Source organism: Echiichthys vipera (genome assembly GCF_963691815.1).
Source record: "Echiichthys vipera genome assembly, chromosome: 16".
Taxonomy (NCBI): Eukaryota; Metazoa; Chordata; class Actinopteri; order Perciformes; family Trachinidae; genus Echiichthys; species Echiichthys vipera.
The window spans coordinates 13,135,901-13,201,205 of NC_139841.1; the positions used below are offsets into that span (position 1 = coordinate 13,135,901).

General features: G+C 39.9%; 5 protein-coding genes across 5 annotated transcripts; 2 read left to right on the top strand and 3 right to left on the bottom strand.

Annotated features, from left to right (window-relative positions):
• Positions 1-8,092: 8,092 nt before the first annotated feature.
• Positions 8,093-24,036, top strand: LOC310958419 (ras-GEF domain-containing family member 1B-B-like). Its single transcript, XM_083929349.1, has 14 exons — positions 8,093-8,220; positions 14,198-14,734; positions 14,857-14,979; positions 15,697-15,834; positions 16,595-16,810; positions 17,470-17,544; positions 20,157-20,249; positions 20,507-20,609; positions 20,851-20,930; positions 21,247-21,342; positions 21,439-21,534; positions 22,213-22,336; positions 22,441-22,513; positions 22,638-24,036. Exons 2-14 carry the CDS (start codon positions 14,204-14,206, stop codon positions 22,669-22,671), a joined length of 1,782 nt encoding a protein of 593 aa, XP_083785475.1. The 5' UTR covers positions 8,093-8,220; positions 14,198-14,203; the 3' UTR covers positions 22,672-24,036.
• Positions 24,037-26,443: 2,407 nt separating this feature from the next.
• LOC310958959 (complement C1q-like protein 2) lies at positions 26,444-27,186 on the bottom strand (the record flags this gene model as incomplete). The annotated part of the gene is made up of 3 exons (XM_083930122.1): positions 27,054-27,186; positions 26,824-26,955; positions 26,444-26,724 (listed from the first exon to the last, which is right to left on the bottom strand). Exons 1-3 carry the CDS (start codon positions 27,133-27,135, stop codon positions 26,444-26,446), a joined length of 495 nt encoding a protein of 164 aa, XP_083786248.1. The 5' UTR covers positions 27,136-27,186.
• Positions 27,187-28,789: 1,603 nt separating this feature from the next.
• LOC310959063 (anthrax toxin receptor 1-like) lies at positions 28,790-43,562 on the bottom strand. The gene is made up of 17 exons (XM_083930273.1): positions 43,280-43,562; positions 42,648-42,719; positions 40,960-41,031; positions 40,666-40,747; positions 40,068-40,172; positions 39,487-39,555; positions 38,075-38,155; positions 37,921-37,981; positions 36,885-36,980; positions 36,081-36,150; positions 32,989-33,067; positions 32,288-32,383; positions 32,021-32,071; positions 30,802-30,897; positions 30,442-30,615; positions 30,059-30,139; positions 28,790-28,891 (listed from the first exon to the last, which is right to left on the bottom strand). The coding sequence occupies exons 1-17, from the start codon at positions 43,402-43,404 to the stop codon at positions 28,853-28,855; spliced, it is 1,449 nt and encodes a 482-aa protein (XP_083786399.1). The 5' UTR covers positions 43,405-43,562; the 3' UTR covers positions 28,790-28,852.
• Positions 43,563-47,508: 3,946 nt separating this feature from the next.
• LOC310959182 (progestin and adipoQ receptor family member 3-like) lies at positions 47,509-55,261 on the top strand. The gene is made up of 7 exons (XM_083930439.1): positions 47,509-47,676; positions 48,344-48,590; positions 48,750-48,912; positions 49,779-49,934; positions 50,021-50,218; positions 50,572-50,662; positions 52,561-55,261. The coding sequence occupies exons 2-7, from the start codon at positions 48,394-48,396 to the stop codon at positions 52,698-52,700; spliced, it is 945 nt and encodes a 314-aa protein (XP_083786565.1). The 5' UTR covers positions 47,509-47,676; positions 48,344-48,393; the 3' UTR covers positions 52,701-55,261.
• A 4,285-nt stretch (positions 55,262-59,546) lies between these two features.
• On the bottom strand, positions 59,547-63,518 carry slc26a1 (solute carrier family 26 member 1; the record flags this gene model as incomplete). Its single annotated transcript, XM_083930123.1, has 7 exons — positions 59,547-60,113; positions 60,242-60,529; positions 60,741-60,924; positions 61,194-61,425; positions 61,874-62,120; positions 62,637-62,843; positions 63,129-63,518. The coding sequence occupies 7 exons, from the start codon at positions 63,516-63,518 to the stop codon at positions 59,547-59,549; spliced, it is 2,115 nt and encodes a 704-aa protein (XP_083786249.1).
• Between the last annotated feature and the right edge of the window lie 1,787 nt (positions 63,519-65,305).

The following is a 65,305-nucleotide window of genomic DNA, read 5'->3' on the forward strand; positions in this document are numbered from 1 at the left end:
GATTTCTCTAAAACACAAGGATTTAACCCTTGTATGTCTGCAGGATATCTTCATATTACATGGTTAAAAGCACTAATGAGTGCAGAGTTTTACTCTGGGAAAATAGCTTTTGCTGCATTTTGTAGTGTCCTGAGTCATTGATCAAATATTGTAAAAAGTAAAAGCCAGTTTGCTTTGAAAACACCAAAAGAATTCCTTAGACAGAATCCACTTTGGTTTGGACATGTAGCAGAACACACACATACACACAGAGTACACACACATTCCCTCCAACTAAATCCAGTGCCACATCTGCAGACAGTGTAGGAGTGGTTTACAGTAAAACCACCGGAGTTGCAGTGAAATTACAGAAGTAAATCAAAACACTCACAGACTGCACTCACTCCCAGATGTAGCTTAACTTTTGTTTTTAGTATGAGAGTGGGCGGCTCACATCCTACCTCAGACATCTATCGGGTTTAACGCTTTATTGGGAGGATTTGGAAGCAACAGAGTGGGCACTTCATTCTGATACAGAGCTGAAAGAAAGGCAAGGGTGCCTACGCTGTGTCTTACATGAATATGTGTTTCACTGACTCCTTTAAAAATGTACTTTTCATGGGTTGTTAGCTTCAATTAGACAGTAGGGTCACAAGAGGAGGGATAATTAAGACTTAGAGAGGCAAGGAGGAGAAATGTGAACTGGTCGTCAGTCAGATCTTGACATTACAACTGAACAAGTAAGTCACATCTACGTACAAAGATACAGATATCTTTAAAAGCAAACAAACAAAAAATCTGTTGTTACGAAATTATGTCCATACAGGGACTGTTACGCAAATTTCACCTGCAGGAGGTTGTGCAAGTTTCCAAATAAGTGCAAGTTGTGGCTCTGATGGCATTGTTAGTGTTGAATAGACATAGTTATACAGTAAAAAGGTTGTGTTCCTATCAAGATCTAGCCTGACTAATCTGCAAATGCGTATTAGGCTGTAATCTCTCAGATGATTTTCCACATAGCGCTGAGCAACACACACATATTGGGGCGGTGCTTTTGAAGCGGGAAATAAATAGTGTCTTGGTTACTTGGTTGGTGACTTTCTAAAATGACAGCTAAATGGTAAAATGTATTTCCGATAAACGTTTGGAATCTTGATTCATACAATTCATCCAACCAAAATCAAATACCGTACGTCACCAAATTTGTCTTCTAGAGGGACAAAACATACAAACATCGGTACAGCAGTAGTTCTCAAACCTTTTTCAATACTGTACCCCCTTTGAAATATTTTTTTTTCAACCAAGTACCCCCTGACCACCAGTATGACTGAGGTTCAGTCTCCCTGCTGTAATTCACAACTTTTTCATGGATTTGATAGAGGCAAGTTTGTAGTTTTTGGCAGAACATTTAGACTGAGAATGGTTGGGTGAGAGGGTTCACCTGCTTGAAGTCTTTTCACGGGTATTCGTCAGATTTGATATGCTCACTGTACTGTAATATAACTTCAAATATTTCAAATGCACTTAAAAAGTCTAGAAAAAAGTCTGGTATTTTATGTAAGGCAGATGTAGGTGATAGGATAAGGTTAGAAAATGTAAGGAGGTGTTTTGTGCGTGAGTGACTGTGGGTCACGTATGTGTTTACATTCCATCCTCAGAGGATATCTGTGTGTGTGACATGGAAGTTAAGGGCACATCCAGGAAACAGGCCCTCTGTCCAACGATCATCGATCACCAGTAACCATCGCAGGAGTCCCACACGAACAGAAGGAGGGGTCAAAATTGGAGGAGGAAGAACCGGAGTGTGTGTCTTTTTGGCTTCACTCACAGAGCAGGCAAACCCAATTTGTTCCTTTCATTCCAAATCCAGTCAAGTTTAGGGAACATATCTAGGTGACAACAATGGTCCTTTTCCTGGTAAACTTTGGTGCAGCTCTTTAGGAGTGAGAACATAACCCAATCCAAGTAGAGAAACAGAAAAACACAAAGGATTATGGGTAGAGGCTGATACATCGGTCAACCGATATGGGCCTATCACAGACATATTGGTATCTATCTGTGTGTATATGTTTTCCAATAATGCAGAAATTGGTGCTCGGGTTGATTAAGAAATGGTGTCATATAGCTATTTTATTTTATTTTTTCTATAGTAAATGGTCAGCAATCGACTCACACTGAACTGAATGATGCATGTTGGGCTATTCATTTAAAAAAAAATGTATTTCCTCAGTGTTCATTCTAGATTTGGTTGACAATGTCACACACTATGTAAAATGTGTAATAAATATGCTTTCATAAAGTCATATCAGTGAAAAAAATCTGTTTCTGCTTTCGTATCGGTAATCAGTGAGTTTCCCCCCTCGAAAATTGGTATTGGCCTCAAAAATCCTATATTGTTCGGGCTCTAATTGTGGGGTAGAAGATTGTTAAGGCAACAGTGCTTCTTCACGTGTTCATATCTGTTCTTAACAGCAGGAGAAAGCACACACAGATGTCTGATTGACGTTCAAACCTTAGTCATCAATTACATAATCAAACACCTGCATTTCCCCCTGTTGTTGTGCAAAATAAAAGCCAACGCGAAGAATAAACAGCCAAAATTTTTAAATCCTATGAAAGTCGGCAAACGTCCACAGCTGTCTGCCAACCTGATTCATAACGGGGCACCTGATGAGCACTTCCTGTCATTACATGACTGCTATTGCCGTGGGTGAAACTGATCCCCTTTCTCTTGTCTTTAATGTCGCTATAGCAACACAATTCACAAGGTTTAACGTAAGATCGATCCAAAAAAACAGCAGAGCAGCATGAGTGAGTGACTGACACAATGAGCACACAAATGAACGGGTGTGTGATTTTGTTTCTTTTCTTCTCATAGGGACGCTGATGGGGGGTGGGATATCGATGCATAACGGCCTAATGCATGTGACACGTTATCATGCTTTTAGAGAAGTAAAATCATCCTTAAAAACTGATCTGAGGCCTGTTGACTAGGCTGACAGTAGTGAAAGTATGGGGGCCTTTTTTTGTCTCTCCAGTGGCAAAAATGAAACACACAAAAATAATCTAGGAGTTTTCTTCATAATCTTTACAAGAAAAAGTGAATGTGACAGCTGTTGTTTTCCATATTGTATGCCCTTTAGGGTCTCTATTTTCTCCAGCAAAGTGAAAAACACTGATTATTGGCCCCATATTGTCTCCAGACGGGTCAGGGGGCTTCCAGTCGCTGAGTCAGACCCCTTACTGGAAGCCTGTGAGTCACCCGTCTTCCTCTCCCACCCCCTAATCATCCCCCTCCTGATATATCCCATTTATCAGCTACTCTATCCTGAACCGTCCTCATGCATGTCTCTTGCCTCAGGTCCTCCACACATGTAGACATGAATGCCAAAGGACAGCTACTGCATGTTTGGATTTGAAGTCCGGTCAGTATTCTTATGCAGCCGGATATTTTTTTTTTTCTCTTAACACATTTAACAGTGCAACTGCATTCCAGGGAGAAAAGTATAATGCCACCACAAAAGCCTCCCAACCCTCTTCCCCCGACACCATTATACCCCAACCCCTCCCTTCCCCCGATTCTCAGGTTCTCCCCCTTTTTTATCCTCCCCACTTTCCCGAACCGTAATGATCTCAGCCAGCTGTCACTGTTGTAATCCCACCCACACTCACTACAGGACATACGTCTGTTGCTGTTGCTGGTGGCGGCTGACATCGTTCTGTTTTGTGTCACCGTTTCCTGGAAATCCAAAACATGCTGCCAGTCACAAGCTTTTTGCACAATGATTTTTGGCATTTTGGTTTAACTTTAAGCGATGAAATCATTGTAAATGCTCTGAAATGTAGGTTAAATGTACAGCGTTAGGACCTTTTTCATGTGATACTGGAAATAAATAGAAATCCTATTGATCTAACAGACACACTGAATTAGATCAATGGGAGAAAATATTAAAAACACCTTTATATATAATGCAGTATAAGACGACCGCAAGTGTAGCTTAAAAAACTCCAAAGTGAGTTGAATCCTCACGACTGCAAGTGACATTTAAACCTCCAATCATTTTTTTGGGGGGGGGGCAGCAGAAACACTGACATATGGTACATTTTAAATTGATGTCGAAATGAGCACTCGTTTTCTTATTTACACATCAACAGGGCCAATATGCACTCTCCTTTTGGTCTCTACCAACTCCTGATGGATAAATGGCTCTTAGCTTCTAAACGTTCCACTAGCTAGTTGCTAACTCTGTCTGTTTGAGCAGGTAGTGTTAGAGCTTAACATTTATATATTTTTTCCCCATATTAACAGCTGCTTGTCGCTCCCCAAAATGAGACTTTCAGTGGTGAGTGAACCAAAGCTGTTCAAGTTGGTCAGAGAACTAAAACAATTAGCCGAAAGGAGCTCTGTGGAGCTAAACAGAAATGCAGTCAGTTGATCATCACTCACTCCCCATACAGGCAGTCATGTTAAATATGAATTTTAGCAACTTTGATATGATAACCTTGATATAACGCTAGTGTATTGTGGGTTGCATTAGATTGTGCACGTGTAGCTAATGAACTGGTAACTCATTATAATTGCAAATGGTGCTTTGTAAGCACCTGTACAACACAATATATACATTTTACTAACATTCGATTAGAAAAGATAAACAGACATTAGCTTTGCCTTTAATTAGATTTCTTCCATAACTTTTTGCTCTTATGTATCAAAAGCGAGTCATTGTTCTCAAAGGAAGTTCTCTGTAACACAGTCTTTCATCACTTAATGCCTTCTATGACAGCTGTTGAGTGTCATACTGATTAACTAATGTCAGTCTACTGAATTTGTCAGATCATGCTGGGAAAATGCTTCATTTAAGGCCTGTGTCCCAGTACTTGAAGGTGGAAGGTACTGTACATCTCAAAAACTCCCATTTCCCATTTCAGCTTTACTTACTTATTATATAAGGCTTATTTGAGGGTAATTACAGTGAATTTACAATTGAATTGCCTCCAGGGAACCTTTGCAGTGTACAGTATGTTGTTGGCATGGTGACTAAGAATCAAGGACAAGACTACTTTCATTGTTGCTCCTAATGATGCTTTCAGTATCTGAGCAATTCTTATGAATAATGGGAAAATCAGAAACATCTGTTGCATTATCTTGTAAGTGTTTGTAACTACAGACAGCTCAACCAAAGTGACCTTTAGACCAAATGGCCTATACATTAGCATTGTGCATTTACACAGGGACGCAGATTAGTTTTTCATGACTGTCTTTTCTTCGCTAACGGCCTTCTAGTTGGACGATGTGGGAAGAAAAGAGGCACGAACAACATAAACTCAATTAAACCACCTTTTCATTTAACCAATAAAGCCTCTGGAACCATGCAGCTTATGTTTGAACCCTGCAGGGTGTTCCCCTCCCATTGCTCTATTCACTTTTGTTATAACACAATTAAGTCATTAAAGTCATACTAAAAAGACAGTAAATCCTCTCTTTTGTTATGTTTGGTTTCACTCTACCATACAAGGATAAATTTGTTCTAAAGCTCTTGTTTATTTTGTGTTTTTAAAACCTTAAAATTATTTTTTTTTATTACTTCTTGAACATGTTAGCTCCATTTGAAGTTCTCTACAGAAAGAGACGGATGGGGGATAACGTGACAAACATTCAAATCAACATCACATGACGAAAATGCAAAAGTATCTGTGCGCCTAACACATCAATAAAACAAATATTTGAGTAATGGTGGCGGGGTTAACGTCATGGTGTCTGCCTGTTAAGGTTAATCTTATTTACGTTGACATCCTTGATCTCATATACCACTCTGACAGGAAGTCTTCCTCAACAGCACTCGTGGGCGTCAAGCAGCCAATCGAAAAAGCCAAATCTCATGAGAACTCTTATCAAGCATCGCCACGGTCAAGTATCACCGGAAGGAGGTGTGTGTGTGCATGGGTCTACTACGCAGCCGGAAGCTGTGCGCTCTGGTGCCTGGTGTAGGAGTTGGGTTATTGAAATGAGAACACCTTGCAGCCTGTAAGATTCAGAGATCAGCTATTCTTGCCTGAACGATGATGTGTCAGAATGTAAGAGGCGTCAGTGATCAAAAAATGAGCGCCGCCCACAAGGTCAGGGCCCCGGCCATGCTGTAAATGTAACGCTCTGTTTATATAATTTGATGTTTATGCAATGAAAAGGACTGGCCTGTGCTGAGGTGGATGGCAGCGGTGCAGTGGCAGTTGAGGGGGTTGGTATGGTGTGCATCCACCTTACTTTAATTACCATATTTCAGAGGAAATTAAGACTGTTGGAGGGAGCAGTGTATATATATATTTAGAGCCTTTTCTAAACATTTAGAGAAAGAGATGACATGTGTTTTTATACTCTGACAAAGTAAAATGAATTTTGCTCTGAGTAAACCTGTTTTAACCCTGTCTGTGCCTGAAAAAGACCCAGGACAGACTGTACGCATAGGACAGGACTCATTTTACACGTACCTGTTGTTACATGAAAACCTTATTTAGATAATCTTGTTTTCACTTCAATTTAAGGATAACGTTGTGTTATGGGTGGAGTAATTTCTCTTACATTGTGCGGTTGTTTAATCCTTTCAAAACCCCATCGGATATCAAGAAAATCACTGTCATCAAGACTGTTTTTCTTGATTCTTAAAAACAAATATAAGTGCAATGCAACAACATGGAATTAACGCAGCTCCTGTAAATAAATGAAAACCCTGTAAATTACCACCTTGCCCTTACTGCCTGCTGTGTTGAACAGTGTACACACTACGGCTAAGAGTCAATAACTGTGATGCACTCAAAGGTACAATTTAATGGTTTACCAAATGATCTAGGTCTTGAGAGAACAACTATGGCCGGGTATAATTACCTGTGAGCAACAGTCTAGTATGTTTGAGAGTTACCTTTACACACAAACATCTGTGTGTCAAAGTGATATGTGGCATGGTGATAGCTGTATGTGAACTCACAATCTTGGACTTTTCTACCACACACACGCACACAACCAACAACACTTGATTAATCCTGTTTTCTGCATTACCACACAACAATAACACAGCTGCACTTACCAATATACAGTATTTCATATTAACAATCATTGTAATGACTACGTTATAATAAAGGAAAGATAATGTTACTCTAAATGGGACCGTCATTTATAAAACGATCATCATGCTGTAGTGAAGTCTTACCGATACATTTTCTCATTGACTTCTATACAATCTGATGCTGACATGTTCAACTTTATTGGACAATAATATGTCAGATGTGTTATCAGTTTATTCTGCTGCCCCCAGGGCCATATAAATAAATGAATGAATGCAGCTAAATTGAGCTGAAGATGCCACCTGTCCACTACAATCTAATTTCAATGCTGAAACGAATGGCAACCTAAGGCAGGAGGGGAAAAAAACCCTCAAATGTTCAGCAGTAATGATTTGTAGCAAATACTAAGCAAAAACAATGCTATGCTTCAAGAGTTAGCTATTCTTTAACACAACTATCATTAACTTTCTTCTTCTTTAATGGAGGGGTGTTTGTCTGAGTTACAACTGTGTAATTCAATAATCTTGAATCATCCTAGCAACTCTCACTGACAGTGCCTACTGCTCATTGACGTTATTTACAACATAAAACGTTATAAACACAAAATAAAACCGCTACGTAGCTTATTATACTCTTTGAAAGTCATACACTTACAACTAAGCACACACACATTCCGGGGGGAAACCTTACACCTTCCATATTTCAGCTCTCAACAAAAACATTCGTGGCCTCTGGCTGCGGTTGAAAAGAAAGAACTCGTCGGTCGGCGAGCCAGCCAATCAGAATCTCCGGAGATTTCGATTTTGAGAGTACTCCGATGTGATTGGTCCGCGCCGCCCTCTAGAGGCCCCCTCCCCCGTGCAGCGATTGGTCGGTTTTCCCGGCTCTATGGAAGTCATTTGAATACGCCTCGCTTTGAGGCTCATTATTCCAGCGCTGCTAGTTCACTTCAAATGGACTCAAATATCAGGAGCGGAGACACAATGGAGAAGAGCACGGAGCGGGCACGCTGCTGAAAGACTTATCTGTGTGCTACACCCCCACCGTGCAGGCTTACGCTTATACCGGTGTGACCGAGGAGGACAAACAGCGGGGACTACTAACACTTTGGATGGTCTTGTTCTTGGCTTTTTGCGTGCCAGTGAGAAAGATTGCATTCTGACATTGAGCTGCATCACATCAGAGGTAAGTTGCACAGGGTGTGGATGATGGGCATGTGTAGAAAGCATAGACTCTATTTTTGCAGGAATCAACAGTTTACTTTACAAAATGAACGTTTATAGCCACAAAATGATTTCGATTATGGTTTTAGTTTATTGCATTCATGCGTTTAGCATCACCGAGTTGCCCATATTCTTTATAATTAAGGCTGATCCCTTTTTCATTTTCTAAAATTAAACTTGATTGTCATGTTAACTCAAAGGCGTATTTTTAGTCTTGTGGTGTTTTGAAAAAAACAAAACAAACCCAATGCTAACACCATCCTCCCTCATTTCTATTTTCTTCCTCCTACATCTGTTGTTGTTGTTGTTGTTATTGTTTACCACCCATGTGAGTTTATATTTGGGCTGCTGGCTGACTGTCAGACACACAAACGTTACTCACCAGCACCTGTGATGGGACTGTGGTTACACAGCATGGCTTTTTCACAGTCAGCTTTTACTTTTACTGTGTTATGACTCAGTCAGAAACCGATAATGTAGACCAGGCATGGTGGCCTGGTGTGTGTGTTTGTGTGTGAAAGAGAGAAAAAGAGCAGATTGTCTATGTGTCTGTAGGGAAAAGAAAAAAGGAGAGCAAGTGTGTGTACTTGTGGCCAAACAGACTTTAAACAGCCTTATTGCCTCCACACACTTCTATGTAAACCAATGGATGCTGTAATGAATGGCTCAATGTTCCCTTACTTTGCAAGCTTCTGCGACAGGCTGCTTAAATAAACCTCTAATGGAATGGTTTACCTTATTTGATAAGTAACAAAAAGGCAGTCTGAGGAACACAAGCAAAAAATGGGCTTGAAAACTTATATTTTCCAACTTAAATCGTCATATAAAATGTGTCTATTGTGCTGTGAATGTGAGATCTGTAGGTTTACAGACAAAAGAAAATGTGTGTGAGAGAGAGAAACCCTCTTACACAAGCTTTGGTTCATTATATCCCATCAGCAGAGGAGATAATGGGTCTTTATCCTTTCTGACACTAGGTTAATACTGTACTAGCCTAACAGATCATACGGGGTGTGTGTGTGTTCGTGTGTGTGTGTGTGTGTGTGTGTGTGTCCTGTACACAAGGAAATACATGCTTGTGTGCAGTGTGTGTGGGAATAAAAGATAAAAACAGAACCACCAGTGGGTGAAATGTATTCCCTCTATCTCTCCAGCCAATCTGAGCAATGGTGTCTATATCCGGCTCTGTTTATCTGTCTATCAAGATTTAGTTGCAGGTTTAGTTTTTTTTTAGTGGTCAGGGGGTCCCAGAGTCTGGTGTTTTCACAGCGGATGAAGGCCTTGTCTGACCCCTATTCTTACTCAAGCGTGAGTGGAGCAGTTTGTTTGAGCTTGGCTCGTGTTGGTCAGGTGATGATGGCGGTTATAGTCTGGTGTTCGCCACCTCAAACATGGGAACTTGTGGAACTTGTAGAATAAATGGCATTCGTAAGACGAGGTATCACATTTTTATCCTATTTGGCCCTAAATTACAGTCGTACTGTAAGTCTAGTCACTTGTCCTCCTACATGAAGTACCAAATTAAAGTTTGAGAGTGAACTCAAACTCAAGAGCGACCTCCTCCTTCAGAAAAAGATGGATTTTCTTTGGTGTAAGCGCTCTTTTTCAGGCTACTGGCCTCATCTTACATTGTTTCTGTTTATGGTGATGAAAGGGTTATTTCTTGTAAGCAGGGTTCTTACAGGTGCTAGAAGTCCTTGAAAACACTTAAATTTTAGTGTTGTGTTTTCAAGGTATAAAAAGCGCTTGGATTTTGAATAAAGTGCTTGAAATGTGATGTTATATTGGATGGCATATACTGTACTCTATGATATAACAGAGAAAAGAGGATATATAAGTGACTGGAAACAGCTTTTTGTGGCATTTTCGCATGGAAAATTACTTTTTATGATTGACAGATTATCAAAATAGTTGCTGATTATATTTCTGTCGATCCATTAATCCAGTGAGTTTTCCTTTGTTTGTCATCCTACTGTAAAAAGCTGTCTCAAAACAACATGTTAGTTGTTTATAGGATAATTACATCTAATTTAATATGATGAACAAGTGCAATAATAAGTATACTGAGTATTGTACTGTAAACAAATAGTTTAAAACAGCTGTAAGATGCTGGAAAAGCATGGAAATGCACCTTGAAATGCTTCAAAAGTGCTTGAATTTAACTTTGGAAAAGATGTAGGAATGCTGTGTATGCGTAAAACATGTCTTGTGTGCAGCTTTGACAAAACCACACCTAAGTGGTATGAGGACAGTCTGGACTTTAACCTCATTTATTGTTAAAATAAGGCTGACTGAAGGGTTTCCCGCGGACTTGTGTGCTTGTCTTGCTTCCACACCTTACATGCTGTCCCTTATTAGTGTCAAAGTACATAAGGTACAAAGTAGCACTGCATTGGCCCTTTACCACTCTGATAAATTGTTTTACAGCTCTTCTTATCAGGTGCTTTCTCTCACGCCATGTGTCCATATTGTGTTAACCTGCGTACGTGCTGAACTCTGTTGAATGTGTTTCCTAGCTTCCAGCCCTGCTTTAAGGCCCTTGAATTTGATTAGACATCAGAAAAAGCAGGAGTCCTCGCAAACAAATCTTCTCTTGTTCCTTTCCGTGTAATGGTGAAGCATCAGGGGGTTTCAACACTGATTACTATTAGGTCAGTGAATACGTAGATGCTCTCTGGGGTGAGTTGGCTTTGAATAAGGACAATTTAGACTGACAAAGAGTGTTGCATGCATGACTGTACTGTTATACTGTGCATGGACTAAATGAGAGCTGCTGCTTTTCCTTGAGGTCCGTGAGCCACACATGCAGTAATATCTGCACTATGTCAATACGTGAGTTTCGATACACTCCTTTACCAAAGCCACGTTCCTTTACCTTTATTGCACTTGGCAGATGCGTGTGGATTTATGGCACATGACCTCACAGTATGTCTGTGAAGAGTTCACACCTTGCACACGAATGAGAACATCAGTTTTATGCTGGTTTGACTGAATTGAAAATGATCCCAGTCTCAGTTAGAGACAGGGCGTCATATGGCCTGATGGTGGAAAACAGTGTGTGTGAAAGCTGCTGTGTGTGTGTCTGATCTGCTGTGATCTGCTCTGATCTCTTCCTGGGGGTCTTTGTGCGGTCGTTAATGCCATGACAGGATAGATAATACCTCTATTGTTGAAGATCTCCCCCTCGTTCTCCCCCCCTCCTGTTATAACTGGCCTCAGCATAGCTGGGTTTACCTTTTCTTTTTTCTTTTTTTTTTTTTAAAACAACATTGTCTGATTTAGAAAATAACCGGGTTAAATTAGTTTGGAGGTTGAAGTTAGTTTAAAGCCATCACTTCTTCTGTTAATCTGAACGGACCAGAAAATAACAACAAAAATCTTAAAATAAAAAGTGAGATTTTTATTGTTTTTTTTAATTTCAAAGATAAGGTGCTTTTAAATACTGTGAAAGTATCAAAAGGCTCAATCCACAGATAAATGCATGCAGTCTGTATTCAGAAACTGTGCCTTTAAACAAACCGTCAGGACTTCTGTACAGTTGTGATGTCACAGCTATACTGGATATAGGAAGAAAACTGCCGGTACAGCGTCATTACAGTCATTCCCCGGTTGCAATGACAGTACAGGGACACCAAGAAAGCAGATGTAGAAGAACCGGAAATACTGACCAAACAAACCAGACTCAGCTTTGTTCTTAAAGAGCCAGGTGCTAAAACAAAAGCATTTCAGACAGAGGGTGAATACAAGTATATTAAGGTAGACAGTATGAGAGAAAAAAAGTGTTTTTTTGACCATTAAAGCATGTAAACACGTTTTAGTGGAAGCCCAAAATACAAGTCTGAAAATGAACAAAATATGACACCTTTAAAAGAAAAGGGTAGCATTCAGATACAGTAGGATATTTGAGAACTGTCGAACCCATTAAAACCACCAAATGATGTCGTCTCTCTGAAGCAGTTTGGACAAGATTCCCTGGTTTAAATCCATTAGGAGATGATATTTGCCTGCAGCTTCGTCACGTGTTCATAGTTCTAACCCTCTGAAGAACCAAGATATGACATTTTAGGCACCAGACACAACAGTCCTTGCCATTTCTAGACCAGGAGATATGTAGGTTTGTTGTCACATTACGAAACGGATACCATTTGCAGGCAAAATGCACAATAAAGCGTGCAACGCTTATAAAGTATATTTAAAAGTTCAGTACAGAAGCATAAAACTGTATCCTTGTGGTTTTGTCAGTACAATGTACGAACATTTCTTGCCTTTTCCTGTATTTGTATTACCACATCAAACCCCATCGTAAAGGCTGCAATTTTTTAAAGTTTACAAACAAGAGGATTTAAACAATGCTTTCAATATGAAATTCTGCTCCAACACCATCATTAAGGCGCCATGGAGAGTCCAACCTATGATTTAGAGAGAGTAAAATGTCAGTGCTGCAGCACGGAACCCGCAAACTATCCAAAGGGTCAACTTTTCAGGAAGTCTGTCTGGAAAAACAGAGATTGGTTTAAAATTTTTAGACATGTTTTCCATGCGGTATGGTCACCTTTCCATTGAAATAAGTTTGGAGAGAAACGGCTTGCAAACTGGAGTAAAAAGTAGATTGCTTATCTCAACTTGAACACCAGAGCTTTTCCAGATTATATTTTATTGTAACTTTAGGAAGGTAAAGCTACTGTAATCTTTTAACTGAGTTAGAAAGAAAACAGCAGGCAGAGATCACAGAGTTCAGAAGACAGGCTGGCACTGGACTGGCTTACACTGGCATTACGCCAGGCGCAATGATACACATGAATGTGTGTGTGTCGCTCAAGCCATCATTTGTTTGTGTGACATGTGTGTGTTTGGATTATGCTGACATAGGGCTAGGCGCCATAGTGGACCTGGGTGTGTGTGTGTAAGATGTTGGCTCAGGCAGACACTCCTCTGTCAGCGCTGCGATGGACAAACAAAAGTCTGCTGGATTCCTGCAGGGTTTTTGTTTTTCTGGCAGAGTGTACGTGCGTGTGTATACGCTGGCATGTGGCTCCTAGACAGACAGCAGTAGCAGGATAAAGATGGCTCCAGAGTTAAAGCACGCCTTGGTGGTGATCTGGGATCAGCTTACCTAGCTCAAATCCAATTATCTACACCATTAAAGAAAAAAATCATTGCTGCCTTGAGATCATCCATCTGTTGATCTCCCCCCCGGCGGCCCTGATGCTGAAAAATTTGCTTCAAGAATGTGATCAAATAATGAAGCTTAAAACAAATAAAAACTTTACCAACAGATAACTTTTGGGGATAGTAAATTTCATAAGGCGGTGTCTTTCAGCCAAAGCCAAAGGGGTAAACAGAGGAGGGGTAAAATTATATGATTAAGTGTAATTACTCCCACAGATGCCTCTAAATCTCTGCTTGGCGTGATTGAGTCGCTCAAACACATATTTTCACAACCTATGAACGCAGCTCAAACATCGACCGCATTCCCAGGAGAGAGTTGCTTCATACATTCAGGAGACGTATGTGTTCACGATTACTGATTCAGATAAAGCAGAGTGACTTCTAATGTTGACCAAATGATGGTCAGGCCAACCAGCAGTGAATATTGAACTGTTTGAATACCTAATATAGAGTTAGGGTATCATTTACCATAAACCATAAAGCATGCTGTTATACTTTTTTCACATTTCTAATATCATAATTACTGCCACTGCTGACAATATAAAGACATGAAAACATCTCATTTAGGGAACAGTCATTCTACTTTCACTCCTTTTGTGGCGGGCGATGTGATGAAATATAGTATGAGACAATGTGAATTTCGCTACACTTTGATTGCTACCCTGATCACGGAAATTATATTTTTTATCACCGATGTCCTCACATGACATACACCAAGGTTTTTATCCATATTACCCCCTCATGACCTCCTCCTTGTGTCTTTTCTACAGGTCATCATGCCTCCCACAACCCCGTATGCCGGAAAGTTCAGCTCTTGCGCCCCTTACGGCAACAACAACAACAACCACCCTCAGCCTCACAGCCCGTACCGCAGCAACACTGCCCCGAAGCCGGCGAAGGAAAATGTATACAACGGCACCTACTCTTCGGCAGAAAACCCCTACGACATCCCGCAGCCTCACAGCTCGTATCGCAGCTCGTCCGTCTCCTCTGTGACCGCGAGGGAGCATCGTTACAACAGCAACTGTGCGGTTTCAGAGAACCCTTACTCCCCCGCCTCGCCGCAGCCTCACAGCCCCCGGCAGCAGAGCACTTCCTGTCCCGGACGTGCGTACCGTCACACCAGCAGCAGCAGCGGCAGCGAGCAGTCTTCTCGTAACAACTCCGTCGCAGCGAAAGGCAGACGCTACGGACACGGCGTCACGGCCAGCTACGGGGAGATGTGCTACCATGACAACAGTTTGGTTTCAGCATCCCTTGAGGCGCTGATCCAGCACCTTGTTCCCACAGTTGACTACTACCCTGACGTAAGTACCCGGAAAGTGCTTTAAACGTTGTGAGAAACACGTCACATTTATAAATGTCAGCTGTCTCCTGCCCGTGCCGCCAATTCTAGTCCTGAGAGCTGTTTTTGTTTCCTCATCATCAGAGGTCGTATGTGTTCACCTTCCTGCTGAGTTCACGGCTTTTTCTGCACCCGTACGAGCTCATGACGAGGGTTTGCCACCTGTGTGTGGAGCAGCAGCGGTCCGGAGACGCCCTGCTGGATAAGGTGGGCGGATGAGACACACACACACACACACACACACACACACACACACACACACACACGTACACACAGACAGCTATTATTTCACTCTCTCTCCCACACAGAATCACACCCACCATATCATCGTCACACTCTCACCCACAGATACACACGCAAAGCTCCGTTATCCTTTTTTTTGGGAGAAAATGTTTTGTGAGCAAAGAAATTGCACACAGACAGAAAAGCCTCAAATTGACACAAGGGAAATAAACACATTTGATGGGAACAATGAGTAAACAAACAAATAATAGCAGAATATTGTGACAGAAAGACAAACAGCAGTGGCTACATTTTGTGCCGTTTGAAACATAAAGGCCGCAAGGTTTAGATTTTTGCCTCAAGACATATTATATCCATAAATGCTTTACAAATATTTATATGTCTACTTCAATGACACTTGTAAGTCCTATACTGTTAAATCAGTCCTGTACTTTATACACTATATAAATACTGTGAAATGATCAAAAAACTCTCTTAAAGGTACTAAAACTGAGCGTTTCAGACAGAGGGTGAATAGAGTACAGGTATATTCAGACAGACAGTATGAGGAAAATAGAGTATTTTTGAACATGAAAGCATGTAAATATGTTCTAGTAAAAACCCAAAATACAAGCAATGAACCTGAAAATAATGATAATATGTGACCTTTAACATGCCATGTGATGTGTTGTTTTTTTTTAGATCCGCTTCCGTGAGGTGGCGCCTAAGCTGGTGCAGCTGCTGACCGAGTGGACGGAGACGTTTCCGTACGACTTCAGGGACGAGAGGATGATGCGCTGCCTCAAGGACATGACGCACCACGTGGCCCGAGGGGATGAGGTTAGTGTCGAAATTGACTGTAGTTGCATTTTAGAACCATTTTAAACTAAGGGCACACTCACACAGGATGATCCAGGCGGCCCAGCCCCGCTTGCACTCACATTACGCGAAATGATCGGAGCCCCGGCTGGATTGCTTCTTGCTTATAGACGTCATCACCCCTCTGAGTTTTTCTGTCGTCCAACTGCTTTTGAATATGTTCCTCTGACCAAATCTGCAGTAAACACTCCACCTCCGCATCAGACCACTGCATACCGTTCGGCTGCATCTTTTTAAATGTCAATCGTGAGAAATAGTCTGGTATAAAAAGACATCAGGACCACCGTCAGTGCTCGTGCTCGTACAAGAGCGCATGCTCCTGCTCGCACATGTGCGTCCATGCTTTACTAAAGCCCAACCCTCTCAACAGGGCCGTGGCCGTAAAATGCCGTGCCTGGGCGCGGAACAGATGTACTTGCACTGGTCAAACAACCTAGACTTTAGCCGTGAAGTGTGCTTGGGCACGGTAAGAATGGACAGTGTGAGTAGGCCCTAAGAGAACATGGGCAAATGTGTAGAGAGGGATTCGAGTCCATGACTTCTGTCAACCTCTCGGGCCAACGATGGCCTAAATCCAGCATGCCTGGTTGCCAGACACATGAGGTCGTCCACAAAAATCTTTACACTTGTTATGTTGTAGTGATTCCTGTGGTAGTCAAGTGTAAGTTTCCTGTCCTTAATATCACATCTAAAGATCTGTGCTGCGTTGGTGTCTTTCCAGTACTCTTGGCGAGCCATGCAGCAGATGACCCAGCGGCTGATCAAACGCCTGTCCGCCCTCGGCCAGTACGAGGAGGCTGTCGCCGCTCTCAACGCCGTGGCGACGGAGCGGCCCGCTTCCCTGAAAAGCAAACAGGCCTCGGGTCAGCGAAGCGACGTGATGAGTGTGTGTGATGACCCCTTCATTCTCGCCCAGCAGCTCACACACATTGAACTGGTAAGAAGAGATTCAGGACTCTTATTTAGAATGACATGTCCTGTGTAACCATCTGTTGTAAGATTTGGAGGCAAATCTGCAGATTGTGATGAAAGAGTGCTTTTTTTTTTAATGTGGTTACTACTTTACAGGCCTTTTCACTCATCTTGATCTTAGTGAATGTATTTTATTTAGCGGTGAGAGTGTTTAAGAATACACATTTATAGACGTAATGACAATGTTTAACTGCTAAGTTGCCTCCTTTTTTCTTTTTGTGTCCTGCTCATGTGTTACTTATTGTTATTTCTCAGTTTTATTGTTTTCCCATAACCCCCTTTGTGTGGTCTGCGTTGCCGCGGCGGCACATATAGAAAGTTTATTAAGAGTAATTTTATTTGAAGCTAAATTGCTTTCAGTGCCGTTTTTTTTCTGACAGTCCTAACTTTTTAACCACTCTTTAAAGCAGTAGTGTTCTTTGATTTTTGTAATGACCCTTTATTAAAGTTATAGCTCTCCTTCTGCACAGATGACATTTGTGGTCCTCATCTCCAGTTTTGTTGCCATGTATATTTTATTTCTCAAGTTTTTTTCTTAGTCTCGTATATCACCTTTGTTTTATTTATATATATATGATGTTATTATTGTCCTGATTGTTTCCTCTCCCTGTTCTCTGCATTCAGGACAGACTGAGTTTTATTGGTCCTGAGGAGTTCATTCAGACATTCGCCATGAAAGATCCTCTGGAGAACCATAAGGTACAATTGAGTTTCAGTTTTGCATTATCCCAAACAAAACCCTGTGAGACAATTAGACATTAAACAAAATCCTGACCTCTCAACCATAAAATGTAATTTTGGATTTAACTTCTTCCTCATTTTGTTTGCCATTTCCCTCTAGTATTTAAAGGTCCCATATTGTAATAAGTTTGTTATAAAGCAGGTTGAGTTGCTATATAAAAACTGTTAGCATCAAAAGTCTCAATCCACAGAGAAATGCACACAGCCCATATTTAGAAACTGTGTCTTTAAACGAGCCGTCAGGACTTCTGTGCGGTCACAACTATTCTAGATAAAGGTAGAAGCTTCCTCTACAGTGTTATTACAGTTATTCCCCAGCTGCAATGACTACAATGAGTAGAGGGACACCAAGAGCGCAGATGTAGAACACCAGGAAACACTGACCAAACAGAACAGACTGGGCCTTTTCGAGAGGGGTTCTTAAAGAGACAGGCGCTCAAACGGAGCATTTCAGACAGAGGGTGAATTATAGTATATATTCAGACAGACTGTATGAGAGAAATAATGTGTATTTTGAGCATTAAAGCATGTAAACCCGAAATACAAGTCTGAACCTGAAATGAACACCTTTCAGTCAGACAAAGGTAGCATTCAGATACAGTAGGATATTTGAGAACTGTGGAACTAATGGAAACCACCGAATGATGTCGTCTCTCTGAAGCAGTTTGGAAAAGATTCCCTGGTTTAAATCCATTAGGAGATGACATTTGCCTGCAGCTCCGCCAAATGTTTAATTAGTTACAACCTTCTGAAGAACCAAATTACATTTTAGGCACTAAACACAACAGTCTATAAATAATATAGGTAGACAGTTCTGCTACTGTGCCCTTAAGGTCATTCCCGGCTGCAATGATGGTGCAAAGACACAGAGAGCGCAGATGCACTAGATCTGGAGGGTGACTACTGGTATATTCAGAGCGACAAGAAGGAAAAAGATTTTAGAACATTAAAGCACGCTAAACTAGAAAACTATAATCTGAGCATAACATGTCACCTTTAGTGTTGCTGATTCAAATGGTTTGTAAGTTACTAAAGCTGTATTTCTATGACAAGATTTAATTGGTGATTTCACAAAACCATTAAAGTGAAACTCTTGTCAGTCACAATTAGCAGCCTACTGCATAAAGCTTTTTCCATGTAAAGAAAGTAACATGACCTTTTTGTAATCATTACCATCTAAGAAATGACATAGAAAAGCCCCATATTGTAGTCATTTTTCAGTCATCCTGTATTATTTTTGATTTCAAATGTCTTCATTTTGGTCCTCATTTGTATGTAATTTGTGGTCTGCTTCAGTTCAAGTTAATTTGCTTTAGAAGCCGCATGAAACATCTTGCTGGCAGAATTCTTTTTTTTTTTCTAATGTTGCTTTTGAAAATGCATCAAACACAGTATGAAAGAGCCATTCTACATGCGTCTAAGTGTTTCTGAAGGGCTCTTCCCTTCTAAGTGGTCCTGTGAGTCAGCTAAAGGGTCGCTTTCAATCAGCGCTGCTGAGTACAAGCTTTCAGCCGCTGTTTGTGACCGAGCTGCATCTCGGTCCTCGCCGGTGCTGTGGCAGTTATATAAGACCCACTTTGTATAAAAGAGCGGTTGAGTCAGCGCAAGGGGTCCTGACGTGTAATGGGGAAGTTTGGAGTGGAGTGGGCTGCCAGTGTTGTGTAAGCATTTAATAAAGGCATGAATCTACGGGATTACATCATCACAGCCCAGTCAAGTTTATTTATAACGCACTTTTATAATGTTTATTTATATGAAAGTGCCCCAGGCAAACAAGTTCACCCAGTGTGTCTCACAGAAATACAAAAAAAGCCCAAAACGAGATGGAAATGAGATGAAAATGATAAACGGATGCATCAGAGTGTTTAGCTGAGAGCTGTGGGAGCTGTCAAGATCCATTTGCAAAAGAAAATAGTAGAAGCGGTCTGACTGTGTTTCTTTTTCTATACTATTATGTATTGGATACTCTTAAGAATAATTAGGATTCTGAATATTCTAATCAAAATTTGTCTTGTCAGGTTTTGTCCAAAAAGAGAAATCCTAACAAAAAGAACATGGAAAACAAAATCTTAGCTCAAGGTCCACTTACTAGCTTTTTTTCCCGAAAGCTTTCATCTGCATCTTCCTGGTCTTCCTCAGCAGTTGGAGTCACCTCAGTATTTGCATTTGTTGCGTATTAATACTCGTACTACTATTGTACTGTACTTTTCTCTGCATTCTTATCGAACTCCATCTGCTGAGAAAAAACTTGAGATGCAGTTTAAAGCTCCAGAAAAGGCTATTAAGGGTACCTTAGAGTCATGATTAACCATGTATTACCCAGATTAATGTATTCAAAGATAAAAGAAAGACTTCAGCTGGATCAAATACATCGGCCTCCTTATATCCAGTTTCCTAGGTAGTTATGTTCTCTCTCCTCACAAACATGGATCATGGTTCTTCTGCCCGAAAAAGAATGAAATACTGACAGAAACATGATATAAAACTACTAAAAACACATGAAAAATATATTCTTTTCATGCTTGTTTTTTGACCATGTCATCTCCCTCCTTTTGTTTTTGTTTCTTTAGGGTTTCTTCCGGAAGCGCAAAACGAGTAACCTAGAGGCCTACATCAACTGGTTCAACAGGCTGAGTTACCTGGTGGCTACTGAGATCTGTATGGTACGTGATCTCTGAAGTATCCCCCTGTTTCAGACACACACACACACACACACACACACACACACACACACACACACACACACACACACACACACACACACACACACACACACAAGCACGCACACAAAGGTTCTTGTTGTTCATTGGCAGGTTTCAGTTTTTATCCACGCTTTAACCTGCAGCTCCAGTTGGACATTTAGGTTAGTGATGGATGAGTCTTTCATTCACTTCCTGCTGTTGTTGTTCTGTCATTACAGCCAGTGAAGAAGAAACACAGAGCACGGATCATCGAGTTCTTCATTGATGTGGCCCAGGAGTGTTTCAACATCGGCAACTTCAACTCCCTAATGGCCATCATCAGTGAGTATTCACGATAGAGCTTACAGAAACTCACTTTTCACCAAATGGGCATTTTGTACCTTTTCTTTATCGAATAGCCGGCACTCAAATGCAAGGCAACAAATGCAGTATCAGCTGGAGTGTAGACTAACAAGGCAGTACAAATTAAGTTAGCGGAGGCTTGAAGTGGTCTAGCCTGCTCACTTTCTCAGCTTTGTTCCTATAAATACTCTGTATACACGAACTTTCTCTTGTCTTCCAGCCGGCATGAACATGAGCCCTGTTGCCAGACTGAGGAAAACCTGGAGTAAAGTCAACACTGACAAGTTTGAAATCCTGGAGGTAAGAAAACCTAGGTACATCGTACATCAGGGATTCATTGGTACATGTATTATATTGTATTTTTTAATAGATATTTTTACTTTAAGTTGTCTGTTAAAGGTCCCATTTTGTAAAAAGCATGCCTTTTTTTTAAAATATAAAGCAGGTCTAGATAACATATAAATACTGTGAAAGTGTCAAAATGCTCAATCCACAAAGAAACGCAAACAGCCCGTATTCATTAATGTGAAAATGTAGGATCCCCTGCTCTTGTGTGCAAATTATGTTCATGTGTGTAAGTGTTTGATCAAAGTCTGCTCTGTCTGACCTCTCTCAGCACCAGATGGACCCTTCTAGTAACTTCAGCAACTACCGCACTGCGCTCCGCGGCGCCACCCAGAGGTCTGAGACTGCGCACAGCAACCAGGAGAAGGTCAGAGAGCACACAGGAGTCTTCTAGAAAAAAAACAACCCAATGGCCCGAATATAAAATGTGGATTATAATCTTGCTGTCGCCTCTCTCCTCCAGATCGTGATCCCTTTCTTCAGTCTCCTCATTAAAGACATCTACTTCCTGAATGAAGGCTGTGCCAGCAGGCTGACCAACGGGCACATCAATTTTGAGGTCAGTCCACAATAAAAGCTTGCTCTAAAATGACAGTATTTGAATGAGTCAGATTGAGGTATGTGCCTTTTGTTTAACATAATTTGACCATTTAATGTGAAATGATAGTGCTAAACAGTCATTGTCAAAGCGTGGGGAGGAAGTCTTCACATGAGGTGTAATGATGCCCCCTTGTGGCTAAAAAGGCCAACACAGTTCCACCTCTCTCTTCAGATGACATTTAGGGCGCACTCACACTGTCTGTCCGTACCGTGCCCGTGCTTTAGGGTACTTGTCCCCCCCCTCCCTCTCCCCCCTGCGCATGGTCCGTCCTTCTTTTTTCTATGTCCGAACAGGCGCACATAAAATTACGTCAGAACCACCGTAGGCCTCGTGCTAGTGCTCGTACACGTGCGCACGCTCGTGCTCGTACATGTGCAAACGGGCTTTACAAAAGCGGGCCACAGTTAGGTGCGGTACGGTTGCACTCACACTGGTCAAACGAACTAGACTTTACCAATGGAAACTGTTTGGGCACGGTACGGATGGACAGTGTGAGTGCGCCCTTAAAAACTTTATTGAGATGTTTTTGATCTCAATGTTTTTTGTGTTTCTCAGATCTTCAAAAACTAACCAGATGCATTTGATTAAAAATGTGTGAGTGATAATAAAGTCTCTTGTCATTGTGTGTCTCAACAGAAACTTTGGGAGCTCGCAAAGCAGGTGAGCGAGTTCCTGGTTTGGCGTCAAGTGATTTGTCCGTTTGACAGAGACCGCCGGATCCTCCAGTACCTCGTCACCACTCCTGTCTTCAGCGAAGACGGTCAGTATGCGGTCCTCTACGCGTTAATCCGATCGTCTACAAATGCGTCGCCACAGAGTTTGAGAACAAAATCAAACTTAGCGTTGTTTTTCTTATCGCTGCAGAGCTGCACCTGGCGTCGTATGAGAGTGAAGGACCAGAGAACAACATGGAGAAGGACAGTCGTAGATCTCTCAGGTGGGTGTACGCGCATAGACACTCACTCACACACACAGAGACAAAACAATCAAACAGACTCAAAAATAACATATTAAATCAATGAACATAATAATCAAGTGATCATCTGTGCTCTGTTTTACAGATCTTCCCTTCTGCATCGAGAGAATCGGTCCTGAGAGAAAGACTGTGTCCTCTGCTCTGCAGACTGTAAATGAACGAGGTATTATTATTATATTTTTGAAGCTACAGGTTCCTCCGTGTTATCTTATGGACACATTTTTCCATCCCCTTGGACAACAAACGCAACTTCAACAGATCAACAGAAGAATATATGACAATATGTGGGCTTTGAGATCACAAGGAGCATAAAGGATTTGTAAATCAGATACTGTAACAACTCTGGATGAAATTCATCTGCTGCCAAGCGGACCTCAACGCTGCAGATCTGGACATCAGCTCTGTCCGAGGCACTTAGAAGGTTTCAGACAACTGCAAAGGAAGTCAAACGTGGATTTTGTTTAAATCTCCAGTGGACCTTCATCATGGCGACAACATATTGTGGAAGGACTCATACCATAGAAGGGTTTTGTCTCCGAAATGAGATGGACACAGACCTGATTGGTTAAAGGCAACATAAGCACTGCGTCTCTGCGGAGCATCCTGGCTGAGTTCAGTCAGAAAACCACAGAGAGAGGAGAGATGCACTCTGAAAGGAACATCATTGATTTGTATTATAAGTAACAGGCTAGCAACTGCTTTTATAAGCGGCGTTGTCCGCGGTGTTGTTTTGTTGAGTGCTTGATTGTGATAACAATACCGTGAGCCGCACCGCATCCGATCCATTTTCTCTCCATTTGCACACAACACATCAGTTTCCAGCTATTTCCAGGTCATTTAAATCTAATTCAAACACATAATGCAAGTCAATACATATGCTACATATTCCCATTCACATTTTACAGGGGCTGTAACCATCAATCATGCTATTCGGTTCTGAACATTTTTACGATGTGTGCACTTTGTGATGCAAAAATTGTGCTAGTGTCAGCAACATCATGCTTATCATGCGTTAAATCAAATGCACTTCAGTGGGTTCTTGTGTATTGTACTATTGGTGACTCCAATTTTAAGGTGTCTTTCTATACAGTATTACGTTGTATTTTGTATCAGAAGATTTAAAAAAGTGTGTTATTTCTTTGTGTACTTTGTCTAAAGTGTCCCCGTGAGCTTGTTGCTGGTAGGCTGGCTCTGTTTTGGTAAGCTATTATTTGGTAATACACCATGTATGACAAAGAAGTGTTTTAGATCTGACTGAAGCACAAACTGATGCCTGTTATGCGCAGCTTAGATACAAGGACCCACATCCTCCTTCTCTTTCATCTCACCTGCAACGATGTGAGCGTGATGTGATCCTTAAAAATCTGCTTATGAGTGAATGTGATGCTATTATGTTGTTGTTGTTTTTAAAAAAGCTAATTTTTATTTTTCATTTTAAAAGTGTTTTTTTTTCTCATGTATGCTTTTTTGTGTATCATTTATGTTACCGGTCAGGGTACTTGTACTGAAGGTCTTTGTGAAAAGAGAATTATATATTTTTTCTTTCAAATAAACAGAATCAACTGAATGATGTGTGCTTTGATTCTCTTTTGGTCTCATGTTGTAAAAAGTGAGATTTCTTTTGGCCAGCCCTTTAAATACAAAAGTCTGAAAGTGAGTGAGTAAGTGAAGAAGTTGCACCGTTGATCGGAGTGATTGACAAAGCATTTCATTGTCCATTGCTCTTTTAAAATGAATGGTTTCAAATGGTGCATTGTCAATGCATGATCTGAGGTGCGCATGTGCAGAAGGCCGGCCATCTTTGAAAACTAGCTACAGCTACACCACTTGGACAAACCAGTCCGCACGATCTGAGGTGGCTAAGAAACAGTCCCCTAGTATGCAGATACAAAGTGTATGTGAGAAATGCACACTTAATGGAAAGAAATGATACACACACAAACCAATTTAATGAATTTTGATTTGGTTTTAATTTATATAGACAGTACACATATTTATTAAGGCTCATTTCAGTCCTCATGTATTTATCCCCATATAAAATCAACAACAATATCAAATCTTATATATCTTATTTATTAACTCGATTTATAAATTATTTTTTATCTACCTCCCCTTATGTTTCTGTCATGTATTTGCCATCTTAAATGTGCACATGTCTTTGTTTTGTTTAATGTTCACGAGTTGTGTAACATGTCATTTTTTTGGTCGAATTGCTCACTTATGTCATGTACTGCATCACTTAATAAAAAAAAATACACGTGTTAGTATATATACAGCCATTCTCTCTCTCTCTTCTTTTTGATGAAATGATGTAGCCGTAGCTAGCTGCACATGCGCACCTCAGATCGTGCATACACCAAGCCCAAGCCCCCACCACAGCAACTTCCTGGTTGATCCAATACGTAAGTGCCAAAAACTGCAGTTCGCCCAGTGGCCACTAGGGGAAGGTTTCATAATTGAGAAATTTTCATTTAACCCCCATGTTAAACAGACCGTTTTCACAGCATAATTAAACCTATTTAAGGCCTGGTAAAAAAAAAAAACATTGTAGTCTGTATGTTTAGGTCATATCTCCATGACAACACTGAGGGGGGTAAATGTTTTTGTGGCTAGTTTTAATTTTATTGGAGGTTAAAATTTATGAATATTTAGGGGCGCGGCCTCTTGAGTGACAGCTAACCTTTGGCCCTCACGTCGCCTAGGAGGGAAATGACACACAGATGGACGTATCTCCCTCCCCCCAATGTCACTTCAATGCATTGCTTGGTAAGAGGAAATGAGGGGGAGTTAAAGTCTGACGAGATGGCGACTCCCATAGATGAGGACGATTGGATCAAGTTGAGAGAACAGACCCCAACGGGTATGGTACGTCCATTTTTTACACAGTCTATGGAATTGACAAGACATAGCTGTGACATCACCCATTGGTTTGTGGACTACTGTTCTGAAGCCTAGAGTTTGGCATTTTTTAGCCATTGAACATCTTGGTTTTTTGCAACAAGAAGTTACCGGAAGTTACCATATTTGGATGAGAGGGCGGAGCTGAGCGATAAGCCAGTGTTGTTTCAATAGTGCTGTGCTAAGCTAAACATTAAAGAGGGAAACTGATGGTGCTGGCGGCGTTCATGTGCATGTACTGCCCATCCCACAGTGACACAGAGTCGGTTGAAAATTTTGACAACCAAAATGTTACAATTAACTTTCATGAACCGAAAACACACTGTGAGAGGGTCAAAGTTGAAAAACACAGATCAATTATCAACACAATCTTAAAATCTCTCCTAAAACAAACAGGGAGCTAATGTAAAGAGGCTAAAGCAGTGATGTGATTCGCCTCGGTTCTGGTTAAAAGCCTAGCAGTTGTGTTCTGTAGTTGTTTCAAAGCTTTGATTTGATCAAGACAAGAGAAGCGCGAGGAGTTAACAGTTTTTGCATCACTAAAAGTTTAAAAAATATATATTTTTTGCAATATTTCTATGGTGATAAAAACAATGTGATGTTTGAAATTATAAGTTACCTAATTCCCCTGTCTATGATGGTACATTGCACAAATGGTGACATTTCAGCCACCGACATAGATTTTGTCTCTCACTTAGTAAATATGGCTCATGTAGAGTATCAACAAAACAGCATTGTTCCAGATTTCAATCTAAACAGTTTCAGTATGTGAACATATAAATGCACTTCATGTGAAGTTTCCATATGAAGACCTACCATCAATGATAAAAAAACACAACATCAATGAGTCTCTGATTTATTTGTTGTTTTCATGCGATGACACAAGAGGAAAAGTCAGATTCAGAATCACATCCCTTGCAGTCGATCGCACTGTTGCGTCAATAACAACGGGGTTTGTGACGAATCAGTCAAACAGCAGCCTAAACAGCAGCCTTACAGTGTGAAGAGAAGAGAGCCACTGAAGGTGCTGTGGTTATCTCCATCGTCATAGACAACATGGGTCGATGGGAGAACCAGGTGGATTTCGTCTCCTGCCATCAGCTCCAGAACAAAAGAGTTAGTGAAATACTTAAAAAGTGTTTCCTCCTTCCACTCCACATTAAACATGATCCTCTTGTTGTTCTTGTACACATATACGCCCATAAGACCTGTGTGGTTACCACACACAGTGAACTGGAGATAGTACACCCCTTTGACTGGTGCTGTGAAGAAACCTACAGAATAAGAGAAGAAAAAGGAAATACAGTGAAACAACTGATTTGCGTAGATTTCCGTGCCCGCTTGTGTTCATGTGACCTGCAGTGCGTTCATACCTGTAGCTGGATTGTAAGCATTGCCAATGTTGGTGAAGACCTTGCTGTATTTCAGTGGGATGTCTGTGTTGTGCGGTCCGACATATCCTGCATCAGTTAGAGCGGTGTAAAACGCCACCTTTGGTTTCTCTGCTAACACACAAAAAAAGTCATTGTATGTTATTCAACTTCACCTGGACTAAATAAGTAATGTATGTGTGTGTGCTGTGGAAAAAAGACACAATCATCACCTGCATTTTCTCCCTCCAGCTGGTCAATCCTGGACTTGGTAACACGAAGTTCACTCTCACTGCGGCTCAGTCTGGTCTGCATGTCTGGAGTTATAAAAACATACTTGAAACTACTCTAAGTGTCCATGGCAACTTAACACACCACTTAAAAGGACAACATTATCAATGCTGAATGCATGAAAAGTAACCAGTCTGTACCAGAATTCTGTCTCCACAGCAGCTGCACGTACACGTTGAGCTCCACCACCTTGTCTCTCAGTTCCCTCACCTCCGCCCAGATGTCAGGGTTAGTTTGATTTGTGGTCTCCTGAGACTGGCTGATCTCACCCACACCCCCGAGGCCTCCGCCCTCCCCTAGAGCCCCTGACCCGCACAGGCCGAGCAGATACAGCAAACCAAGAGCAACCCTCATCATCACAGGTACACGTCTTCACAAAGGCACAGGGAGAAAGGCTTATATAGTCTCCAAACTTCAGCTGGCTGAACGGATGGGAAAAACAACAAGTGTTTTTGTTTGTTAAAGCCTCAGATGATTCAATTTGATCTCAGCGCCGGTGAGAAAATACAAGCTGCTACGGAGAGTGGAACGATTTTGCTATGGTGCCCTGTCACGCAGGCCACAGCTGTGTGTACACCGTGTTTATTAATACACACACAGAGAGACAAACAGTCAAAGAAACACATTTATTCTAATGCCAAGGCCTTTTAACATGACTGAGGGGGACTGAGGTTTCCTTTCATGGTAGTCTTTTACATCGTATGTATGATTTTTCTTGTTTTCTTGTATCTTGTTCTGTTGTCAGGAGCCTTCTGGTAGTAACAAACATACTTAAGCAATAGGAAGATTTTTTCTTTTCTTTTTGTCTTTCAAGTACCAACCATGTCTTGCTAGCTTGGCTGGAAAGGGGGTTAAATAACACTACAAAGTTGGCTCAATTTTGGTGAGGGAAGAACTGGCATGGCCATTTTCAAAGGGGTCCCTTGACCTCTGACCTCAAGATATCTGAATGAAATGGGCACCCACGAGCCTCCCCTTTACAGACATGCCCACTTCATTCATTTTTTCTGTTATCTACCGTTGACTTTTCTCTCCCCCTAAATCTCCCCCGCAACCACCGCTTGCTAAAATGTTAATTGGAATAAAAGTTGACGATTGAATGTAATGTCAGATTTTGCCTCAAAATTAGATTGAAACGAACCAAAAAAAAATCTCATGCCCCACCCTCTCACGGTATGAGGTCGGTGCAAACCCTTTGATGCAGTACTCAACTTTTATCACAGGAGGGCAGTATTAAAATTATTATTATTATCAATATCAATAAGTGCTGCAGCTCCTTAAGACCATTTGAGGCTGTGGGTATGTTCATAATTGGTTTGGTCTGTTTAACAAAATAACATTCATTTTTTAATTACTGGGACCACTACAGATGAAAAATTTTGTATCCAGGAATTCACACAATAGACACCACCGCTGAATATCTCTGTAACAATTTGGCCACAATTAGGCACATTGACCATATATTATGCCCCCCCCCCCCCCCACACACACACACACACACACACACACACACACCTTGTTGATTATAAAGCAGGTCGAGTTGCTATATAAATACTATGAAAGTATCAAAATGCTTAATCTTATTATATACATATTTCAAAATGTAATAACAACAGTGTTAGATATAGTAAAGACATTTATTTACAATACAAGTTGAATCCAAACAATAATAGGTTTACTTCAGTCATCATTGGCCAAAAACTGTAATAAAGTGAAAAGTGTCGATCCTCATGTTTGAACATCAGTGACTCTGAACTCTGGTGAAGTTAATGCAGCGGCCCTGGAGACAACAGAAGACAGACGCTACAGTCAGATACAGACATTTGTTGCAGTAAAATAACATCCACAGATAGAACAAGTGGCATATTCTAAGTTTGTAAACAGAATATGATATAAAACAACACAAGCAAACCAGGAGCATTGCATGTTATGTGTTAATTTATCCTCGTAGTTGTGCAAAAAAAAGAAAGAAAGAAAAATCACATTGGAGTTCGTACTGGCCTTGGATAAGGGCACTTATCACCTCACAGAGAAGGACAAAATATGAGGATAAATAATCAAAATCAGATCAGGAAATACTGTAAGAAAAAAACAATCCTTAAACATTGGAAGGTCTGTAGCCCATTCAAGCTTTCAAGTGTTGCCGAACCCTTCATCCATCCATCTTCAACAATCCCAGCTGACGTCGGGCATGACCTGGACAGGGGTACACCCTGGACAGGATGCCAGTCTATAACAGGGCACATAGAGACAAACAGAGACAGACAACCATTCACACTCACATTCACACCTAGGGGCAATTTAGAGTCATCAATGAACCTAACATGCATTTCTTTGGACTGTGGGAGGAAAACCGAGAACCCGGAGAAAAGACACAGGTAGAACATCCACACAGAAGGGTCCAGCCAGGATTTGAACCAGAAACCCTCCCTCTGTGATGTGACAGGGCTAACCACAGTGCTAACCACCACACCACATGCCTCCTGTGTTGCTTTAATCTTTAGTTTTGTTTCTGTTGACAGTATCTAAACCTTCTCTGTCTAAAAAGTATGACATTAGTCATTCAATAAAAGTAACATTCTATTATTTATGGCCATTATCATAGGCAAAACTCAAACTATAGAAAGGCAGGCAGCACCACAGCACTGACGTATGGACACGAGAAGCATTTTCAGTGAGGCAGCGGCCATGTTTAGTTGATGCAGAAAGCTGTTATTTGTCTCTTGGGTAGATAATTAGAGAGGGAGGATTGGGATGTATTATTTTCTGTTATCATCTAAAGAGGGTGGAGAGGGTGGATCCGTTTCTAATCAAATGAAATGGGGACAAAAACAGAATTATTCCTCTGTGGTGAGGAAAAAAAGAAGTTCAAAATATTCTAAATTGAAAAGCAGCAGTGTTTTCTTTCATCACGTTTAATTCGTTTGGAGGGAAGATGTTTGTTTACTTTGTCCTGAGGTGTCGGCCTCATGATTGCCACTCTGTCGTACTGTCTCCTCAGTAATGCCCGCAATGCATCGAAACGCCCCTGAAAGTCAAATCAAATGGGGTCAATTCATTTCAAAACACAAGATAAAAATACAGATAAAGAGTGGTATGAACATCATAACATGTTTTTGTGAATGTGAGTGAGGGTGAAGGAACAACAGTAACAGTCAGAATCAGATATTTAAGCCTTAGATCAGTAAATATTTACCATTCAAACAGTATATAATATTATATATAAATCTGGACAGTGCAGCTACACACATTAAAGAGAAAGATCATCTAATGCAAAGAGCCTTTAATGTGAAAAGTAATTACTGATGATTAATGAGGTTACTGTCTCACCTTGATAGGGGTGTACCATTTGGACTGGGATGGGGAGTTGTAGATCGGGGGAGGTCTTGGTGGATGCCGGGGCACGACGGCCTCCTCCACTCCCTCTGGCATTGTGACCACAGCGTTTTTGGCTTTCGTTAGACGTGACCCTTCCTCAGTGGACCCCATCTGCCCCCAGCGCACCTTCAGACCACGGTACAAAACACAGACATCACAGACTTGTCTGTTAGTGCCGTTAACCAGTGTGTGCGTCAATGCTTTTCAAATATGTTGGAGATTGCTTATTTCATTATTTAAAATGAATGTTGGTAAAAACACAACAATGTGAAACACTGTGGATCTTTTATGTGATTATTGTTGTGTGTTTACCTCCATGCGCTTGATCCCTCCAGGGCCTCTGCCTCCATAGTATGAAGCATCCACTCTAGGCCACCTGTGTTTGGGCAAAAGATCTTCTTCTGGCTCCTTGAAAACAACAAAGGTAGATTGAAATGACAGTGGGTTCCAAGGGGGGGGGGGGGGGGGGGGGGGGGGTATAGGGTAATAGCCCCTGCGTATTGTGATAACAGTGCTTTTATACTGTGAATAGAAAGGATGATCTACATTTTAGGGTCATTCAGTCCTACCTGAACTTAATATGGACATTTAATGCTGTGACAAACATTTGATAATCAGTCCACGCAGAACAGAAACCACCCTGGATGAAAGCTGAAGCCAATGCTCAAGTGATGCAGTACCACTAACAACCAGTAGATGCTGCCCCCACAAAGTCTCAAGCACCAGCAGATCTATTTAACTTCTTCCATCTTGAAATGATCACCTTTTTCTCTACATTATGGTCTAATTAGCTAATTTCACCCTCTCTTAAATGTCTCAGTGGCAATTAAAAAATGTGAGGTATGTTGAAAAGTGTGTTTGCTAGATTGACAGGTGCTGCAGCTGCACTTCTTTAAATAGTTGTGTTCTTTTTTTGTGTACAGTACATAAAAAAACCCAGTCCGCATGGAGCTATAAAACACACAGTACAGTTAAAGAGGTTCCTCGAAGTTCTACAAATCAAATTCACCACAAAAAGTTTTTTTTATCCAACCTCAGGGAAATACAGGGCATTTTTATTAAAATTGTGTAACTCTTAAAACATCACGTAATAAGCAAGAGAATGAAAATGAAATGAACTTTGTCTCGCCTAAACCACTTAAGAAAGCCTTTTCTCTTCAGGGGGATCATTAAACCTGTCTGAACTGAACTATGCATGTGAAGAGCTTTGATTGTTTTGTTAAATTGTGCTTTACATGGTTGCTTTTCATTAGGCCATATGTTCAGAATTTATCAGCAACCTTATATATAAGGAAAGATGTAGAACAGGAACCCTAGAAAACCCAGATGATGACTCCTGATGAAGGACACCAGCCAAGTTGGTCTTTATACTACAAGTAGTTTTGACGTCTTAAGACATTTTTTCAGTTGTGGCAGAAATCCCTACTCTGCTTCTTCACTGTCTGTCAGTCAATCAATGCAAAACGCCCCTTCAGAAACATACTGGTGACGTAAGGGAAATGCGGTTTTCAAAAGTCTTTGCTCTACTCACAATCACAGGAGGTGGAGGAGGAGGGCGAGAGGGAGGTGGGTCTCTGATCACCTGTAAGAAACAGTAGGAAAAAGAAATAAACTTAACATTGTCTGTGGACAAAAAAAAACAACCAGAAGTGTTACCATAGGGAGCAATGACCTAATGGCAACACTTAAAACTTGTGGGCTACTTCCATAAATAACAATAGCACTGGATTATATGGTTCATGCTTCCACATGCCCTGAATAGGAGATATATGCGCACATTCATAAACTGTAAACTCACCACGGTGCAGCACAGAGGCCAGAACCACCAGAATAAAGCCAGAGCCAGTAACAGCAACAGAGCCAACAGCAACCAGAGAGCCCAGGTCCCATCTGACTGCAATAAACACACACTGATCAGCTACACTTGTTATACCATGCACCTGGAGATGTGTTTATGTGTCTTGTGTTCATTCATCATTACACTGGCACCAATAGCACTGAGACATGTGTGTATGAATTAATTAATTGTCTTAAAAGCATAAAAAAGAATAGGCTAGACCTTTAAAAAGACACATTTCAATCGACAAGCTTACACACCAACACGCACACACGCGCACACAGACACACACACACACAGAGACACACACACACACACACACACACACACACACACACACACACACACACACACACACACACACACACACACACACACACACACACACACACACACACACACACAGTAGCAGCTTAAGGAGACAAAACAAAAAACAGTAGATTGCAGAGACCCTGAGCATGGTATTTGCAGTGTTAATTCACTGTTATAGCTTTGGGATAAAAACTGTTCTTATGTCTATTAGTCCAAGCATTTAGTCCGACCTGAAACGTCTGCCAGAGGGTAATAATCTTAGTCAGAGACACTAAGTTGACTATTTTGTTGTATAAGACTGCAGAATTCCCTGTATTGATACTGTGGTTATTATCATGATTGATACTCACACATGTTGTTGCATAGATGGTGATGGGACTGGAGATGTAGGACTGTCCATTGTTCAGGCTAACCAGCACCTCGATTGATCTGTAAGTATTAGACAGAATCACTGAAAACAACACCAGAAGAAAAAAAGCGACGTGTGATGTTCACCAAGCTGTCAGTGTGTGGTGGAAAATACAGTGAGGGCCAGTGTGAGAGGCCGCACGTGTGTGTTTACGGTGGAGAAGATTTATTGATAACTAAGGACTTAACAGGGTAAAGCTTTATGTTAAGGTCCATGTAAATTAAATTGTATCTCAAATGAATAATTAGTTATTGTAAATTATAAATTGTATATAACTTTATATCTTACATGAATTGTGTATTTTCTATGACAAATACATAAACTTCAAAAAGAATTTCCTGTGAAAAATACATAAGCATACAAAAAAATATCTTGAAAATATAATTTATATAGTATGTAATTGGTAATACAACAAATAACTATTGATATGTTATCATTTCATCATCAATAATATTATCATTATTATTATTATTAGGGGTGAGATTAAATAAGTTATTCTTCTTCTCACTCCCTTTCGAGCTTGTAAGGAAAAATTGTTGGACATTTAAATTTGGTTTTATGCTTTTCATTGCTTTGCAAACATTGCCTGGAATGTCCAGTTGTCTGTTTGTTGTTGTTATTTATTCCTATCTATGTCTTGACTTGTTTATAAAAAAAATAAACAAACACAAACAAGTGTTAGTTCATGGGTAATAAGGGACTTTTAAGATGCCTATGCAAATTTGTATGTGTATATAAGACTATGTAAGTGTTTCAAATATTATCATAAACACATTTAATGTTAGATTATAAGACATGTATAAGCAGACATTACTATGCATTTATTAGCAGTTAACTATTCTTTTTGCAGCTACCAGATCAAAAGTGAGACCAGTCCATTATTACGGTTGACAAATCCTTCATTATGCAATTATGAACAGCTTTTAAATACATTTTCTATATAATGCAACCCACAATCCTATAAGGACTTATTAGGCCCTTATTGCGTATTAATTTACACATATTAAAAGATCTTGTCATCAAGTTTGAGAAGCACTACCTTATACTGTAGCTGGGGTATGTTTATAGGTAATCTTCTCAGTTTCCCTGTTGACCTTCTAACACCATTAGTGCCAAGAACATTGACTCACTAAAAAGGGAAGCAATTGCCATTTATATTCTTATCTTTTTTTGTGCAGATTTCCCCTCGTTTGCCATTCTAGTTTGCAGATAAATATTGTTTCGGTTCCAACATCGTTTCAGCTCTGTCCCTGAGAAGTTACAAAACAATGCATGAGTGTTCCCATAAAGAGGGAGTGTTACAGAGTGGGTGAGACATTATGGAAAGCGCAAGGTGACGGGGGACGGATAGAGGCGGAGAGAGACAGCGCTGTTTGAAGTGGGTGAAGTTAAATCAGCTTTGGCTCGCTCTCTAAATGCCACAGAGATATTCTGGTCAGACTGGCTTCAGTTCATCCAACACTTTTAAGCTGCTGATAGTTGTACTGTAAACACTGTTTCTCTCTCCATCACACACGCACACGCACACTCACGTGCACACACACACACACACACACACACACACACACACACACACACACACACACACACACACACACACACACACACACACACACACACGCACACACACTCACACGCACACACACGCGCACACACACACACACACACACACACACACACTCACACACACACACACACACACACACACACACACACACACACACACACGTCTAGTTTCTAATTTCAACTTGCTGCATATGCACAGGCCTAGTGTTTTGATTAGACAAAGGAGAAAACTCTGATGGTTTGAAACTGATAAACTGGAGCGTGGTGATCTACAAATATACTTTCATTGTTGTTTCTATATACTTTCAGAAAGACATTAGATTATTAATTTACATTATTTAGCGTTGGGTCTATGATGATCATTATAAGCCCCTGGGTCGAGCCGGTGTCGTCAGAGAAATGCCAAAATAGTGATGTTATAAAATGATGTAATGCCTACTCACTTTCCAAAATTGATTTTTTTCACAAAAAATATGTTTTTTTCTATTTAAGGTAAACACAGGCTCAGTATTGGCTTGACGGTGAGACTTAAGACTGACAGGGCATGGAGATGCTCATATCTTTAAGATATTTTCAACAAACCCCCAGCCTTTGGTAAGACCTCATTTGAATCATAAAGGTTTTACTGCACAACAAAGAAAGAAGACAGAAAAAAAGGTCAGAGAGGACAAAAAACTGACCATGCATAAGCTTCGGTCTATTTTAGGTGTTCAAACACAAGTGTGGAAATTCTTGTGGCTACTGTTTATTTTGTGGGTAACTGTAACTATACACCATTAACTTTAAATAAATGACCAGAATGATGTGGCACTATATCAACACAGTTTTGATTTTATTTGAATCCTTGTGCAACAATTAGGACATTTTTGGCTTTCGGTTATTTTGGCTGCGTTCATGCATTTGGCGTACATTTTGGCAAGGGTGTGAAGTTTCTTTTGGAAGTTCAACTTCAACTCCTATTATAGGTCTAAAATAAACTCTGTAGCCAAAATACAGACGCTCAGACTCTAAAGGATAAAAATGTTCCCATTGAAAACCATTAAGACCATCATTTTTGCACCCACTGCCATTACAACATAAAATCACATACTCTATTATATCAAGCTTCCAATCTAGTGCCCTGGCTTCAAAATTGTAATTTTTACTATTTTCCACCATATGGAGCAAATTTTACCCTATGGTCAAATACATGCTATTTGCCTGGTTTTCACTGTTTCTTACTGCTCTATTATGGAGCACCGTTTGATGCAATCCACCAAAATCAGAGTTGTTGCTAATCACTGACATAGATATTTTTAAAGGAATGCTAAAGGGTTATTTATAGTGTGATTTTATTTTTTTGCCATGAGGAAGAAACCTTGTGCTGACATTAAGTTTAGTTGTTTTTTGTTTTTTTCAAACCTTGACGTTTGTCTACAGTTTACACAGTGACGAACACTGTGCATATTCACGTGTGTCTTGACTTACTGTCCGACCTCATGCAGAACAGGGGCTGGACACAGCAGATAGCCGTCTCTAACTACTTTTGGCTTCTGGTCTGAGAAGAAACAGAGATGGACAGACTGTGAGTGTTATTGTCTATGAAGAAAGGATGTGCTTGAAATAACATAACATAAATAAAAATATACAGAAAGTTACAAATAAGTTTAGTTGGCTTGCACAACAAATGGGCCTCTTTGCTGCATGTCAGCCCCCCCCCCCCCCCCCCCCCCAACCATTTCCTATCAATCTTCAACTGCACTATAATAAAGGCAAAAGAGCCATACAAATAATAGTATTAATAATAATAAAAACTTGTTTAACAATTAGCAATGTCCCTGTAACCATTTTAATTTAAATACATATATATATATGCATTTTCACTCCTGGGAAATTACAAAGCCACATCACAGCCAAAATAAAGATTCAAAGCAAAAACAAAAACAAAAAGAAGACAAATACAAATAAAAAGATCAATTCCAGCAGAAATGATAAAAACATGCTGCTTAGAAAAAGAAAAGGAAGATAAGTTACAGTCATGTGTTTTCCATTCATGTCCTCTCAGTGACATCAAGACGATACAGATCTGATAAGAGACAGAGAACATGTCCTCTCTCTCTGCTCAGTCTCACAATGTGTCCTCTGTTCTCCAGCTGAAGTCAATAAAGAGCAGCCACTGTTTGTTTCTGGATGTCATGACTCTGACTTTCCACTGCGGCACAGACATCTGCACGTTGTATCACATTTCACTTAATAGATGATGTTATCCCAAAGTGTGTGGCACTTACTGACCGTATGTCTCTTGATTGACAGTGAGGGAGCAAAGGATGTTGTCCGTCCTCCTGGATCCGCTGAAGCCACTGCCCCTCAGCACCACACTGAAAGACTCTGAGAAACATCAGATATGTTACAATACTGTGACATAGTACTTAAATAGCAGCAAACAGAAACAGCAATTATTAAACACCAAATATGGTGATTAAACAAATACAAATCTAAGAGTCTACAACCATGATTATTCTACAGTATATTCTATTCATTCTATGTTTTCTGTAAATCATGTATCTTACTTATTACTTTTGTGCACTTTTGTTTAGATGCTAAAATTTCATTGTCTTAGTACCTTAGTACTTTGTGCAATGACAATAAAGTTCAATATAATTTAACAATAAAAGACAAATACATAAGAGTTAGTACTCGGAAACTCCACAATAGGTACATTCACTAAAAACTTAAGACTTCAACAAGGAAATACAAACAAATCAATACAAGATGCAAACTTACAACAACATAAACATTGAGTGTAGGACATGAGTTTTCAAATCCTGCTACTATGGACTGTAAATTATATGACAGCGCAAACTGACAAAGTAGTTCTACCTGATACATATATAACTGTATCATCTGCATACATCTGAAAACCTGCTCCAAGACATACATGTGGTAAGCCATTAATATATAAACTAAACGTGGACCAGGAACAGAACCCTGCGGAACTCCTGTTTTATTCTTTAAAAAACATGATTTCTTATTCGTAATAACCACGAATATGAACCTCATAGTTGCGCTACAAGGAAGTCAGGGGAGCATCAAAGTCATTGGCCGTCATCATCTGGGGACCATGAGCGCCTGTACAGATTTTCATGGCAATTCAACAAATTTATGTTGAGATATTCTAATCTGGACCAACAAACCAACATTTCAATCACTAGAGAAATGCTGCTAGTGTGGCTAGAAATTCCTTTTACATTATAATATTATTTATTTGCACCATGCATCATCATATTCAAATACTACAGATGGAACTAACTCTTCACCACTAACTTACCGTTCACACAAACACTTGATGGCTCTATTGTAAATACGTCTGCGCATGTCTGCTTCAGGATCTGTGTGGAGATACAGATGTTGGTTGTCAGTCTGATGTCACTTTCACACCGTGAGCCTTTAAATGTTCTTGTGTACTGTGATGTGACCCTCACCGAATTGACGATGTCTTTGAGGGCATGAAACCCGGACAGCACTGGGAAGACTTGGTCCGTGCTGTCTGCTATTTCGGCGAGCTGAGACAAAAAATGAACAGAGCTGCAGTTTACCCAACATCAAATTAATTTGAAGATCTCATATATGAACAACTATATTTATATTATACATGTTCACTTCTTGCTGTCTCTCTGGGAGGTCTTCAGCTCGTTCTGGTTAAGTGCTTCAGCAGCGTTTAGGGAGGGAAAGTCTGTTTCTAGGAGATGAAAGCTCTGGACAGCAGGCTGAAGCTTTCATCTCCTGCCTTAATGATAGCAGAGCAGGAAGCTTGCCTGGCATTATTTAATTAGAGAGTGATGTAATTATTTCCTCCTCAGACCGCAAAGTACACTCGGTCAGTAACCGGGAAGAAACATGCGTGCACCCGTTGACTACTAAATACTTTCCCAGACAGTTTTGAGTTGTGTAATTTTGAAGCCATTCAGATCTGCTTATTTATACTTATTACAGATCAATACTGTCACTATAATGTGATAAAGGAGTGCTTCAGTGTGGGGGTTGTGCAACAATAGATGCCACTTTAGATGAAATATTGTTGTATCATATTTCTCAAATGTAATTACAGTTTTTTTTCTTTGCAGTGTACATTTCATTATGGATAACTTGTGATCCAGTGTTAAAGACCAGATATCATAGGTTGGCTACAAACACTTTGGACCGATTGTTGTTATTATCCAGGTGTTTTATAGGAAAATGCCTTTTTTCTTTTGCATTTTGTACAGTTAACACAGTCAGCAAAAGATGTTTGGGCTCATTCTTATTCAGCAGGAAAAACACAACGGGGGTTTCATCCTCCTTACTTCTTTTATTCCAAACACAATGCTCTCTTTCAATAACCTGATACCTGCACATGGAGTTCTCCAAGGATAAGATGGAATAAGAAGCTCAAAACATGCTGCCCTACAAAGAATATTCCATGTTTTTGCATAAACCATAAACCACAAACTACAAATCCCTGCCAGCTGCTGGCTGTTCTGTCCTTAGGAGTTTCAAATAAACTAAGCAACAGGTCAAGGTGTGTTAATAAATCCGGGCCCAAAAACAACAGCTTATTGAAAATCTGACCACAACCTAACCTAACACATGCTGACACACACACCCACACACACAAACACACACGCACGCACACACACACACACACGCGCGCACACACACACACACACACACACACACACACACACACACACACACACACACACACACACACACACACACACACACACACACACACACACACGAAGAAAGACAAATAAATGATCAGTGTTTAAACAACCAACAGTATCAGTAACAGAGAGAAGTGTACTTTCTCACAGTGCTGCATGGCTGTCAGAGGCCAAAAAATTCCTCCTACCTGTTTGTGGTCAAAGTCCATGACCCCAACACAGTACACTCTGGCTCCAAACCCTCTGGCTTTGTCGGCCTGGTAAGCATAACACAAAGAGTGAACCCTTGATTATAAATCAGAATCAGAAACAGCTTATTGTCAAATATGTTTCTACATCCATTTAATTTGACTTGGTGACGATTTGGCGCACAACAACAAACGTAAAAGTATAAAAATGTACAATGTAATATGAGCATAAGAATACGTCCGCGTATATCTTTAATTAAAGTGTTTGTTTTTAGTTGTGCAGGAATGTTATTATATTGCAAAACATACTGTATGATTTAAGAGTGATAAATGTTTTGCTTCTTTCAACAGTAACTAGATCAATTAACGCAACACGATACACATATCCTTGAGTCTGTTATTAGAGTGTTGTTATCCAGTAAAACAACAGAGTGACTTGTGAAGTATGTGTATGTGTCAGCGTGTCTTCTCAAACAGCCTCAGTATAAAAAAAAAACAACCCAAACAATAAAAACACAAAGCACATGGTAAAAATACAAAACAAACCGTTATCTTCAGTCAAGTGTGCGGGTGTTTAATACCTCCTGTACAGTCAGTTCATAGGGGTAGACCTCCAGCTTGCCATCGGTCAGAACGATGATGATGGTGGACGAGGGTGAAGTTTGGGCCTTCATCTGCTCCGACACCTGAAGAGTGAAAGTTGAGTCGAACCCTTCAGTCTAAACAGAAGAAACTCCGTGCAGCTCACACACATACTGTGCACGTGTGTTGCTCTAAAATGATAATGGCACTTTTACTGTTTGGATTGCTGAAACATTTTCTGTTCCCAGACCCCTTTGGAGCTGCTTAAAATTTCTGTTAACATAGTGTCATCTTTACTTTTTGTTTTTTTTATCTTTAAATAATTTAACAGTGTACAGTTTGGACCAACATATATATGCACATAGCAGCAGTTTTTCTCCTGCTTGTTTAAGTGTTTTAGGGTAGATTTTAAAATGTCTATTCTCATATATTAGTAGGTTGATTGTGTTAAATTCCCTCCATACCATGTCATTCTTTTTTTTATTATTATTATTCATTTAATTGCAGACCTTGTCCCTGGTTTATGTTGAAAATGATCATCTGTGTTTGAAATATGTTTCCTGGCAGGTAATCGCAATGTTAGATGAGCGTACCTACCGCTTTCATGCCTTCGTGCATGTACGTTTCACCTGCAGGTTTGATTTGGCTCAGCTTCTCCAAACCCTCATCTATCTTAGACCTGTGCAGACACATGACACAAAAAATGAATAACAGTTTAAATAAAGACTGATAAGAGTTTCTGTCATGCAGTTTCTGTGTGATCTGGTTATCTGTTTCATGTTATCTTTTTTCAGTGAGGGGAAGAGAAAGGAAGATGGGTTAGGAGAGTTAGGAGTGGCAGAGAAGGAGAGAAAGAAAGTAGGGATTTAAAAAAACAATGGAAGCGGGTACCTGTCTCCAGTTAGTGGCAGTATGACAACTGCTTTGGCTGAAAAGACTATATAGGAGACCCTCATCCTGGGGCTGAAACACACACACACACACACACACACACACACACACACACACACACACACACACACACACACACACACACACACACACACACACACACACACACACACACACACACACACACACACACACACACACACACACACACACACACACACACACACACACACACACACACACACACACACACACACACACACACACACACACACAGCTTGTGAATCATATCTGCAGTAAAAACACTTAAAATCTAGATTTTGTATCTTTTAAGGTAAAAAAAAATACAAGTGGGTTTGTGTCAGCAAAAATGATTCCCATAAATGCTATTATGTATATGTTTTGCTTTCGATTGAACAGAGAATATATTGACATCACTATATTTCCCTCACTTTTGAAGTTTATCTTTATATATCTCTATCTGTACTTTTGCTATTAGCTTTTTTTGGTGTACTGGTATAGTGTGCAATGTCAATAAAGTTGAATCTGCTCTAATAACAGTATATGACATGACAAACCCTTGCACGCCACAATAATAGTAGGCTATAATTGCATCACTGCACAATAAGGTATTACGTGTAGAGCGAGTGGGTCTAAATAATAGAACCCAAACATCACCCAACCGAAGGGTTTATTTCGCAATAATGAAAGGCTCGCTAAACATTATCCTGCTTATTACACGGCTACTCACTTAACACATTTGACACAAAATATTGATTTAAAAATGGCTTTATTGATTAAAAAATGGTCCACCAATCAGAATTTAGCAATTTAACAAAGCTGTGCAATACGATTTATATGAACACTGTAACAGAACATGATAATACATTATATAACTTTGTGTAATGTGATATAACGAAGTATATTGAAATGTAAAGCCAACACACAGCGAGGCATATAACATGATTTTACTTTACATAAACAATACATGACATGACAAAGCAGATGATATGTTGCACATGACATGGCATAAAATAACAAACCATGAAACCATGACATTACAATTCAAAGCACCGTTTCATTTCAGTAAATGTCTTCTATTACTGAATCTGAATCACTAGACAACATGGGACAATCTAAGTGCCTTGCTCATCTACCGATCTCCACATAGTAGGAAACTGAACTCCTCACCATGTCACTGTTACTTCCTTGGGGTACAGGACTGTCTGTTACGGTCAGCACCACCTTCAACATCTGGCCAGTTGTTTAAATTTCATATTTAGTAACCCCGTATTAAACCTAAAGATATCACACACACACACCCGCCTCAGCACCGTTACCCAGAGGGGTTTTGGAGCAGTTTGGTGCCCTTGTATGATGTCTGCTGCCCAAAATAGACATGGCCTACTTACTGCCCACTACTACTGTTTGTACTATAATTTAAAATACCCATAACGACTCCCCAGTGTTTAAATAGTCTTTTTTTTATTAGTTTAAATATGACTGTAGTTCACATTTAATATGCCTGGCTGTCTGTAAAGCAATTTTCACTTGGCTTTTAACTATGCCGTATAACGTTTTGGGTTATTCCATATTCTTTGAGGCTATTTATAAAATCCCCCTAAAATCTGATGAGGGGATGAGTGGAGCAGAGGGGCAGAAGAGAGAACAACAGCCACTTTACCTACCTGACAAACCTGCTGGTGAGCTGCTCCACAAATCCGTAGATCTCATCCCAGTGTCCAAACACACTGCCTGACCTGCAAAAACAGGCAGCCACACAGCGATAAATCAAACTCACCCAAACATAAAGTATCAAAGATATCAAACTCTACATGTATCACTAAGCATGCCCGACCCTGAAGACGGCACAGGTGTGGGGAGGTTCCATCACACAGTTTAAACAAACATATTTCTTATATTTCTGCATTAATTCAGTTTTGGTGCTGCAGAGTGGGTTTGAATTCCTTCTGTTGTTGCACAGAATAAACAGAATAAACTGTTGTTAGAGATTCTGATAAGGACTTAGTTTTGACAACAACCTAACATCCTGAGAAAAACTATGAAGGCAACAGAGCGTACTTTCTCCAAGTATACTGTATATATATCACACATTGGTGGCCAGAACAGAAAAGATTACAATACACTCTGTCTAACCTGAAGTGAAGCAGCAGAGGAACTAAACACAGCCATACATGGAGAGGACTGAGTCAAGACTGTCTCTGCACTTGGTTAACAAATATCACATTATACTGGACTGTCCCTGTGAGCGCCTTTATTCCTTCAAGCAAACACATGCATTCAGACAGATAGGACTCACCTGTCTAAAACAAAATAAATATCAAATGCTCCATCACAAGAAGCATCGTCGCCACCAGGTAACGATGAATTAACACAAACACTTAGGAAAAGTAGGATCTGGCAACACATCCATATCAGATCCATAATCCATGTGTTTCATATCAGCAGTGTGTGTGTTAAAAAAATAATGTAAAAAAAAGAAATCCCCCAATAGGCAGCTATGAGGCTTCCATCAACTTCATAGCATCAGCCCGATGGTTCACATGTTGAATCACTGCTGAGTGGAAGTACAGTGCATGTGGGTTTCCTGACAGCTCGTTGGTAATGAAAGAAACAGGGCAGGGCACACAGCTGCTGCACACCACTATCCACCCAGCAGCAATACTAACAGAACAAGACTTCCCTTTTGATTTTTCAAATTAAACTTACAAAAAAAATACAACTTTAAAAAAAAAATACTACTGGGGATGCTACTACACTGGGGATCAAAATTAGAGAACAAAGTATTAATACTTGATTTATTCTTAAATACTGTTATTTTTTACTGTTCATAATTTGATAGAATATCCGCTATATCACTGCTGTACTAGCATGGTAGGCTGAATATGTAGAATGAGCAGTCTACACCGCAATCTAGTGCCCAACAATCGGGTTGCCAGGTTTGTTGCATAGTGTGTCAAGCGATCAGCCTGCTCCATGTCAAGTGATGAACAGGGTAGTGACTAATTTTCGACCAATCAATTAATTTTAACAGTATTTAACGTTAGCCAGTCTTCAACTGGAAGTCTTTGTTTAAGTGGTGTGTAATCGATTAGCTAGCTCTCAACTCAAAAGGATTCCTTGTTTCCGTAGCAACAACAGACAACCCCGGCAACCCGCAATGCCCAACGCTATTGGCTGCTACAATGTAAACAGAATGTGATAGAAAGTCATTGTCAAACCTGTTGAATTTTTAAAAAATAGTAATTCAGGGGGCGGCCGGTGGCACAGTCACCCCATGTAAAGAGGCTAAAGGTCCCTGAGGCAGTGGCAGCGGGTTTGACTCCGACCTGCGGCCTTCTGCTGCATGTCTCCCTGAAGCCCCTGAACGCCCAAACAGGTGTTTTCAGTTAACCTGGTTGATTAGACTTCTTCTGCGGGTGTGTCTACTGTGATTGATTGACATCTTCCTGAATCTCCTGTTAGCTTTGTTTCACCTGTTAAGGCGGGACAAAGTACACCTTTATCATTCTTAGTGGTAGACGGACATTTATGACCTCATCAAATTCTCATCTTCAACCAAAGCAGAGGTCAAATCCGCCAGAATAACTCAAAACACCTGTGTGGGTGTTCAGGGCCTTTAAAATATATGTATATAATAATTCAGACTAACTATATATTTTTATGGGAAAGCAATACTTTCATTCTGTACCTCTCAAAACGAACCGTGGGTTCAGTGAGCACAATTAGAGAACAGTAACCAGAAGAGAAGATTTAAACAATGTTTTCTTAGGGCTATAGGATTCAAACATAAATAGGAGGTATAGAGGCCCTTCCTGTGAGGGCTCTCAATCTTTCAGCTCTGTGAATCAGGTGTGTGTGGCACTGATTCAGCCCAGGTGTGGGGAGTTTTCATGTACCCTGAGTCTCCAGTGCTCTGTGCTGACTCATTATCTCACCTTCAGAGGTAGCCAGAGGTTCTCCCTGTTGTCAGTACTACAAACACTAACTCAGTACTTTGCGTGTATTTGTTGTCGATCGCCTGTTTCCTAGTGTATGCTAGGGGTGCTGGAGAGCTTGTTGTGACTCCAGCCTTTTGGTTTATCAAAGGTCTCAGAGGGCAGCCTTTGCAGCCTTTGTGCATGGCTGTAAATGTTTTTAGCTTTTAAAGCTTTTAAATATATATATCTTTTACGCATATAGTGGGATAATAAGATTGTATTAATGTTAGTAAAGATATAATACAGAAAAGTATCATGCTACAATGTCAGGTATTGATCAAAATAAATCAAACTGCAAATCAAATCACATTGCACACAACACACACACACATATATAATGTTTCAAAAAGCCTCAAAATAGTAAAGAATGTTGGAAAAAATCTTCAGAACATTTTATTTAATGTAACTGTATTACCATATGCTATGCTATCACATTATGCTTTTATTTTGAAGGCCAAATCATTTGTTTTCCTGTGTTGTAGATGCCATCATGGACTTGACTTTTGGCTGCCAGAGCAGCAGGCATAAATAGAAACTGACTGAGATAACAAAAACATAAAGAATGTGGGATGAGTTAATATAGCTACTACAGAAAATACCTGAGCCAAAAATATTCCTGTTTTTCAAAACAGAAGTGAAGGAAGACATGTTCTACTTATAAAACAATGTAGTGTTTTTATCCTGGTGCCCGTCCATAACTTAATAAAAGTCTGCTCCTCGGTCAATGAACAATTCAGCGGTGGCTTAATTTAATTCTCACTGAATCTGAATTCACTCCCATTAATCATTTTTGTACTGTGCGCCTTCTTAGTACAAACAAGCGCATCATGGGCCTGGAAATCTATTGCAGATGGGAAACAGGATTGAACACAACGCCCTTGGTCAGAGGGATTCTTTTTGCCTTGCATGATAAGTCTGATCCAGAAATATAACTCGCCATAAGATATTAAACCTCCTTCGTCTCACGAAAAAAAACAACACTTATTATGAATTCTTCCAAGCATGTCTCTTAAACATGACCATGTCCTCAAAAGCAAACTTTACCATGTATAAAGACAGAAGCATCAGACATGTTGAAAGCAAAATCCCCTCCCATATATATATATATATATATATATATATATATATATATATATAATCAATCTAAGATTTTCAAGACATTCCAAGAGCCCTTTTGTGGTGTTGTGTTGTAATAATATGTTTGGATTATGTTTGGATTCAATGCACCGGCTGCCTTTGGCTGCCTGGTCCCTTCATTTTCACTTCTAAAGGAGGATGAAGTCATGACATTAACCAGCTCAAATAGTAACATACCGAAGTCATTGTGTCAGCGAATTGCATCTATTCTGTTTAATCTGGGATCCCCTTTGGATATTTCATGCACGGCTGCCATGGATTATGTGATCTGTGCTTAATTCTTGGGTGGAGACAATAAGATCCTGTCAGAGACCACCATGTAATTGCCAAAGTAAGATACTCACTCAAAGACTGTGTGCAAAATAACTAAAATGATGTCTATCATACCAGAAAAAGCCTTCTCATCATGTCTAGCCAGCAGTAATGGAACAAGATGTATATATGATAATGTCAAACAATGTGGAATAAAACATTTTTTTAAGCATAAAACTTGAAGCAGATGAAAGGATGTTGAGGTCTACATTTTAAATAGGAAAAGTTAGAGCTGCAGGTGGATGGAAACCTGTATGCCAGGATGAAGAAGGACTGATGTCAGAAAAGTGTTGCCCGTGCTCTCCTGTGACCTCAGCTGAAAAACGAAGCAGAGATGGCGTTTCTTCATACCACTTAAGTTTGTGACCAGGAAATCCCTCCATCAGAGACAAAACAAATGACATTTATTTTAGGGTGTAGCCACAAATCCTGCCCATTAAGAAAAACACATTCATACTGTCAGTAAACAATGTCATTAAACTGTCACCAAGAGCAGGGGGATGATTTTCATTAAAGCTTTGGAGATATTTACTGGGGACTCCTCAAACTACTGCAATAAAATAGGACATGTGGGCCTAATGAGAGGGGAGACTTCATTCTAAGAATTTGAGAAAGGAATTTGACCCTCGTCCTACATATTTAGCACAAAGGACAGAATAAACTACTGTGAGAAACAACCATCATTGTAAATTGTTAACTTAAGAAAAAAAAATGTTTTCATGTGAAACGAAAAAAGACAGAGCACATGAGAAAACCTGTCTGCTCCCTCAAAATGACAGTGCCTCAACGATAGTGTGTGATACTGTGAATTATATTTAAAAATAAATAAATACAGTCAAAGACAGTTATTTAAAGTCACTAGGAGCACACTGATTGGCAAAGTTATTGAATTAGTAAAATTGAAATGATAGAATGAAGCATTGGGAACTAGCGTTAGGGTTAAAAATGTATTTTTGCAGGAAATCTCGCGAGATTATGTAGTTTTTTTCAAGTTGAATAAATGTCTGCAGGTGCAGCTCTCCACACAGACCAGCTGGTGGCAGTATCGTACCGCTTCACTGTAAAAAACAATAACAAAAAAAGAACAGGATATGTTTGCTGCATAGAGGTGGTTTGCTGGTGTTTTCCCAGTAGCTGTAAGCGCTTTGTTTGTTTATTTAAATTAAAATGTGATTTATTTATTCTTAACGCAATGATAGTTTAATAACCACCAGAATTATGGCTGAATTGACCGAACAAGGACACCGACGGTCGGACTGAGTCTATGGTGAGTTTTTTGACCCTGTTTTCAATCAGTTTAGTTTAGGTGGCTAAACTGATGCCTGTCAGGGTTAGCATTAAGGCTAGCCAGTCGGAATTTAGCCAAAACGGTGTGACACAGTTTGAATAACGGTACGCTATGTCTGTGTGCGGGATAATATGCTCCTTTAAAACGAACCACATGCTTTTGAGAGGATGGAGGAGTCGGTAAACAATGTTGGCGCGAGCTTGCTTACATGTAGACATACGTTTTTAAATGGCAGTGGTGCCACAAACACCAGGTGTTACCACTGTTTACTGTTCTACCCGGAAAATGGCACATCCATAAAGCTACATTTTCAAAATCTCGGCCAACCTTCAATCCCACCGTTAAAGTATACACATTTATTGTGTGTGTGTGTGTGTGTGTGTGTGTGTGTGTGTGTGTGTGTGTGTGTGTGTGTGTGTGTGTGTGTGTGTGTGTGTACACACAAAGTATGATGCCGAACGACATGCAACTGTTTGTGTCACACAATGTTTGTGAGAATTTGCAAATAAAGTTATGGGGAAAAAAATTAAACTTTTTTACCCCCTCACTCAAAAAACAACAACAGTTTAAACTATATGAGCTGAGTTAAAATAAACAACTGCCTCTCACTAATCTGTGCTTCCTCTTGTCCTGTGTCCAAACCCAGCCTTAGCCTCCCGGTTTGTATTGTAGCCTACCACAGGAGCTGAGTACAAGATGTTGCTGAAGATGCCCCAGAAGCTGCTGAAGACAGCCCACTACATAGAGCTGGGCAGCTACCAGCACTGGCCGGTGCTGATTCCCCAGAGGATAAGACTGTACACCTACGAACAAATCCCTCTCTTTCTCAAAGAAAACCCCTACATCACAGATGGCTACAGGGCCCATCTGCCCTCCAAACTCTGCCTGAGGAGGTGGGAGTCCTGTTGTGATGTAGAATCTCAATACACATTTGTAAATATCATGCATGTTATAGTGTTTAAACATTATGCTAGTTCAAGTTAGTTAGTCTGTGTGTATAAAACTGGCCTCGTTGACATGTGTGCATCTTTGTTTTTTCTCTTCTGTTAAAGTATTTTTATTCTGTCGAACGAGACTGTGAATATTTGGAGCCACCTTTTGGGTTTCCTGCTCTTCTTCTCTCTCGGGGTCAACGACCTCTCCTCAGTACTGCCAGCCTCCGGAGCGAAGAGAGAGGACTACGTCATCTACGCTATAGGACTCTTTTGCTTCCAGGTAAAAATGATTTGACAGTGAGAGTGACAACAGCTGGGGTAATCATCTTCTGGAGAAGTTGATGATATCAGAGCCCATCATCCAGATTGTGTTGTTTACTGTGCAGTTTAGAAACAGTAGGCAAAGATTCATACAGTGTGTTATGCATGATCTACAGGCGTATGTATGTGTAATTTTACTGCTTCAACAGTAATTACTGTCTGCTTTTATGTTGTTGTTTTTTATTTTACAGCTATGAACAAGTATTTGTTTTGTACTGCATATAAATGGGGTATGTATGTCTTGACAAACTTATTTATGTAGGTACATGTTTCCTGGAGTTCACCTCAACCCACCCGAGGGTGTCAACTGTGTGTAGGTAACTGTTGTAAAAGTGGGGCAAAGTGTATTGTATTATAAAGAGCTACAATAGTGAATGTGTAGTTAAAAGATCCATTGTTCAATGTAGAGGCAGTCTTGATTGTTTCTGTGTTAGCTGTGTACGGTTTGTGTTGTAGGCTGTGTAGCAGCTGATAATGGGATTGGAAAGTTGTTAATGTAATAAATTACAAGCCACTTACAGTTACCGGCCCACCCTCCTCCTTAAATGTCCTTCTTTGCCCATATAAGAGCATGTTGTGAGTATCTAGAATGTCCTTATTATTAAGATTATTCTTGAGACAATTTTTTTTACTATAGTCAGAAAAGGATTTTTTGAGACCCAGTCAAAAATGGTAAAACAAAGATTTAGTCGATGAAACCAATGATGACAATCACAAATAAAACGCTCTAGACATAAATAAGTTTCTGTTGGATGTTATGAGTACAAAAAGATGACCCTCACAATGTCGTCCAGTCTATAATGGTACGTTGTGTTTTCATCGCAGGTGTGCATGTTGTGCTCTGTGGGTTATCACCTGTTCTCGTGCCACCGATCAGAGAAGACCTGCCGCCGCTGGTTGGCGTTGGACTACGCAGGCATTTCTGTTGGCATCCTTGGCTGTTATGTACCCGGGATCTTTTACGCTTTCTACTGTAACGCTGTAAGTGCAAACACTAAAGATATACTAATACAGAAACAGACGCTCCAGCTCGGATCAGACTAATCGGTTGTTCTCCTATCTTGCAGTTTTGGCGACAGGTCTACCTGCTGACAGTGTTGTCCCTGATCCTGGCCGTCTTCTGTGCTCAGGTCCACCCCCGTTACCTCAGCAACGACTGGAGACGGATACGGATGGCGATCTTCTGCTGTGTGGCTGGCATCAGTGTGATTCCTGCCTGTCACTGGGTCTGGCTCAATGGAGGATTCACCACTGATGTTGTACAGGTCAGCTTTTTTTTTTTTACACCTTTTTGTATATAGTCAAAGTCAACTTTATTGTCAATTCTTCACATGAACAAGACATACAAGGAATCAAAATTTTGTTTCTCCCTATCCCATGCATAGGCTAGACAAGACAATGACAAGACACAATTAGTAAAGTGCCAGACACAATTAGTAAAGTGCCAGACACAATTAGTAAAGTGCTAGACACAATTAGTAAAGTGCAAGACACAATGGTAATATTTTGCAGCTTTGTTTAGAGAAGTGTTCCTCTTGTGGTCATGTAAAAAGTTTCACTCATGAATCCTCGCCTGACTGTATAATGATCAGAACTTTGTTGTTTGTTGTACGTGCAGCTGTTCCTGCCTCGTGTGTTAGTGATGTACCTGATAGCTGCATCTGCCTTCCTGTTCTATGTCACTAAGATCCCTGAACGCTATTTCCCTGGTGAGTTATGTGAACAAAAAAAAAATCAATACTTACCATATGACTAATACAAAGCCCTGCCCACCAGCCGACCGGCAGGACAAATGTTCTCATTTTACAGTTAAATGGTATTGATTAGACTAGAATTGGATACTTTTTTGTCATTGTACAAAACATACAACAAAATTCAGGTGCACTCAAGGAACGGTCTCAAATATACTTTTCTAAAAACATTTATGCTAAACTAGTTTGTGAAAACAGAGAGAGGTAAAGATCGTTTGTCTCATTGTGTTGGAATATAGTAACAGTTACACTTTTAGCAAATATAAGGTAAAAAAAACCCTATTCTTACCGAAAGTTACCAACTGTAGCTTTAAGACAGGTTTAAACCTGTGTTCTCTGGAACAAAACCCATACAGTCTCTTAAACCTCACTGATCTTTCCTCAGAGGCTACAGCTTAAACTGCATCTGTAGTTTAGTCTAAACCAAGTTGAAATGACCTAAATTGCCACTAGAGGTCATCATATCTGAGGCTTGCCATAAAACCTTTTGCAGATATGGTCAAACAGATGTAAAAAGTGAAATATGTGAAGGCAACACCACCATAAATAAAGTCAAAATCATGTGTAATTACATTGAAACTGTCAAAACAAAGTCCATTCATTTTTAAATCCAGAAAATGTGGCAGAGTGAAGAGGATAGACACATGAATTGTTCGGTCTATTGAAGCCAGAGTCACAAAAAAAGAATCATAGATGTAAGACTGATCTTTACTGCAGTTTTCATATAAATCAATATGTTTGAAAGATTATTGATACTGCAGTAGATTGTAAGGAGGCCCTGTTATTACTGTAGAGAAAAAATGTAAATAATCTAGATTTGTAGTGCTAGTAGAATAGAAATTTAAAAAAAAGCACACTATTGTCTTAGTAGTATTTGTTGAATTCCTGCCTCAGCTGTTAGTGATCTGGTCTGCAGGTGAGACAGCCAAAACTTATTTCTTTAATTACCAATTAACGAGTGAAAATAGTGTTGAACCAAGTTTGCAAGTAAAACATGACAGCAGCTGTATTTGAAATCATTCTCTCATTCACTCACTCACTCACTATTCCCTGTACATATAGTGTTTATCAAATAGTGCACTATATAGGTAATGACCAAACGACATTTCGGACACTACACTGGAATTTTTGCTCCACACACAAATTGTTGCGTCAGTAGATGCGCAGGATATATATGTGATGGAAGTGGGAGCGTCCAGCATCGTGTAAACAAACCGAGCTGTGAACCCATTTTATAGTCTGTTTATAATACAAACCTGCACTCAGGAAGTCGGAGAAAAGGTTGTGTTGATGTTGCATGTTAATTTTAATGTTAAATCCAAAGTAAATTGTAGAAATTTTGATTTAGTTAACAGTGGTTTAGTGTCCCGATTGCTCGCAAGGAACTACTTGGTTTGCGAGAAACAGTTGTTGGTAACTGCAGTTAGCTCTCAGATACCTGGCTACCATTAGCACCTCCTCTGCTTCTTCTTCTCCTCCGGTAAACAATGTAATGTACATTGTATCTACACTCAAATTACTTGTGCATTGTGGGTATTTTATAGCGGACTATATAGTGAATGAAATTAGCCACAGAGCATTTGAAAACCACTACAAAATGGCGTACGCACTGTTAAGTGCACTACTTCTGTGATAGGGAACGATTTTGAACACAGCTATAGTGACAGTGAGCTGTGTAATATAAGAAAGAAGGATAGACTAAAAATGACATGTTTAGGTCTCATTGTTTTAATGTTAAATTTCCTTCTGAAATATATTTACATTCTAATACGTTGTAAATAAAGGATGAGAATGAACAAAACGTGAATGAAAGTATGTGTTCAGAGCTTTTTTTTTTTCCCCCTCTCTTCATCTAGGCCACCTGAACTATCTGGGAGCCAGCCACCAGGTGTGGCACATACTGGTGGTGTTGATGTTTTACTGGTGGCATCAGACGGCCGTACACATCATGCACTTCAGGCACAGCCAGTCCTGCCCGGCCCAGACCAGCAGCTAAGTTGAACTGATCAAATAATGTTTTCGGACGGCAATCATTTGCAGACTAAACTCACAACTTCCTAAATATTAGCTGCTGGTTAGAATGATGCTGTGGGGGTGCATCTATGTTTCCAGGGTCCTATGTTCTTTTTAATGACACATTAAGGAGACTGTTTTATGTGTGTGTTTGAGGGTTTCCCTGGGTCAATATGTGGAAATCCCCCACTTACAGCTTACAGCCTGCTGATGTTATGCTCCTTGAAACTTATGCTGTCAAATTTGCAAACAGACAATTGTCTTTTGAGGTTGACACCTCCAAAGTAGCTGAATACTATCTACCATACAAACTGCATTTGAAATGTCCATCTACCTTCATTCTTTTGCTATTTGAACTGTAAAGCCAATACCCATCCCTTAAATGAGGACCCTGGAAACATAGGGATAACCCTGTTGCTGCGTAAGGTTTATCAAACACTAACTACCAGAAACTCCTGACTTTCGTCTGCTAAGGTGTAAACCCTGAGAGTCTGATGGTAGCTTGAAGCTTTCCCTGAGCCACTGGTTACTGTTGAAGGACAGTATATAAGTCTACTGTCTCCAACAGCACAAATCAGCTGAGAGTGGTGAGACGCTACTGTAAATCTTCAAATTCTCTTAACCACCATATCCATTAGGATGTATGCATGAATTTAAATTCCTTTGTAGAAACAGACTAAGTTTGGTGTTTTTTTATTGGTGATCATGTTATCCCATGGTTGGTTATAATTGTGATTCTTGAAAACATATCTATAAGGATTCTTCTGAATCAAACTAAACGACCTGTGTGAACAATGATTATTTTTTGTCTCGATGAAGCGTCGAAAGCACCGAACAAAAACATGACGAGTGAAAATTCAACATATGGACACTGTGAACTACCTGTCTCTGGGAGAAATAATGTATTTAATAGTCTCAACGCCTCGAGTGTGGGAACCATACTAAGGCTATGGTGCATTGTTTTCTTAGCACTGCTTGATTTGTGTTATTTCTTGGTGTGTAAAGTTTTTTTGTCTTTGGAATCAATAAGTTTGCAGTTTTAGAAAAAAAACACATCTTCAATTACTCTTTAAAACAATGGCCAAAGCCAGTATGTTAGGGCTGCAATAGGTAAGATGTCAAAACAGTCTCAGCCAGAGCAACACAGTTAATCCAAATGTTATACAATCAATCCCTTTGCTAGAATTGTCAGTATTGGATTGAATCTAAGTCCTAAGGCCACATCAGTGACCACACAGCAGTCTCCTGACACACTGCACAGGATTCACAGGCAAGTGTTGACTTTTCCTAAACTTGCCCATTCCAGCTTTCACTTGTAGAACGGAAGTGTAAACACAATAACATTAAAGGGATGGTTTGGATATTATGAAGCAGGGTTGTATGAGGTGTTTTAAAGGGTTAGTTCCGATTCAACAAAGTCACTTTCGAATTCAGTTAGACTGTCTGATGGAAAGGTAAAGTGAAACATATTTCACATATATTGTACACATAAACCGATAAAGATTTCCTTATTTTTGGTGGTTAAAATACATTGAGCTTCTGGTCCGGTCCACAGCAGTACATTGCTTGGCTGCCATAGGTTATAACCCCACTTCAAATTACCTGGACTACCCTATTTAAGGGGATATTTATTTAAATTTGATGAAACGGAATATATATTGACTGAGATTCCCAATGACGCTTTTCCATGTACAGTATATATAGTCCAAATGACAACAAAACATATTTTTCACCTATATATTAAAACCTAGTTTTGATTTTATGTCCTCAGAGATTTATGCCACCACTTCAGTATAATAATGGTGAATGGGTATTTGGGTTTAGGAGCACACAGAATTAAAAAATGACCCTTTAAAAAAAATCTATTTTTTAAGGACTACTGTATATTCTTGTTTGAAGGTGGTTTGTAAACCCGAGGCAATGAAACCAAAACTATCTGTTTGGCCAGAATGAGGAAAATGTTTATTGTAATTTGGATGAATTCACCCTTTAACAACAAAAAAAATATTTTCTGACAATCCAGTTGGCGGTAACTTGTTAAACCCCTGTGGCTGACATGACAGGTGGTTGTATTATTAGATGTCCCCTCTGCTCTGTGTTGTTATTGTTATTGTTTTAATAAGGCCAGTGTAAAGTGTTACAGGTACCTGAAACACTTTTCCACAGTATACTTTTAATGTGTAGTGTTATTTTTTAAATATAATTTCCACCATGTTTGTACTCCATTTGCCTTATCGTTGAGTATTTGTACTGCACTTACTGTTACAGTCTGTTTTGGGTCAAGAAATGATGATCAAACTCAGACTCTTATCATCTTTACTGTTACACCACAAAGCCAGTATGGTTTGTTCTTTTAATGTAGTACAATTTAATGTTTAGAACAACTTATGGATTTTAAATCAGTTACTGCTGCCGAGCTGGAAGACGCACTGTCCAGGTGCTGAAAGACTTTACTTTGCCTTTTTGAGTGTTTTTCTTTTTGAAAATGTATTAGAAACTGCTTGGTCTTTTGATTGATCTCATGATTGTATTATCCTTGGTTTATGTGTCTTCCTGTTCTATCATTTTTTATGATAAAGCACTGGCGCTGATTAACAAGATGTATAATATTTATTTCAGTGCCTATGTGAAATTATATTTTCAAACATTTTTGAATGAATAAAGAATGCTGGTAAATACATTTGAATCTTGTTTTTGAACAGCTCAGAATTACTTTGATTGATTTAAATCCCATTATCATTGCTAAGGCATCATGTGCTTATGTCTGCTGTTCACATTGCTGAGCAATAGAGAAAAGCATTGATAAAAATGTGAACACACATTTTCTGATTTTTGTATATCACACCGACACATATTACATGTAAGAAACCATGTTTGTTGGTCCCTTTTAACCATACTCTGTCTTCTACGGAAGGCACCAACAGGTGATTCACTTTAGTTAGCAAATTGAAAATGACATGCTAGTTAAACACAGGGATCTCCTGATGACTCAGCAGGTCATAGGTAAAATCACATGCTCACACTGTCGCTCTCAGAAGTCTTAAATATACTGTGAATCCTCCTCCGTCTAACCTTATGAGCACACACTGTCTCACTGACTGACTGTCTCAGTTATGTAAAAAACAAAATTCTAATTTTATGACGTAATTCCTGTCTGATGCTGTAATCTAGAATGACTGCAATTTTCCCCAGTGGTTTTGTTAATATTATAGTTATGTTAGAAAATGATATACCATCACAAATCATGTCCTGCAGTAATTAATATGTGCAAATGACCATGTAATGATGGAAAATCATCCTAAAAATACAGTTGGCTTATAATTGATCTTACTGGATTTGCAGGGGCATTAGTACAGAATGACAAACTCAACTTTTTTTGTTTGTTTAAGCAATAGTTCACCATTAAAATAAATATGCTCATTCACTTTCTTGCTCAGTGTTAGGTGAAAAGATTGATACCACTCTCACAGTCCGACAGTGGTATCAATCTTCACGCCTAAGTTTCTCTCTCTCTCCTTTAAGAATGCTTTCTTTTCAGTCAAAGGTTTAATTGTTGCTAGGTTTAGTAATACCTAAAGAAACATTTTGAACTTCAGGTCGGTGACAGAGGTCTTTCACTTGTATATTCTTTGCTTGTAATGTGAACATTTAAGAATGCTGAGGTTTACATTTGGTTTGAGATCCAGATAGATGTTCATAAAGTTAAAGTAAAGCCAATTTAAATGTCTTGTAACTGTGTAAACTACTAATTATTTTCGCTGTTACCAGTAAAAGTGAACACCTCAGTTCTTTCAGTCTTGTTGCAGTAGTTAAATGTTCTATAGATTATATGATAGCTTTGACAAGTGCATGATTTAAAATGTTCTAACTCATTTAATCATTGACATCTTGGTGCAGACAAACCGCTGACTCTTATGTTTATAGTTAATAAATAAAAGATATACCTGAATGTGTAACTATGCTCGGGATAATAACATGGACTACATGTAGGCGTAAGCCTGTATCCGTCTTTCTGTTTTCGAGAGGGGCAGTCACGTGAAATGCTGTGGTAGTGCTGTCATTCTGAAAGGCTTTGACCATAATAAGTGTGTGTTTGAAAGTATGATCATTGTGTTAGGAAATAATAGTCATGAATATATTAGATCATGGACTAATAGATAGTTGTGTGGAGCCTGACACAGCAGCATAGTGTTAAGTGTTGCTCAGGTTGTCAATGCCGTCATCATTTTGGGAGTTGACTCTAAAATAAATCTTCAACATTTTATTGTAAATACAGCCTTAGCTGCTTTTGTGACAGAAGGTTTGACTAGTGACCAAAAGTGCCACTTCACATTTACTTTTTCATTTTTGCTGAGCATATTGTCAAGATTTTTTCAAAAAACTGTTAACAATCACTATTTATTCCATTAAAAATGGTTTACATTGAGGTCTGCAGGTCATCTATAGTAATAACAACATTAATTCTGATGAGGCAGGTTGCTGCTAAGTTTTTCAAATATCATTTTAAACTAATACATTAATGTTGTGAAACATAAAACTACAACAATGAGCTGCAAGATGCAGAAACACTCCCTAGAGCTCAGGCGAATTGTGGAACCAGCGATAATTTGATGTTGGTTCCTCACTTCAAAGGACCATTTTCACACTATGTAGTCATTTGATCCATTGCTAATATTTAAAAAATATGGTTACTATAGTTTGAACATACCTTTCCTTTGGTAAAATAAGTAGCATCTGTCATTAACAGATATTGCCTTGATTTGATACTTTAGTGATTTGGTCACTAATGGCAGTTATTCAGACACAAGCTCTTCACTTAAAAACTTGTCAGTTTAATTCAAGTACTGAACATTAAGGCAGAGTTTGTACTCTATATGGGTGCTGAATGTCAACACTGTCAATAATGAAAGTCAAACACCATTGATGTGAAATTAATACATGAAAAAAAAAGTTTGGTGACAAAATAAGTGCACTAAAATACAAAATGATAATCTTCTAAATATACAAACAAGAATGTCTACATTGTATTACAATGACAGTTCATCAATACTTTATGATGAAGTAGTAAAAGTAAAAAAACATCCTTTTGAAGTCTTACATACATAAGTTAGGGTACTTTCAAGACGTCGTTTTAATTAAAGATTTGCACTTGGCAGCAACATGATGAAAGACAACGAAATACAATGATTTAACAAAAAGACAAAATCTTTAACTAAAGTCTAACAAACTTATCATTTAACAGACCACTGGCAGCAAAGCATTTTGAAGTGTGACATCACCCGTCGCCATCGGTTCAAATATAAACTTATGAAGCACCAAACAAGGACTTGCTTTCATCCAGCACCTGGGGAGATATCTCAGATGAAGACACTTTATTTTATGAGAACAGATCTAGAACCTGATATAGCTGTCATTAACAGCTGCCAGGAAACAGGGCAAGAGCACAAGTATGTTATAATGAGCCCGGGTTTGAGAGCAACACTCTCTGTGCGAGATTGAGGCTGAAAAAGCAGTCAGTCCTCGTGAGTCATGTAAAATCTTCTCTTCCTACCACGGCTGAGTGCTTCTTCTTGAAGTCAGGAAGAGTTTAACTGGCATTTAGAAAATTATTTTGATGTCCAGTGTAGTAGTTTGCATCTCAGGAAATACCGCTGATAGTGGCTGAATCTCGATGTCTGGACTCTGGACTCCTGGATTCGAGCCATTATGAACTTTGGCCAAAGGATTGAAGTGATATAAAAAGTTGAGTTGAACGGGAGAGACACAAATGTGTTCTTGTATGACAAACCTTGATATTAATCAGCAACTTAATAGGAACGAACCCGGAAGTTATTCTACTATAGTTATTCTTTGACTACATCAGGCTGTGTATCTGCCAGCTTTTTCCTCTTTGTCCCCTGTACTAAAGAAAGCCTGGATTAGAGAGGTCTGGCTTAACCACACGCTGTACTACCTTATTTTTTGTAAGGCAGCGGCTGAGGAAGTTTAGGAGGGAGTGTCTCCAAACTAAGCTAAAAAAACGGTCCGTCCACCATATTGTTTTCTTGCTGTAAGAGCTGATATTAAAATACCAGTGGATTTGGAGACAAAATAGTTTTATGATATAATGTCAGAATCAGAAATGCTTGGCTACTTATACAGCACATGCTTGGTGGAGTTATGCAACTTATAAAGGAGGACAAAGCTTCCGTTTCCATAAAGGAGTAGCCTGAAAGGGACCTTCAAAGGCACTGTATGCAACGGATCCTTGTTGTTGTAGGATCCCCCCCCACACACACACACACACACCTTTAGAACAATAGGGAATACGTCCATCCGGCTGATGTAAACCTCTGAGGCGATGTGAGGGCCAGGGGCTAGAAGTCACTCAAGAGGCTGCACCCCTAATTATTCATAAATTTTGACCTCTCATAAAAAAAAAAAATCCCCCTCAATGTTGTCATGAAGATATGACCTAAACATACGGGCTAGAATGTTTTTTTGTACCTGGACTTAAATACGTTTAATTATGCTGTGAAAACGGCCTATTTAACATGGGGGTCAATAACAAATTGCTCTATTCTGAAACGTGCCCCTACTGGCCACTTGGCGAACTGCAATTTTTGGCACTTATGGATTGGATCAACAAAAAAAATTGCTGTGAATGGGGCTTGGGCACAACGCATCAAAAATGTACTTGGTCTAATACTCTTCCTAATTGGATCCTTGAATTCAGTTTCCTGGACAAAGCATACAAGGATGCTACCTCAAAGCTACCTAAAGCAGTATTTTTGTATAGGTGGCAAAACTGAATACCTAAATTCCCTCTCTTCAAGCAGCTCTACGCCACTCAGTCTTCTGACTTGCTGTCAGCAGATGTTCTGTTTGCATGAAGAACTGCAGCATGAACTGTATGAAACAGCCGGCTGCTCATGTCTTTATCGTTTTCCCCAAAGAATTGTCCCTTCTGCAGGGTATCAATAACTAAGGTGTTACAGTTGGCGAGGAGCACGTTCACCGTTATCTCTTTATATTCCTTGACCAACCCGTTAAATGTGACCATGCCTGTCGAGTCTATGAAGGGAATGGCCGAGCAGTCTAAAACTATTGTGTGGAAATCCAGTTCTCTTTGGACGAGTCCGATAACGACCTCTCCGTTGTTTTTATCCCCATTTGCCTTGGTCTGCTTCAAGTACATCTCTTTGGCCTTTTTCTCTGCCTTTCTCCTCATAGTCAGCTCCAAGAAAGGTTCAACTCCAACAGCTTTGTAGAGGGATCTAAGGAATGAGTCCTTGTTGGCATAGTACAGAGGAGCCTGGAAGCGGAAGACCTGAACCCGAGGTGGTGGCGTGAGGTTCTTGTACTCATCCATGTCCTCGTAAAGATCAGTGTCATTGGCCCGGCCCAGGAGAGAGACCTGTTGTCAGACATTAGGTTAGGGGAGATTATAAGATTGATAATAAGATAATATTTGTCTTCTCACATGCTGGAATTACTGTCATTTGTATCAACTTTTCAAACATTATTATCAAGTGTGTTACTCACCTTAGGGTTCTGGGTCTTAAAGATGACACACATCATGGAAAAAAATATTCCGACCAGGAGGCCCAGCTCCACACTGATCAGAGCCGTGGCTGACATGGCGACCAGCCAAACGATGCCGTCGTTCCGGCTGGCACGCCATTTAGCCGGGACATCCTTGAACTTCCTCAATGCCCCCCGAAGGCTCACAATGATGATGCAGGCAAGAACACACTTCTGGAGAGCATAGAAGAAAGGCGCAAAGAAGAGGAGGACAAGAAGGACGACCAGGGCGCTGATCAGACTGGATATCTGATGGTGGAGCAGAGAAATTCAGAGAAACAGAGAAAGAAAGGGAGAGATTTTATATTGTCCAGTATGTTTTGCTCCTCCAAATTGCATACTCATGGCCTCAGGACAGACTTTAGTGATGTTTAGAGAAAACTTTTCCTAACGCAAGGAAAGCAAGAATTTGTCATTACCTTCAAGAATGTAAAACCATTTTGACAAGTATGAAATTCACCTGTGTTTGGCATCCTGTTGAGTCTTTCACCATGGTTTTTGCCAATGCTGCACTGGTGGTGAAACAGTGGAAGAAGGAGGGGATGATGTTACAAAAGCCGATGGCCAGCATCTCCTGGTTGGGACGAACTGTATAGCCGTTTTTCTTAGCAAACATCTCAGACAGCGACACAGTGAAGGCAAAACTGCAAAATAAAATGAAAGTTTGTTAACCAATTGAGGTAGTGAATTAATATTTGCCCTCAAAAACATGAAAACCCTTCAAAACGTGTTATAAACAAAAGTGTAATTAAAATAGCATTTTTCTCATCTTTAACTGAACTTTAACTGATTTTTTTTTTGTTTAGTGAGGACATGTCAGATGTTAATCCAGCAACTATAGTGCATCTGTAACCCAGACCAGAAACACACGTCAAAGCCAAGCGAAAATCTTGTTAAATATGTTACACATTACCTAATGACAGCCAGAGGAATTGCATCCATTGCCAAACGTGGCATCAGACTAAAGCTGGGCAATTGGGGAGGAATGAACCCTGTCGGGATGTGACCGGAAACACTGGAGCCATAATGACTATTCAGCTCCCCAAAATGGCTGGCCAGAGTTGCTCCTGCCACTACTACCAGCTCAGTTGGCAGAGGGATCTTTAGACGATCCTTGTAGCGTTCCTGGATCTCTTTTCCTGCCACTATAAAAAAAAATCAGTGTTATTCAGTGTTCACTAACTGGTGCTGATCCACTTGGTATTTCGTCATATGTGTCGGGATACTTATCATGCTACTGTAGAGGTCTGGTGTTACTTTGAGAAATATTAGTGGTTAAGAAATCCACCGTACTGGCCCGAGCTAATCAGTGTTAGCTACGACTGGCTGTTAGCTACCCTCACTGAATTCTCTGTTAATAGTTGTTACACGAAAAAAAAACTGTCTCGATGGCTTATTTGATGTATGTAAATGCCGAAAAAGACCATGTGATGATTTTGCGCCGGAATTACACTTCAAGGGAAATGTATTGGCAGTAATGGATGCCTTGTCCCATGTCATTCTGGGAAGTTTAGTATATCATAAATTATAAGCACGTAGTTTATAACAGTGACTGATATTCTGATAGAGAATATGTAAGATAGAAAGCTTTACCTAATACAGAGATACAGATGGCACTAGTGATGAGGTCACACAGGTTGGTCTTATGAATGTTGGCGAAGATGTTGATCCAGGTGACGACAACTGTGCCGTAGCCCTGGTGACGGGGGATCTTTAGACCCAGCAGGTACTTAGCCTGCACAGTGAGGATGGTGAAAGAGGCTCCCGTGGCGAAACCATCAAGCATGGGGGCCGAAAGGTATACAGAGACGAAGCCTAGTCGAAACACGGCCATCATGACCTGGTGAGGAGATTAGGAGGTAGAGAAAGAAGAGGAAGAGGGACAGGAGAGGAGAAACAGAAGATGGACGAGAAGGAAAATGTCACTTATCTAATGAAATCTCTCAAAATTAACATTAATTGGAAAAAATAAATAGTACAGACATATATGGTTCCCAGATGATGTATACTAATGCCTTTGGTGATCCCTTAACTATTCCTCTAAAGCAATAACGAGGTTCACAGTTTTGCTTCAAAAATCAGAATCAATCTGAAAACAATTTCCCACCGGGGATTATTAAAGTATTTCTGATTCTGATTCTGAAATGTGAACTGTCTCAACAACTATTGTATGGATTGCCATGAAATTTAGATACATTTTATGTCCCCCCTGGATGAATTCATGCAATCATTGTCTCACCACAGACACTGCTTGCAAAGCAGTTGTATTTCATCATGTTACGTGATACTAACAAAACGAGGGCCTGTAAACATTCATCCATTCCATAGTGGTCAAGAATACCCCTGCATCCTTTACCTGATAAACACCGACAAGAAATGTAAGGGCAGCGGCGATGCTGATGGAGTAACACTCCTTCCCGCACTGCAGACCCATTAGCTCCACACTGTGAATTTTACCAGCTGTGAGATTAGTGCCCAGTGTGGCATTAAACACTTCAGAGCCAGACGATGTGGAGTCCTCATTGAGGTCAAAACCTGCCAGGAACATCTCTTTATCCACCACCTGCAGGGCAGTAGAAATCATCATTAATCAATTAAATAAAACCTAAGAAATATGACTGTAAAAAAGTACAACTGCACAGTCATTAGTGGTTTTAAGTGATATTAATAGACCTCTTCTCAGTGACAAGTATAAGAAGGAATTAATCTACTAATAATATTTTTTATATAAATAATCATATAGAAATCCTTTTGATTTACATTTAAAGAGAAACAAAATAAGACATTTCAATCAATGTTTTATTGAAGACCCAAATTGCATGATCCTTGCTTGTCTCTTCTCCATTACCTGTCCAACCATGAGGCTCATGAGGCTGAAGATCCCCACAGAAACATGTCTGGATGTCCCCATGAGGAAGTAGATGATGTTGGCATAAAATGAGGTGTATAAACCATAGATGGGCTGCACTCCTGCCAGCAGGCAGTAGGCGATGGCTTGTGGTACCAAGATGATACCAACGATCACTCCGGACATTCCATCGCCCCAGATGTACTTTCGGAGTTTGTATTTAGGCAGCCAGCGCACAACGGGGAAGAACCCTGTCAGGGTGGATCGGACTCTGGGCACGGAGCAGGTCACACCCTGCTTCAGCTTGGATTTGAGGACTGAAACTGTGGACTGTCGCTGGCGAGCCCGACGTTCCAGGAGAGGTGGCGTGACCTTGGTGACCTCCTCCATGGTCTTAGAGAGGAAGAGGAGGCAGCAAGGTGAAACAAAGAGGGACGGGAGGTGGGAAATAAGGTCAGCTGTGCTCCTGGGAGATGGTCATCAAGGCAAAATGAGGGAGGAAGAGAGTGGAAGGGGAAAGACAGAACACACAGAGGAAAGTGATTATCAGTGAAGATGAATTCAATCCATAGATATAATACAGTCTTAGAATCTTCCCAAGTTATTCCCAAGTTTTTTGACTGGAACACTCTGGGGTGTGAATAACGTTGATATCATTTTTGTCTCCACTCCTCTTACTTAAACCCTTTAAGACCCACCATAGACCCATTTTTGTCTTTTAACATCTTCGGTCATTTTGGTATCAACTTAAACTGTTATGCTGATGACACCCAAATCTACATCACCACCAAACCAGACACTACATCAACACCTACTGCCCTCATCGACTGCCTGCAAACCATTACAAACTGGACATATTTTATCCTTCTTATTTATTTATCTAGCAACACTGTGTCTTTCCTTCATATTCTTTATATGTGTATGTCTTTATATGTGCTATTGTAAGTTGACCTTTGGTCTTTGAAAGGCACCAACAAGTAAAATGTATAACTATTATTATTAATATTAATTTTTTAAATATTTTTTTTAGGAGGTTCAAAATGTAACATTTTATTTTTTTTAACAACCAAGAATTGATATTAACAGTCAAAAATCCCTCCAAAATTCCACGTTAAGCCACCAAGACATCAAAGAACACCACAGAAAAATACATGCTGTGATTTGGTATCAAAAACTTTAACATTAAAAGACTCGATGGTGAGCACTTCTGTTCTTGTGACTGCTCGAAACCCACTTATTGAAAGCCATTCAAGTTTAATGAGGCTAGAGGTCACAACCATTTTGTCATTGTATTTCCACAAGGTAATGGATACTATGGGAACTAATCACACCCAATTTATGTAATTCCAACAATGTTGAACCCCAGTATGCTAAAATGTTCAAATCCACCATTTTAGAATATTCCCTCAAAACATGTTATGGTTGGTACTAGTGGATCCTTTGACCTTGTAGTTTCATGTGATACCAACATCTTCACTTTAGCTTTAAAATTGAACCTGCCGCGGGTCTCTTACTGGGGTGGCACCTGTGGCACCTTCTAGAAATGCCCTTGATTCTGGGGCACTTTACTTTATTTAAATAATGTTATTTGTTATTTTTGGGGAGTTGGTACATCATCATATAAACTTCTCAATCAGCCCATGTGAGAAAATTCAGCCACAGTAACAAATTAATGACTTTCTTGTCTCCAAGATTACCTAATCATACAAATCAAACTATTTTCCCAAGACAACTGTTCTGTTAAGCTTCAAAGAATAGTTATGCAACATTACAGACTGCTCAGTATATGTTATGGTTAAGGTAATGGACTAACAGTTGAAACAATTACATGTTTCAATTTGAAATGTTGGCTTTGTGCTATTACCAATTACATTTGGGGTTCCAATGATTTGCAAATCATTGCATTCCTTTTTATTTACATTTTACTCAGCATCCCGAGTCTTTTTGAAACAGGGCTGTACAATATGGGTAATCCTAGACTTAAGTCAGTGGGCTGGAAGCCACATGCTGAAAAAAACTCAGTAGGAATTACAAGTAGCCCTTGTTTGCAGGAAAACATTTCCACCCTTCTACTCTCTTTTCATCTATATCTATGCCAGTCCATCACCTGCGCCTTTTTCTATTCACTATGGATTGCCATTAAAATTTTGTACTGACATTCATCATGGCCACAGGAT

What these genes read in the sequence shown, in the direction of transcription:
- LOC310959063 (XM_083930273.1), bottom strand. Translation starts at nt 43,404, where the DNA reads ATGGATCTGATATGGATGTGTTGCCAGATCCTACTTTTCCTAAGTGTT. An exon ending in GTTCTGCATGAGGTCGGACA is followed by an intron (nt 33,068 to 36,080) that starts GTAAGTCAAGAC and finishes TAATACTTACAG; the next exon opens with ATCAATCGAGGTGCTGGTTA. An exon ending in GAGGGATCAAGCGCATGGAG is followed by an intron (nt 30,616 to 30,801) that starts GTAAACACACAA and finishes CGTGGTCTGAAG; the next exon opens with GTGCGCTGGGGGCAGATGGG.
- LOC310959182 (XM_083930439.1), top strand. Translation starts at nt 48,394, where the DNA reads ATGTTGCTGAAGATGCCCCAGAAGCTGCTGAAGACAGCCCACTACATA. An exon ending in ACGCTTTCTACTGTAACGCT is followed by an intron (nt 49,935 to 50,020) that starts GTAAGTGCAAAC and finishes CCTATCTTGCAG; the next exon opens with TTTTGGCGACAGGTCTACCT. An exon ending in TCACCACTGATGTTGTACAG is followed by an intron (nt 50,219 to 50,571) that starts GTCAGCTTTTTT and finishes TTGTACGTGCAG; the next exon opens with CTGTTCCTGCCTCGTGTGTT.
- LOC310958419 (XM_083929349.1), top strand. Translation starts at nt 14,204, where the DNA reads ATGCCTCCCACAACCCCGTATGCCGGAAAGTTCAGCTCTTGCGCCCCT. An exon ending in GAGACGCCCTGCTGGATAAG is followed by an intron (nt 14,980 to 15,696) that starts GTGGGCGGATGA and finishes GTTTTTTTTTAG; the next exon opens with ATCCGCTTCCGTGAGGTGGC. An exon ending in CTCCCTAATGGCCATCATCA is followed by an intron (nt 20,610 to 20,850) that starts GTGAGTATTCAC and finishes CTTGTCTTCCAG; the next exon opens with CCGGCATGAACATGAGCCCT.